This window comes from Procambarus clarkii, chromosome 46 (genome assembly GCF_040958095.1).
Source record: "Procambarus clarkii isolate CNS0578487 chromosome 46, FALCON_Pclarkii_2.0, whole genome shotgun sequence".
In the NCBI taxonomy this organism is placed as follows: domain Eukaryota; kingdom Metazoa; phylum Arthropoda; class Malacostraca; order Decapoda; family Cambaridae; genus Procambarus; species Procambarus clarkii.
The window spans coordinates 32949364-33021452 of record NC_091195.1 but is presented as its reverse complement, the minus strand read 5'-3'; the positions used below and the strand labels follow the sequence as shown (position 1 = coordinate 33021452).

The 72089-nt window shown below is 47.6% G+C and overlaps 1 protein-coding gene and 1 long non-coding RNA gene across 2 annotated transcripts in view; one reads left to right on the top strand and one right to left on the bottom strand.

Annotated features, from left to right (window-relative positions):
* Positions 1 to 962, top strand: part of LOC123770634 (uncharacterized) — a 2343-nt gene extending 1381 nt beyond the window's left edge. Inside the window, exon 2 of the long non-coding RNA XR_011222211.1 lies at positions 34 to 962. This is a non-coding gene — a long non-coding RNA (uncharacterized lncRNA). The remainder of the gene's footprint in view (positions 1 to 33) is intronic.
* A 38939-nt stretch (positions 963 to 39901) lies between these two features.
* On the bottom strand, positions 39902 to 40435 carry LOC138350599 (mitogen-activated protein kinase kinase kinase kinase 4-like). The gene has a single exon (XM_069301623.1). It carries the CDS (start codon positions 40433 to 40435, stop codon positions 39902 to 39904), a length of 534 nt encoding a protein of 177 aa, XP_069157724.1.
* Between the last annotated feature and the right edge of the window lie 31654 nt (positions 40436 to 72089).

Below are 72089 nucleotides of genomic sequence, written 5' to 3'. Positions count from 1 at the left end.
AACTGGTTTGCTGTTTTTTTTTTATTTTTTCAGATGGCGTTCAACGAGAGGCAGATGTCTGCCACGGGCTCTCAAGTTGACGAAGAGATGGTATGGTTGGGAGACAGCCCGATGTCAACCATAGACTCCAGCGATATAACGTGGCCCAGTGATACGCCTATGTTGTCCACGGACTCCAACGGTATAACAAGGGACAGTGATGTAGTTATGTCTGCCGTAGGCACCCAGGTCGACAATGAGACGGAAAGGTTGCTATCTACCATGGGCGTCGATGTCACCGGAATTCCCCAACCGAGTTGCACCTGCCAACTCTCTGGTGATTTCTGGGATGAGGGATCTAATTTGTATGGTTCAACATCTCGAGAGGCTGTTCATGACCCAGACTCGCGCACAAGGCCAAGCGACAGTGAGAAAACATCCAGAAAACGATCACCTGTAAACAACATAACAAAGCGCCAAAAAGAGGGAACCTATGTGGCGCCAGTGGAGGTTAACGTTGTCAATAATGATCCCAGAGTTCTGGATATTTTAATGAAGGATTCAATGATGCAACCCATGCCGGAGGTGACGCCTACTCTTCGGCGAAATGAACAGAGAGACATTCGGCAACACCACAAGTGGTGCTGCAAAATGTTAAATAATCCATTTAATTGAACGATTACTAGATGGATGTACAATGTTGGATTTTTAACTCGCATGGGTCTAGATAACTATTTGCTGCATGGCTAGTACAGTCGGTTTGTAATATAGTGACCTAGCCTAGTATTCACTACGGCTATAGTTTTATTGTTCCACTGTAATTTTAGCTCATTTTAATTCTCCCTTGACGAAATAGGTGAATTTCCATGTAAATAATTGAGCGAAATTTGTCTTGTGATTTTCGTAAAATTTTAGTTTAAACGCTGACTTCTCAAGCTCACTCCTGCGATTTTATTAAGTACGAAAATAAATTTTATTGCATGTCCTACGTTTTAATGTTCCTATACCGTGGTGGGTACTCTGTAGTATGCATGATCTTCTAGACAGTAGTCTCAACCATCACTGGTATAATACTAGTAGATACAGTATTTATCTAGAAATTACATTCAACCTTCAAGGCTATATAACACTTGGAACGGATAGAAGAACGAGAAGTTGGGACACGAGGGAATGAAGTAACGGTACCTAACAACTTGGGCCACTGGGAATCGAATGTACACCCTGTGAAACGCGATGTCGTCGCTCTACCAACCAGTCTGTCAAATAAATACTAGTGAGACGCTTTCTGTTCTTGCCTCCCCATCTTGGTAAACAAAAAGAAACTCTGAAAGAGACCTTGCTGTCTGACGTCTTCAAAATTTATGGTTGATTTTTCTAGATCTATGCTGGCAATCCCACGCTAAAGACTTGGAAACAAATTCGGTAAAACATCGTTACAACCCATTCTTTGTCCGTATAAGCAACCCACTCCAGACGCATTCGTCTTTTTTAACGCCATGTGTAACAATAAACAATTATTAAAATATAAATTATCGAATGTGCATTATAATTGTTATGTTAATTGTTTTCATTTGTTAGGTTAGATGTTAAGGGTCTGTTGGCGATTATTAAACCCGTCCTCCTAATAGAGCACTACATTTTGTAACACTACCCAAAGCCAAAAATCGTTGCACTAGAAAATGGTAACGGTTCATGAAAATACGTAAGTCCATTCCAACCAGCGGTCGACCCCCAAAGACACATTCATAAGTTTTTACATGCTGTTCATTCAAAACAGGATTTTTCTTAAATATAAATTAATATTATTAGATAATAGCATATCATACATATACAGGCATAGGTTGAATTAGGTGTTTAGGTTCTGTTGGCGATTATTTGTAGTACGTGCGTGAAGCATTTACAGCGTTGTGATTCGAACAAAATTCATCAGTGAAGCACTTGTTCCGGATATGTTCGAACGTCAGCAGTTGAGTCGTGTGTAAACCGCTTTTCATTCATAAACAGGGGGTTTGGCGGGTGCATGGAATCACTTTTGGATCTTTGTTTGGAGGACGGGCTGGGTTCCGACAAAACTCGTCAGGGAAGTGTAAAGTGTTCGAACGTCATCAGTTGAGAGTCGTGTGAAACCGTTTTATATTCATAAACAGGGGGTTTAGCTGGTGGATGGAATCCCTTTTGGGTCTTTGTTTGGAGGACGGGCTGCAGCCTCATAAACAAATGTCAAAGTCCATTCCATGCACGCACCTACAGGTGTAGGTTCCACCTATATCAAACTTGTCAACACAATCTAGTATATAGTATGCAATAGTATTGCCTTATAGAATTTTATTGGTTCTTGTGCAATTTTTCGTTTATAAATCGGATTTGGAGGCTGGGTTAACGGTCACTTGCTTAATGGTTGAAGGGGTTGCAGTTTCCAATGAAGTGTAGTTCTATTTGACGTGACTCGTTACATAACATCTGTAATCAATACTTCATTCACAGATTATAAACACTTGGGTCACTATCTATAAAGCTCTCATAATGCAGTACAGGCTCTTAAGAAAAGACCGTTGGATTCACAACATTAGTGGAGCCTGACCACGGGTACTCCCACTTGTTATGCGGCTTCGGTCACTATAACAGTCATTTCTCAAAGCTACTATTGGCCGTGATGATAAAATGTCTCATCCTGCTGGATGGTTACATTCAGGGTATATTATGTTAGCGAGGGGTAGTTGGTATATTATGTATACCTGTTATAATACATGTCAAAAGTATGTTGACAGGATGATGAATATAGCGAGGACTAATTTCTTAAAATATCTGTGAGTATTAAAATAAGAAGAGGTTGTAATATATCCACTTTAATGAAAAAGCTTATAATAACTCATTTAATATTTGTAAAGCAATACTGATTTATGGTCATAAAACAGATCTGAGCAATTATAAAATTGATCAATCCTGAATTAGAAGCATAAATCGAAAAAAAATCGGATCCGAGAATGAATAGAACGTTAGGTGGAGATGACGGTTCACTGCAGGCGAGCGCTTGAGTAGATCTTCATAGTGCTGTAGCGTCCACAAAACTGGTACTTGTGTTCAGAATATAACGTAAAACACTGGATCGGAGACGAGGCAGACACTGCAGTATACGTTGTTGGTCAGATCCAGGACCCCAATAGGTTCTTGTCGGCGGAGGCATACTTGTGACTCGCTGATCAGTTTGAACACGACCTTGCTGGAACACTCCATGGTTAACTTGAGATAACACTTACGTTAGTGTCTGTGGCGCTCAACAACAGCACAGCATGTTGTGCGCTAACGCAGGAGTCTGTTCAAAGACAAAAAATTCAGGAAGAAACTGGTTAAAGCGCCAGCAGGTGTCTGCGCGGGCGAATGGCTACGCAGACCACCCAGGTAACACGGTCCACGCCCTGACCCTCCCGGGTGACACGGTCCACGTCCCGAGCCCCTGGGTAGCACAGTCCACGCCCCTAGCCGCCCGGGTGACGCAGTCCATGCCCCAAGCCCCTGGGTTATCTTGGTTATCTTGAGATGATTTTAAGGCTTAGTGTCCCTGCAGCCCCGTCCTCGACCTGGCCTCCACCCCCAGGAAGCAGTCGGTGACAGCTGACTAACTCCCTGGTACCTATTTACTGCTAGGTAACTGGGACATCAGGGTGAAAGAAAATCTGCCCATTGTTTCTCGTTGGCGCCCGGGATCGAACCCGGGACCACAGGATCACGCGTCAAGTGTTCTGTCCGTTCAGCCACCGGCTCCCTTGGCAGGGGTAGCCACCCTTGGGTGGCACAGTCCACGCCCCGAGCCCCACCCGAGTGACATGGTTCATGCCCTGAGCTCTTCGATTGACGCAGGCCAAGCCCTGAGCCCCTAGGGTGATGCAGTCCACGCCCTGAGCCCCTCGCGTGACGCAGTCATCGCCCCGAGCCCCCAGGGTGATGCGGGCCAAGCCCCCAGGGTGATGCGGGCCAAGCCCCCAGGGTGATGCGGGCCAAGCCCCGAGCCCCCCCCCCATGATGAGGATGTTAACGCCCCAGGACCCCCCCCACCGGGTGAAGCGGTCCACGCACCGAGTCCCCCTGATGAGGCAGTCCATGCCCCGAGCCCCCCGATGAGGCAGTCTACGCCTCGAGCTCCCCGGGTGATGCAGTCCAAGCCCCGAGCCCCCCTGATGAGGCAGTCCACGCCCCGAGCCCTCCGGGTGCCGCGGTCCACGCCTCGATCACCCCTGGTAAGGCAGTCCACACCCCGAGACCCCTGGGTGATATGGGCCAGACCCCGAGCCCCCCCGGGTGACGAGGTCCACGCCCTTAGCCCCTCTGGGTAACGCGGTCCATGCCCTGATCCCCCAGGTGACGCAGTCCAAGCCCTGAGCCCCACGGGTGACATGGTCTACGCCCCGAGCCCCATGGGAGACGCGACCCATGCTCCGAGCCCCCCGTGACGCGGTCAATGTATTGAGCCCCCCGTGACGCGGTCAATGCCCCGAGCCCCCCGTGACGCGGTCAATGCCCCGAGCCCCCCGTGACGCGGTCAATGCCCCGAGCCCCCCGTGACGCGGTCAATGCCCCGAGCCCCCCGTGACGCGGTCAATGCCCCGAGACCCCCCGGGTGACGCGGGCCACGCCCCAAACCCTGGGTGACCCAGTCCAGGCCCCGAGCCTCTCGGGTTTTGCGGTTCACGCCCCGAGTGGACCGCGAAAAAATAAAAAAAAAATAAAAAAAATAAAAAATAATAAAATATATATATATATATATATATATATATATATATATATATATATATATATATATATATATATATATATATATATATATATATATGTCGTACCTAGTAGCCAGAACGCACTTATCAGCCTACAATGCAAGGCCCGATTTGCCTAATAAGCCAAGTTTTCTTGAATTAATATGTTTTCTCTAGTTTTTTTCTTACGAAATGATAAAGCTACCCATTTCATTATGTATGAGGTCAATTTTTTTATTGGAGTTAAAATTAACGTAGATATATGACCGAACCTAACCAACCCTACCTAACCTAACCTATCTTTATATTTTAGGTTCGGTTAGGGAGCCGAAAAAGCTAGGTAGGTTAGGTAGGTTAGGTAGTCGAAAAACAATTAATTCATGAAAACTTGGCTTATTAGGCAAATCGGGCCTTGCATAATAGGCTGAAAAGTGCGTTCTGGCTACTAGGTACGACATATATATATATATATATATATATATATATATATATATATATATATATATATATATATATATATATATATATATATATATTATATATATAATATATAAAGTTTGTGAGGGTACCACCTCTGGTGCCAATGTGGGGACCCATAGCCTCGGAGAAGAAAATAAAAAGTATTCAGAGGAGACCTTGTGGTTTCTCACAGTGTGGTTTCTCGTGCGCCTTCCCACTCGCGCGAGAAACACCCACGGCAGGAAGAGCAACAGTGGCATATCCGAGACATCAAAAATCAGAACATCAGTCACCAAGAAAATAGAAGAAGGAAACACTATTGGCGCAATACGAGTCATCACCAGTGAGGACTCAATTGCCGACAGAGATGCCGCAACAGCTCAAGCCCTAAGGGAGAAACACCCACCCAGGGCTCCGCGTGAGGACGACATTGTACAAGTGGGGGCTACCGGAGCAGAACCTCTATGGGTGGCTGAATCTGTGGTCCATAAAGCAGCCATGTCCTTCCCTACAGGATCAGCAGGTGGGTTCACAGGACTAAAACCCAACCACCTCAAGCAAATGCTCAACCCTGCACTGGGTGACATTGCAAAGAACCTCTTGGTGGAACTAACCAGATTCACCAGCACATGTCTAGCTGGCAACATATCAGCGTCCATAAGACCTATCTTTTTTGGAGCATCTCTCTGTGCTCTAAAGAAAAAGGATGGAGGGATCAGGCCAATAGCTGTGGGCAATTCTCTCCGGCGTCTCGTCGCAAAGGCAGCTGCAAGAACAGTTAGTGATGCAGCGGCCAACATGCTGAAGCCAAAACAGCTCGGGTTTGGCATTCCACAAGGGTGTGAGGCGGCAGCCCATGCAGCTCGAGCCTTCATCGCCAACATCACAGACGAAAAGGCCCTTATCAAGCTAGATTTCAAAAATGCCTTCAATTTGGTGCGGAGGGATGCTGTACTCCGTGCGGTTCATAGTCATTTCCCTTCCCTCTACCCTTTTGTACATTCATGCTACAGTATGGATCTTAAGCTACTTTTTGGCGAACATGAAATTGACTCGCGAGAAGGCGTCCAACAGGGTGACCCCCTTGCTCCTCTCCTTTTCTGCTTAGTCATCAAACAAGTCACAGAGGTCCTGTCCAGCGAGCTTAACATCTGGTTCTTGGATGATGGTACCCTAGCTGGTTCCCAAGACTCCCTCCTGGAGGACATCAGAAAAATCCAGGAGCAAGGTGCAGTTTTAGGCCTCACCCTGAATCCTTCTAAATGTGAAATATTATGTTCCAACCAGGGCATCGTAGAGAGAATAGAGGGTCTTCTGCCAAATATCCATAAAACTAAACCTGAAGACAGCACACTCCTAGGAGCTCCCCTGGGGTTGAAAGCCATCGATGAGGTCCTTGATAAGAAAATCGCCGACCTTAAGAGGAAGGATGGGAGGATTGAGGATATTGATGCTCATGATGCACTCTACCTCATCACCAGATGTCTGTCCCTCCCCAGGTTAACCTACTTTCTGAGGTGTTCACCATCTTACAGTAGCCAAAAACTAAGTGAGTATGACCGGTTACTGAAATCAATGCTAGAAAAAGCCCTCAACCTCTCTCTCGATGACCTACAGTGGAAACAAGCCTCTCTTCCCGTAAGACTTGAGGGCCTCGGAGTTCGAACAGCAACGCAAATCGCTGTTCCAGCCTTCCTGTCCTCCTTATCAGCATCCGACGACCTTGTGAAGGAAATTCTACCTGCCCACTTACATCAGCTGGCAGGTGTACATGATCCCAATTTTACACGCTGTGCCACAGAGTGGGCCTCTCGTGCAGACATTCACCTCAACCACCATCCCCAAAAGCCCACAAGCAATCCAGCTGGGATGGCCCCATTGTAGACCAAGTTGCTGCAGAGTGCCTGGGTGCTGCAACAACACAACACGACATTGCTCGCCTCACAGCAGTAGCAGCACCACATGCAGGGGATTTCCTGTTAGCAACCCCAATGTCGGCAACTGGCACGCGTCTCACACCACACGCCCTCCGAATTGCTGTGGCCCTCCGCCTTGCTGCCCCAATCCACACCAGATATAGGTGTATTTGCAGCGAGGTGGTGGCTGACAGGTACGGCCACCATGGCCTACTCTGCCAAAGCACAGGGGGATGGCACTCGAGGCACAGTGAAGTTAACGACATCATCAAGAGGAGCCTCACCACAGCTGGATGCCCAGCTGAAAGAGAGCCCCGTTACCTAACGCCCCGTAACTCTGATGCTCTTATTGGTCGCCTGGATGGTATCACAGTGGACCCCTGGAAGAATGGCAAGCAGTTGGTATGGGACTACACGTGCGTATCAACCCTGGCTAACACCTACATTAACCTCAGTGTTGCACAACTAGGTGGCGCTGCCACCCACAGGGAAGCAGCCAAATCCCGTAAGTATAGAGAACTGGATCACCACTACAATTTTGTCCCCATTGCTTCTGAGACACTTCGCACCTGGGGTAAAAGTGCTACCAGTTTTTTGAAGGAACTGGGTTCTAGGCTCATTGAAACGACAAGGGACCCAAGAGCTGCAAGCTTTCTTTTCCAGCGCCTCAGTGTGGCGATACAGAGGGGAAATGCGCACTGCATCCAGGGTTCCTGCCCGCCATCTGAGGAGCTGGAGGAACTCCTCAACCTATTCGACAACCTATGATAACCATCTTTATAACCCATATGTAACTCCTTTTTTGTAACAAAGTTCAAATAAAGTAAATATATATGTGTACATAATATATATATATATATATATATATATATATATATATATATATATATATATATATATATATATATATATATATATATATATATATATATATATATATATATATATATATATATATATATATATTATTAAATATGACCGAAAAAGTAAGATTAATAATTCTAACACGAATTTTCTCAATCTTTCGTACATTTCTTTTCACTGTTGGAGGTAAATCAAAAATCAATTCTCCAAAATTCGTTTTTATTTCTAGTCTGACGCGACACGAACGCGTTTCGTAAAACTTATTACATTTTCAAAGACTTTAGTTCACAAATACACAACTGAATAGAACTTACGCATCTCCGATTTTATATCTACATTTGAGTGAGGTGGAAGGGGTGATGTGGCATTAACACAAGACAGAACAAGATGTGGCATTAATAGGGTATTAATTTCATCAACACAAGACAGAACAAGAAGTGGTATTAATAGGGTATTAATTTCATCAACACAAGACAGAACACGAAACAATGGATATTGAATAGAAGTGTTTGTAGAAAGCCTATTGGTCCATATTTCTTGATGCTTCTATATTGGAGCGGAGTCTTGAGGTGGGTAGAATAAAGTTGTGCAATAATTGGCTGTTGATTGCTGGTGTTGACTTCTTGATGTGTAGTGCCTCGCAAACGTCAAGCCGCCTGCTATCGCTGTATCTATCGATGATTTCTGTGTTGTTTACTAGGATTTCTCTGGCGATGGTTTGGTTGTGGGAAGAGATTATATGTTCCTTAATGGAGCCCTGTTGCTTATGCATCGTTAAACGCCTAGAAAGAGATGTTGTTGTCTTGCCTATATACTGGGTTTTTTGGAGCTTACAGTCCCCAAGAGGGCATTTGAAGGCATAGACGACGTTAGTCTCTTTTAAAGCGTTCTGTTTTGTGTCTGGAGAGTTTCTCATGAGTAGGCTGGCCGTTTTTCTGGTTTTATAGTAAATCGTCAGTTGTATCCTCTGATTTTTGTCTGTAGGGATAACGTTTCTATTAACAATATCTTTCAGGACCCTTTCCTCCGTTTTATGAGCTGTGGAAAAGAAGTTCCTGTAAAATAGTCTAATAGGAGGTATAGGTGTTGTGTTAGTTGTCTCTTCAGAGGTTGCATGGCTTTTCACTTTCCTTCTTATGATGTCTTCGACGAAACCATTGGAGAAGCCGTTATTGACTAGGACCTGCCTTACCCTACAGAGTTCTTCGTCGACTTGCTTCCATTCTGAGCTGTGGCTGAGAGCACGGTCGACATATGCGTTAACAACACTCCTCTTGTACCTGTCTGGGCAGTCGCTGTTGGCATTTAGGCACATTCCTATGTTTGTTTCCTTAGTGTAGACTGCAGTGTGGAAACCTCCGCCCTTTTCCATGACTGTTACATCTAGAAAGGGCAGCTTCCCATCCTTTTCCATCTCGTAAGTGAAACGCAGCACGGAACTCTGCTCAAATGCCTCCTTCAGCTCCTGCAGATGTCTGACATCAGGTACCTGTGTAAAAATGTCGTCAACATACCTGCAGTATATGGCCGGTTTCAAGTTCATGTCGACTAAGACTTTTTGCTCGATGGTACCCATGTAGAAGTTTGCAAACAGGACACCTAGGGGAGAACCCATGGCGACCCCATCTACTTGCTTATACATGTGCCCATCCGGGCTCAAGAAGGGTGCCTCTTTAGTACAAGCTTGGAGTAGTTTCCTCAGAATATTTTCTGGTATGTCAAGACATACCAGAATATCTGGTATGTCGTCTTGACATATCATATCAAGAGGATCTTGACATATCTATATCGTCTTCACATATCATATCTGGTATGTCGTCTTGACATACCAGAAAATATTCTGAGGAAACTACTCCAAGCTTGTACTAAAGAGGCACCCTTCTTGAGCCCGGATGGGCACATGTATAAGCAAGTAGATGGGGTCGCCATGGGTTCTCCCCTAGGTGTCCTGTTTGCAAACTTCTACATGGGTACCATCGAGCAAAAAGTCTTAGTCGACATGAACTTGAAACCGGCCATATACTGCAGGTATGTTGACGACATTTTTACACAGGTACCTGATGTCAGACATCTGCAGGAGCTGAAGGAGGCATTTGAGCAGAGTTCCGTGCTGCGTTTCACTTACGAGATGGAAAAGGATGGGAAGCTGCCCTTTCTAGATGTAACAGTCATGGAAAAGGGCGGAGGTTTCCACACTGCAGTCTACACTATGGAAACAAACATAGGAATGTGCCTAAATGCCAACAGCGACTGCCCAGACAGGTACAAGAGAGTGTTAACGCATATGTCGACCGTGCTCTCAGCCACAGCTCAGAATGGAAGCAAGTCGACGAAGAACTCTGTAGGGTAAGGCAGGTCCTAGTCAATAACGGCTTCTCCAATGGTTTCGTCGAAGACATCATAAGAAGGAAAGTGAAAAGCCATGCAACCTCTGAAGAGACAACTAACACAACACCTATACCCCCTATTAGACTATTTTACAGGAACTTCTTTTCCACAGCTCATAAAACGGAGGAAAGGGTCCTGAAAGATATTGTTAATAGAAACGTTATCCCTACAGACAAAAATCAGAGGATACAACTGACGATTTACTATAAAACCAGAAAAACGGCCAGCCTACTCATGAGAAACTCTCCAGACACAAAACAGAACGCTTTAAAAGAGACTAACGTCGTCTATGCCTTCAAATGCCCTCTTGGGGACTGTAAGCTCCAAAAAACCCAGTATATAGGCAAGACAACAACATCTCTTTCTAGGCGTTTAACGATGCATAAGCAACAGGGCTCCATTAAGGAACATATAATCTCTTCCCACAACCAAACCATCGCCAGAGAAATCCTAGTAAACAACACAGAAATCATCGATAGATACAGCTATAGCAGGCGGCTTGACGTTTGCGAGGCACTACACATCAAGAAGTCAACACCAGCAATCAACAGCCAATTATTGCACAACTATATTCTACCCACCACAAGACTCCGCTCCAATATAGAAGCATCAAGAAATATGGACCAATAGGCTTTCTACAAACACTTCTATTCAATATCCATTGTTTCGTGTTCTGTCTTGTGTTGATGAAATTAATACCCTATTAATACCACTTCTTGTTCTGTCTTGTGTTGATGAAATTAATACCCTATTAATGCCACATCTTGTTCAGTCTTGTGTTAATGCCGCATCACCCCTTCCACCTCACTCAAATGTAGATATAAAATCGGAGATGCGTAAGTTCTATTCAGTTGTGTATTTGTGAACTAAAGTCTTTGAAAATGTAATAAGTTTTACGAAACGCGCTCGTGTCGCGTCAGACTAGAAATAAAAATGAATTTTGGAGAATTGATTTTTGATTTACCTCCAACAGTGAAAAGAAATGTACGAAAGATTGAGAAAATTCGTGTTAGAATTATTAATCTTACTTTTTCGGTCATATTTAATAATATATGTCTACAGGAAAGACTGCTACCAAAATATACTAATATATATATATATATATATATATATATATATATATATATATATATATATATATATATATATATATATATATATATATATATATATATATATATATATATCTTACCTGCAACCCTGAGAGATTCAGCAGGAATACACAATCCAAATTTCCCTGAATGTTCAAATTAGTGGGAAATTCTTGCAGCCCCAGCAACCATTATAGAGCCAACAGAACAACACAAACAGTCCGGCTGGGACCACCCTCTAGTGGAAAAAGTAGCTGATGCCATGCTCAGCGCCGCAACATCAGACAAGGAGAAAGCCCGCCTCAGAGAAGTGGGTGCCCCCCATGCAGGAGACTTCCTCCTGGCAGTACCCATGTCAGCAATGGGCACGCGCCTAGATCCAGAATCCCTTCGTGTAGCAGTGGCCCTCCGCCTTGGTGCCCCAGTTCACACTGAATACAAGTGTATTTGCAACAGGGTGGAAGCAGACCAATACGGACTGCATGGGTTGCATTGCGGAAGCACAAAGGGCTGGCATGCAAGACACAACGAGGTCAATGACATCATCAAGAGAAGCCTCGTCTCAGCTAGGTGCCCAGCGGAGAGAGAACCTCGCGTCCTAGGGTCCAAAACCCGGATTTCCCCGCACTTCGCCCTGATGGCATCACCATATACTCACGGAAGGAGGGTAAACAGTTGGTGTGGGACTACACATGTGTATCCACCCTGGCTGACACCTATGTACAATTCGGAGCTTATCAAGCAGGTGGGGCGGCCAACCACAGGGAAACAGCAAAATCACTCAAGTACAGGCAACTGGAATGTCAGTACCTCTTTGTTCCCATAACGTCTGAGACGCATGGCCCCTGGGGCAAGAGTGCCTTGGGATTTTTCAAGGAATTGGGTTCCAAGCTCATTGACGTCAGAAGAGACCCAAGGGCTTCCAGTTTTTTGTTTCAGCGTCTCAGTGTGGCGATCCAGAGGGGAAATGCTTGCTACGTCCTCGGTTCCTGTCCGGAAGCGGAGGAGCTTCAAGAGGTCCATAACCTTTAGGCATTTGTCTTGTATGTTTTGTAACCTTTAAATACACAATAAAGCAAAAAAAAAAAAAAAAAAAAAAAAAAAAAGTGGTAGGAGAATAGCACACAGAAACTGTTTTGGAGGGGACCTACATTCCCTCCAATGCGTTATGTGTGGTTTTCTCCGAGGCTATGGGTCCCCCTTCTTCCAGCCAGAGGTGGAAGAAGGTGGAATATATATATTCCACCTTCTATATATATATTTAAGGTGGAATATATATATATATATATATATATATATATATATATATATATATATATATATATATATATATATATATATATATATATAAGCAATAAGCCTATACTTGCATAAACCACAAGTGAAGATTAACAATCTTTGGACAACACCCACCAGTGGGCCTCGAACCCAGAAAGCACAACTACCTTCCAGTAGCTGCAAACAACGCACGAACTTGATTTGGATGTGGCGTGTTGGACGCGTCATTAATGCATACATCCCAGTGTCGGTCGTTCTCCAATAAATTCAAAGCTTGACATGCACTATGGAAAGTGGTATTTGTAACGCCGTTGACAAATCTCAGTGCCTACAAAGACGTTGGAGCGGGCACATTTACCAAGAGCATGCGAAGAAAGAAGCATTCATCTTGATTGGGATGCACGGTGTACAGCCTACCTATCGTAGTTTATTTGAATATGCCAGGTTGTTCGTCGACTCACTCTCCTCGTTTGCGTAGTTCAAATAATTTTCTACTAGCATTCCATGTGTAATACGTAGGCACTTCCGAATACAGCAGTGTTATCGCAAACACGTCATTTTGGCAACGTGAAAAAAACAGTTAACGTTGTAGCCAGTGGATTCTTACCTGTTTGTTGCACATTTGCAGCTGTAAAATAAACGTGTTGTTCATTTTTTTGTTTTCAAAACAAAAACAAAAAATGCTAACGAAATATTTCAATTCAAACGCAGATCAATCGACACAGCTCTATTTCATCACCAATTGCACTGAAAAAGAACAGTTAAAATAAATGAAATGAAAAACAATTAAAAAAGAAACAAATAAGCTATACCCACGAAATGAACGGTATGGTAAACAATACAGCTCAATTCCAATTCAACGTCACATAAAATAATTAAATCAAAATGAAAATAAATCAAAATCTATGAAAATTAAATTTATCAATGCAATCGGAAACATTCAAAAAGAATCGTAACATATTTTGTACAGCATGTGTTGATCTTACGTCCTACAGATGGCGCTGTTTTTAAAAAAAAAGGATGTTTTTTGCCTGTCTCAGGTGAGGCATGTATATAGTAGGTATATAAAAACACTCGCCTATTCGAATGCAATGTTGTGTCAAAATTTCAAACCAATCAGTAAAGAGGTTTCGAAGATTTCCCTCACATGATAAACACTAAAAAAATACAGCTTTTCAAAGAAAGCCTGTTTTTTTCCCCTCACAGACGTGACATCTATATAGTAAGTATATAAAACCCCGCTCGGATGCGAATGGAACGTTGTGTGAAAATTTCAAGGCAATCGGTGAAGAACTTTCGGAGATTAGCTATTTTGGACAAACGAACATTTCCATTTTTATTTATATAGATTATACAGCCAATACCCATCTCGTGAAGTAGATTGGGTGCATCTTTACTGTTATTGTCAAAACTATTCATAATGGTTCATGTAGAAGTTGTGGCCACTGGCCTCCTGGTCCAACATTTGGTATTGCCTCGGAAACTGGGTAGTAGCTCATGTAAGGCCTCACCCACTCTAACGTAGAGCCTCACCCCTCCTACGTAAGGGCCTCACACCTCCACCTGATGTATACGAGACTGAATATGATGCATCTTCACACATATCAATATAACACAAGTACACTGAAATTATCATCTGCAAAATGTCATTAAGATGACAGTTACACGATAGGTCGGGACAGGACAGGTGAGAGCTGCCCTCTGTGGCAATGACGGCGGGAATAGTGGAATAGTTTGAGTTGGTGTTTCAGACATCAGGACTGGCATCGGGTGACTGCACACATAAATATCGTTGAGAGATGCTCTGGGCTGAATGCAGCTGGAGAGATGGTCGAGGTTGACTGCAACTGGATAGACGGTCGAGGCTGACTGCAGCTGGAGAGACTGTCGAGGCTGACTGCAGCTGGAGAGACGGTCGAGGCTGACTGCAGCTGGAGAGACGGTCGAGGTTGACTGCAACTGGATAGACGGTCGAGGCTGACTGCAGCTGGAGAGACTGTCGAGGCTGACTGCAGCTGGAGAGACGGTCGAGGCTGACTGCAGCTGGAGAGACGGTCGAGGCTGACAGCAGCTGGAGAGACGGTCGAGGCTGACTGCAGCTGGAGAGACGGTCGAGGCTGACTGCAGCTGGAGAGACGGTCGAGGCTGACTGCAGCTGGAGAGACGGTCGAGGCTGACTGCAGCTGGAGAGACGGTCGAGGCTGACTGCAGCTGGAGAGACGGTTGAGTGAATGCTCCAGTTAACCAAGGCCCACGTATCTCGGGTATCATTACCTGGTTCGTGACCAGCAGGCTCCGGTAAAGAGACTACTGATTACGGGAAATAGAATCCAACGGATGGCGCCTTCTGTGAACTGGGCATCATCGCCTACAAAGGTAGTAACGCGGGCAAAATCCTAGACGCGCAAGTCTCTGCAGACAAATTTAAGTGATCTCGCCCACATTAAAGTATATGTGAATTACTCATACCTGAGATTATTCAATGAGTAACGGAATAGAGTGGCTTGTATAAAGCCTAAACCTCTGCAAGCGACTATTACGCAATGAATCTTTGTCATTGGCTCATTAATGAGTGAAAATAATTCCAGCATCAATTACATATAATAACTTATTTATTGTAGAACATTGACATAGACAAACGACTTGCACATCTCTCCACTAGATATCTCAAATAATATATATATGCATGTACATAGGAGTACATGTTGTGGACAGGGAACTTGCTTGGTATTGGGGCTGCCCGCTTGGAACCGCTTGTTATATAGAAGGTAAAGTCTATTTCAGGCACTGTGAGTGAGGTAGTGGCTCATCCAATAGATAGTAGTTCCTGCAGAATGTGGCTCCTACTTCAGGCAGTGGCTCCTGCTTCAGTCAGTGGCTCCTGCTTCAGGCAGTTGCTCCTGCTTCAGGCAGTGGCTCCTGCTTCAGGCAGTGGCTCCTGCTTCAGGCAGTGGCTCCTGCTTCAGGCAGTGGCTCCTGCTTCAGGCAGTGGCTCCTGCTTCAGGCAGTTACTCCTGCTTCAGGCAGTGGCTCCTGCTTCAGGCAGTGGCTCCTGCTTCAGGCAGTGGCTCCTGCTTCAGGCAGTTGCTCCTGCTTCAGGCAGTTGCTCCTGCTTCAGGCAGTGGCTCCTGCTTCAGGCAGTGGCTCCTGCTTCAGGCAGTGGCTCCTGCTTCAGGCAGTGGCTCCTGCTTCAGGCAGTGGCTCCTGCTTCAGGCAGTGGCTCCTGCTTCAGGCAGTGGCTCCTGCTTCAGGCAGTGGCTCCTCCTTCAGGCAGTGGCTTCTGCTTCAGGCAGAGGGTGCTGTTTCAGGCAGTGGCTCCTGCTTCAGGCAGTGGCTTCGGCTTCAGGCTGTGGCATCTGCTCCAAACAGTGACTTTTGTTTCAGGCAGTGGGTGCTGTTTCAGGCAGTGGCTCTTGCTTTAGGCAGTGGCTACTGCTTCATGAAGTGCCTGCTGCTTCAGGCAGTGACTTTTGTTTCAGGCAGTGGCTCGTGCTTCAGGCAGTGGCTGCTGTTTCCGGAAGTGGCTGCTTTTTCAGGCAGTGGCTCGTGCTTCAGGTAGTGGCTGCTGCCTCAGGCAGTGGCTCCTTCTTCAGGCAGGGGCTCCTGCATCAGGCAGTTGCTGCGGCTTCAGGCAGTGGCTCTTTATTGAGGCAGTGGCTGTTGCTTCAGGCAGTGGCTCGTTCTTTAGGCAGTGGGTGCTGCTTCTGGCAGTGGCCGCTGTTTCAGGCAGGGGCTGCTACTTCAGGTAGTGGTTCCTGCTTCAGGCAGTGCCTGCTTTTTCAGGCAGTGGCTCCTTCTTCAGGCAGTACCCAGCAAACAATTTTAGGTTGCCACAACATATCTGGAAAGTATTTGAAAGTATTGGAAACGTTTGTTTTATCGTATCAGATACGATATTGTGTGTGGACTTAAATAGGTTTCCAAAACTTATAACCAAGACATATGTATCTAACACTAATTTGAGATGTTGTGGCAACTTTACACTCCTAACATGAGTCATTCATAATCCATTCATATACCAATATGAATCTCTTATGAAAGGTTTGAGCCAATAAACTGAACCCTTTTTACATCTTTGTGTTTAAAGTTAAATTTCTTGAAATTAAATTATATTTTATATTATATTATTTTTATTATATTTTATATTATATTATTATTTTCAATTTAAATATTAAAACCAATTTAAGGGTAAAAAAATCTAATAATTTATATTTCTTTTATTATTTACTAACAATTATAATTATTTACTAACGGAGAGAGGGGAGGCTGTACGGCAGAGAGTGGCGGCTGTGGCGGACAGTGGCGGCGGTGGCGGATAGTGGCGGCGGGCGGACAGTGGCGGCGGGCGGACAGTGGCGGCGGTGGCGGATAGTGGCGGCGGGCGGACAGTGGCGGCGGGCGGACAGTGGCGGCGGCCGGACAGTAGCGGCGGTGGCGGACAGTGGCGGCGGGCGGACAGTGGCGGCGGTGGCGGACAGTGGCGGCGGTGGCGGACAGTGGCGGCGGGCGGACAGTGGCGGCGGGCGGACAGTGGCGGCGGGCGGACAGTGGCGTCGGGCGGACAGTGGCGGCGGTGGCGGATAGTGGCGGCGGGCGGACAGTGGCGGCGGGCGGACAGTGGCGGCGGTGGCGGATAGTGGCGGCGGGCGGACAGGGAGGCGGCGGGCGGACAGTGGCGGCGGGAGGACAGTGGCGGCGGGCGGACAGTGGCGGCGGGCGGACAGTGGCGGCGGGCGGACAGTGGCGGCGGTGGCGGACAGTGGCGGCGGTGGCGGATAGTGGCGGCGGGCGGACAGTGGCGGCGGTGGCGGATAGTGGCGGCGGGCGGACAGGGCGGCGGCGGGCGGACAGTGGCGGCGGGAGGACAGTGGCGGCGGGCGGACAGTGGCGGCTGTGGCGGATAGTGGCGGCGGGCGGACAGTGGCGGCTGTGGCGGATAGTGGCGGCGGGCGGACCGTGGCGGCGGTGGTGGACAGTGGCGGCGGGCGGACAGTGGCGGCGGCGGGCGGACAGTGGCGGCGGCGGGCGGACAGTGGCGGCGGCGGGCGGACAGTGGCGGCGGCGGGCGGACAGTGGAGGCGGCGGGCGGACAGTGGCGGCGGCGGGCGGACAGTGGCGGCGGCGGGCGGACAGTGGAGGCGGCGGGCGGACAGTGGAGGCGGCGGGCGGACAGTGGAGGCGGCGGGCGGACAGTGGTGGCGGCGGGCGGACAGTGGTGGCGGCGGGCGGACAGTGGCGGCGGTGGCGGACAGTGGCGGCGGTGGCGGACAGTGACGGCGGTGGCGGACAATGGCGGCGGTGGCGGACAGTGGCGGCGGTGGCGGACAGTGGCGGCGGTGGCGGACACTGGCGGCTGTGTCTGGCGGGCGGTGGCGGGGTCTGTGATGAGTGGTGGCGGCTGGCGGTGGTGGGTGGTGGCGGCGGTGGTGGTGGGTGGTGGTGGCGGCGGCGGCGGCTGGTGGTGGCGGCGGTGGTGGTGGGTGGTGGTGGTGGCGGCGGCGGCTGGTGGTGGTGGGTGGTGGCGGCGGTGGTGGTGGGTGGTGGGTGGCGGCGGCGGCTGGTGGTGGTGGGTGGTGGCGGCGGGTGGTGGTGGGTGGTGGCGGCTGTGGTGGGTGGTGGCGGGCGGTGGCGGGCGGCGGCGGCTGTGGTGGGTGATGACGATCGGCGGTGGGGGGGGGGGGCTGGTGGCGGCTGGCGGTGGCGGCTTGCGGTGGCGACTGTGGCAACGGGCGGTGACTGCTGATAGCGGGCGGTGGTGGCGGCTGGTGGCAGGTGGTGGTGGCGGCTGGTGGTGGCGGCTGGTGGTGGTGGCAGCTGGTGGCGGTGATGGCGGCTGGTGGTGGTGGCAGCTGGTGGCGGTGATGGCGGCTGGTGGTGGTGGCGGCTGGTGGTGGTGGCAGCTGGTGGCGGTGATGGCGGCTGGTGGTGGTGGTGGTGGTGATGGCGGCTGGTGGCGGGCGGTGGCGGGCGGTGGCGGCTTGTGGCGGCTGGTGGTGGCGGCGGTGGTGGGTGGTGGTGGTGGTGGTGGGTGGTGGTGCCGGCTGTGGTGGGTGGTGGCGGTGGTGTCGGCGGCGGCTGTGGTGGGTGGTGGCGGCGGCGGCGGTGATGGGTGGTGGCGGCGGCGGTGGTGGTGGCGGCGGCGGTGATGGGTGGTGGCGGCGGTGGTGGTGGGTGGTGGTGGCGGCGGCGGCTGGTGGTGGTGGGTGGTGGTGGTGGGTGGTGGCGGCGGGTGGCGGTGGTGGGTGGCGGGTGGCGGCTGGTGGTGGGTGGTGGCGGCGGGTGGTGAGTGGCGGTGGTGGGTGGCGGTGGCTGGTGGCGGGTGGTGGTGGGTGGCGGTGGCTGGTGGCGGGTGGCGGTGGCTGGTGGCGGGTGGCGGCTGGTGGTGGGTGGTGGCGGCTGGTGGTGGGTGGTGGCGGGTGGCGGGTGGCGGTGGTGGGTGGCGGTGGCGGGTGGCGGCTGGTGGTGGGTGGTGGCGGGTGGCGGTGGTGGTGGCGGGTGGCGGTGGTGGTGGTGGGTGGTGGTGGCGGGTGGCGGTGGTGGTGGTGGGTGGTGGTGGCGGGTGGCGGTGGTGGTGGTGGGTGGTGGTGGCGGGTGGCGGTGGTGGTGGTGGGTGGTGGTGGCGGGTGGCGGTGGTGGTGGTGGGTGGTGGTGCCGGCTGTGGTGGGTGGTGGCGGTGGTGTCGGCGGCGGCTGTGGTGGGTGGTGGCGGCGGCGGCGGCGGCGGTGATGGGTGGTGGCGGCGGCGGTGGTGGTGGGTGGTGGTGGCGGCGGCGGTGATGGGTGGTGGCGGCGGTGGTGGTGGGTGGTGGTGGCGGCGGCGGCTGGTGGTGGTGGGTGGTGGTGGTGGGTGGTGGCGGCGGGTGGCGGTGGTGGGTGGCGGCTGGTGGTGGGTGGTGGCGGCGGGTGGTGAGTGGCGGTAGTGGGTGGCGGTGGCTGGTGGCGGGTGGTGGTGGGTGGCGGTGGCTGGTGGCGGGTGGCGGTGGCTGGTGGCGGGTGGCGGCTGGTGGTGGGTGGTGGCGGCTGGTGGTGGGTGGTGGCGGGTGGCGGGTGGCGGTGGTGGGTGGCGGTGGCGGGTGGCGGCTGGTGGTGGGTGGTGGCGGGTGGCGGCTGGTGGTGGGTGGTGGCGGGTGGCGGTGGTGGTGGTGGGTGGTGGTGCCGGCTGTGGTGGGTGGTGGCGGTGGTGTCGGCGGCGGCTGTGGTGGGTGGTGGCGGCGGCGGCGGCGGTGATGGGTGGTGGCGGCGGCGGTGGTGGTGGGTGGTGGTGGCGGCGGCGGTGATGGGTGGTGGTGGCGGCGGCGGCTGGTGGTGGTGGGTGGTGGTGGTGGGTGGTGGCGGCGGGTGGCGGTGGTGGGTGGCGGGTGGCGGCTGGTGGTGGGTGGTGGCGGCGGGTGGTGAGTGGCGGTGGTGGGTGGCGGTGGCTGGTGGCGGGTGGTGGTGGGTGGCGGTGGCTGGTGGCGGGTGGCGGTGGCTGGTGGCGGGTGGCGGCTGGTGGTGGGTGGTGGCGGCTGGTGGCGGGTGGCGGTGGCGGGTGGCGGCTGGTGGTGGGTGGTGGCGGGTGGTGGGTGGTGGCGGGTGGCGACTGGTGGTGGGTGGTGGCGGGTGGTGGGTGGTGGCGGGTGGCGTCTGGTGGTGGGTGGCGGCGGGTGGCGGCTGGTGGTGGGTGGCGGCGGGTGGTGGGTGGCGGCGGGTGGCGGCTGGTGGTGGGTGGCGGCTGGTGGTGGGTGGTGGTGGGTGGCGGCTGGTGGTGGGTGGTGGCGGCGGGTGGTGAGTGGCGGTGGTGGGTGGCGGTGGCTGGTGGTGGGTGGTGGCGGCTGGTGGTGGGTGGTGGTGGGTGGTGGCGGGTGGTGGCGGGTGGCGGCGGGTGGCGGCGGGTGGTGGGTGGCGGGTGGCGGTGGTGGTGGTGGGTGGTGGTGGCGGGTGGCGGTGGTGGTGGTGGGTGGTGGTGGCGGGTGGCGGTGGTGGTGGTGGGTGGTGGTGCCGGCTGTGGTGGGTGGTGGCGGTGGTGTCGGCGGCGGCTGTGGTGGGTGGTGGCGGCGGCGGCGGCGGCGGTGATGGGTGGTGGCGGCGGCGGTGGTGGTGGGTGGTGGTGGCGGCGGCGGTGATGGGTGGTGGCGGCGGTGGTGGTGGGTGGTGGTGGCGGCGGCGGCTGGTGGTGGTGGGTGGTGGTGGTGGGTGGTGGCGGCGGGTGGCGGTGGTGGGTGGCGGCTGGTGGTGGGTGGTGGCGGCGGGTGGTGAGTGGCGGTGGTGGGTGGCGGTGGCTGGTGGCGGGTGGTGGTGGGTGGCGGTGGCTGGTGGCGGGTGGCGGTGGCTGGTGGCGGGTGGCGGCTGGTGGTGGGTGGTGGCGGCTGGTGGTGGGTGGTGGCGGGTGGCGGGTGGCGGTGGTGGGTGGCGGTGGCGGGTGGCGGCTGGTGGTGGGTGGTGGCGGGTGGCGGCTGGTGGTGGGTGGTGGCGGGTGGCGGTGGTGGTGGTGGGTGGTGGTGCCGGCTGTGGTGGGTGGTGGCGGTGGTGTCGGCGGCGGCTGTGGTGGGTGGTGGCGGCGGCGGCGGCGGCGGCGGTGATGGGTGGTGGCGGCGGCGGTGGTGGTGGGTGGTGGTGGCGGCGGCGGTGATGGGTGGTGGTGGCGGCGGCGGCTGGTGGTGGTGGGTGGTGGTGGTGGGTGGTGGCGGCGGGTGGCGGTGGTGGGTGGCGGGTGGCGGCTGGTGGTGGGTGGTGGCGGCGGGTGGTGAGTGGCGGTGGTGGGTGGCGGTGGCTGGTGGCGGGTGGTGGTGGGTGGCGGTGGCTGGTGGCGGGTGGCGGTGGCTGGTGGCGGGTGGCGGCTGGTGGTGGGTGGTGGCGGCTGGTGGCGGGTGGCGGTGGCGGTGGCGGGTGGCGGCTGGTGGTGGGTGGTGGCGGGTGGTGGGTGGTGGCGGGTGGCGGCTGGTGGTGGGTGGTGGCGGGTGGTGGGTGGTGGCGGGTGGCGGCTGGTGGTGGGTGGCGGCGGGTGGCGGCTGGTGGTGGGTGGCGGCGGGTGGTGGGTGGCGGCGGGTGGCGGCTGGTGGTGGGTGGCGGCTGGTGGTGGGTGGTGGCGGGTGGCGGCTGGTGGTGGGTGGTGGCGGCGGGTGGTGAGTGGCGGTGGTGGGTGGCGGTGGCTGGTGGTGGGTGGTGGCGGCTGGTGGTGGGTGGTGGTGGGTGGTGGCGGGTGGTGGCGGGTGGCGGCGGGTGGCGGCGGGTGGTGGGTGGTGGCAGGTGGCGGCTGGTGGTGGGTGGCGGCGGGTGGCGGCTGGTGGTGGGTGGCGGGTGGCGGGTGGTGGCGGGTGGTGGCGGGTGGCGGCTGGTGGTGGGCGGCGGGTGGCGGCGGGTGGCGGCGGGTGGCGGCTGGTGGCGGCCAGCTGGGACACACCCTTCTCCACTGTAGGTCTGAGTACAACTAACCATATGTCTCTCTCACCACCAGCCCAGTGTTGCCAGCTTGCGCTCTCAAAATGTTTCCTTCAAAGATTGTATATTATCTTTGAACAACAAGTTTGATTATCAAGGAAATAATGCATATATTATTGTCACATTAATACTGTGCAATATCTTATTACATTCCTGCTAAATAATTATAATTTGAAACAGGACAAAAAATCCAACATATATATAAATACCAACATTAGAGATCACGAGGCCTAGGCCTGCCTGTGACCACACATCCTGCCTCCCTGGCCTGCTACCCTCTCACACCTCACACTCTTAACTCTCTCATAATCACTCTCACTCTCTTACTCTGTCACTCTTACTCTCTGTCACTCTTACTCTCTGTCACTCTTACTCTCTGTCACTCTTACTGTCACTCTTACACTGTCACTCCTACTCTCTGTCACTCTTACTCTCTGTCACTCTTACTCTCTGTCACTCTTACTCTCTGTCACTCTTACTCTCTGTCACTCTTACTCTGTCACTCTTACTCTCTGTCACTCTTACTCTCTGTCACTCTTACTCTCTGTCACTCTTACTCTCTGTCACTCTTACTCTCTGTCACTCTTACTCTCTGTCACTCTTACTCTCTGTCACTCTTACTCTCTGTCACTCTTACTCTCTGTCACTCTTACTCTCTGTCACTCTTACTCTCTGTCACTCTTACTCTGTCATTCTTACTCACTCTCAGTCACCCTTACCCATTCATACTCACTCTCTCACTCTTACTCTCATACTCTTACTCTCAATTACTCTTACTCTCAATCACTCTTACTCCCAATCACTCCTACTCCCAATCACTCCTACTCTCAATCACTCCTACTCTCATTCTTACTCTTACTCTTACTCCCAATCACTCTTACTCTCAATCACTCTTATTCTCATTCTTACTCTCACTCTTACTCTTACTCCCAATCACTCTTACTCCCAATCACTCCTACTCCCAATCACTCCTACTCCCAATCACTCCTACTCCCAATCACTCCTACTCCCAATCACTCCTACTCCCAATCACTCCTACTCCCAATCACTCCTACTCTCATTCTTACTCTTACTCTTACTCCCAATCACTCTTACTCTCAATCACTCTTACTCTCATTCTTACTCTTACTCACTCTTACTCTCAATCACTCTTATTCTCATTCTTACTCCTACTCTCACTCTAACTCCTACTCCCAATCACTCTTACTCCCAATCACTCTTACTCTCAATCACTCTTACTCCCAATCACTCTTACTCTCAATCACTCTTACTCTCAATCACTCTTACTCTCAATCACTCTTACTCTCAATCACTCTTACTCTCACTAACTCTCAATCACTCTTACTCTCACTCTAACTCTCAATCACTCTTACTCTCATACTCACCCTTACTCTCAATCACTTTACTCTCACTCTTACTCATTCTGTCACTCTTACTCTCACTCTTACTCACTCTGTCACTCTTACTCACTCTCAGTCACTCTTACTTATACTCACTCTTACTCACACTTACACACTCTCTGGCACTCTCACTCACCTTCATTCACTCTTACTCACTCTTACCCACTCTCGCTCACTCTTACTCACTCTAGTTAATAAGAACACGCTAATATAAGACAACAAAACGTTTTCAGATTCGTTCTCACCACTTTCCAGCAACTTTTAAAATTTATATAAATTATCTTAGGGAATAATACATAAATTATATATTTAAACATGATATTAGTGTTTAGTGGAATGCATAAGGAGTCAAATTGTGTTAAAAAGAGCGATTTTTAGAAAATTTGGAAAACTACTTTTTTCTGTTCATATTATAACTAAATGGATTTTAAAGGTTTCACTCAGCCAATATATATCATTCACAATTTATTAATGAATTTTACAAAAAAACACCATAAATTTTATATTTAAACATGTAAAAACTATTTGTTTTACATTTGGAAGAAAATAATTGTAGAAAAACAATTTATAATTAAACCTTTGTGTTTGGATTTTTTGAGTAAAAGTTTCTCAAAGGCTTTCCTGCACCATTCTCAATGCAAATCATTCCCACACCTATGGCAAGAGATAGGCGAACGTTGTGTAGATGATTTGTGTTTGCTGGGTAGTTTTTTTTTAGATATATACAAGAGTTGTTACATTCTTGTACAGCCACTAGTACGCGTAGCGTTTCGGGCAGGTCCTTAATCCTATGGTCCCTGGAATACGATCCCCTGCCGCGAAGAATCGTTAAATAAAGTTGCTGCTCCAGGCAGTGGCTAATGCTTCAGGCAGTGGCTGCTGCTTCAGGCAGTGGCTGCTGCTTCAGGCAGTGGCTGCTGCTTCAGGCAGTGGCTCCTGCTTTAGGAAGTGGCTGCTGCTTCAGGTAATGGCTCATGCTTCAGGCAGTAGCTGCTGCTTCAGGCAATGGCTCATGCTTCAGGCAGTGGATGCTGCTTCAGGAAGTGGCTGTTGCTTCAGGCAATGACTGCAGTTTCAGGCAGTGGATGCTGCTTCAGGAAGTGGCTGCTGCTTCAAACAGTGACTTCTGCTTCAGGCAGTGGCTGCTGTTTCAGGCAATGACTGCAGTTTCAGGCAGTGGATGCTGCTTCAGGAAGTGGCTGCTGCTTCAAACAGTGACTTCTGCTTCAGGTAGTGGCTGCTGCTTCAGCCAGTGGCTGCTGCTTCAGGCAGTGGCTCCTGCTTCAGGCAATAGTTGCTGCTTCAGGTAGTGGCTGATGCTTCAGGCATCGGCAGCTGCTTCAGGCAGTGGCTGCTGCTTCAGGCAGTGGCTGCTGTTTCAGGCAGTGACTGCAGTTTCAGGCAGTGGCTCGTGCTTTAGGTAGTGGCTACTGCTTCAGGTAGTGGCTCCTACTTCAGGCAGTTGCTGCGGCTTCAGGAAGTGGCTCGTTCTTCTGGCAGTGGGTGCGGCTTCTTGCAGTGGCTCGTTCTTCTGGCAGTGGGTGCGGCTTCTGGCAGTGGCCAATGTTTCAGGCAGTGGCTGCTACTTCAGGTAGTTGCTCCTACTTCAGGTAGTGGCTGCTGTTTCAGGCAGTGGCTCATGCTTCAGGCAATAGTTGCTGCTTCAGGTAGTGGCTGATGCTTCAGGCATCGGCTGCTGCTTCAGGCAGTGGCTGCTGCTTCAGGCAGTGGCTGTTGCTTCAGGCAGTGGCTGCTGCTTCAGCCAGTGGCTGCTGCATCAAGCAGTGGCTCATGCTTCAGGCAGTGGCTGCTGCTTCAGGCAGTGGCTGCTGCTTCAGGAAGTAACTGCTGCTTCAAACAGTGACTTTTGTTTCACGCAGTGGCTGCTGCTTCAGGCAGTGGCTCGTGCTTTTCAGTGGCCCCTGCTTCAGGAAGTGGCTGCTGCTTCAAATAGTGACTTTTGTTTCAGGCAGTGGCTGCTGTTTCAGGCAGTGACTTGTGCTTCAGGTAGTGGCTCTTGTTTCAGGTTGTTGGGGCTGTTTCAGGCAATGGCTCATGCTTCAGGCAGTGGCTGCTGCTTCAGGAAGTAGTTCCTGCTTCAAACAGTGACTTTTGTTTCAGGAAGTGACTTCTGCTTCAGACAGTGGCTCTTGTTTCAGGCAGTGGCTCCTGCTTCAGGCAGTGGCTGCTGCTTCAGGCAGCTGCTGCTGCTTCAGGCAGCGGCTGCTGCTTCAGACAGTGGCTGCTGCTTCAGGCAGTGGCTACTGCTTCATGAAGTGGCTCATGCTTCAGGCAGTGGCTGCTGCTTCAGGCAGTGGCTCGTGCTTTTCAGTGGCCCCTGCTTCAGGAAGTGGCTGCTGCTTCAAATAGTGACTTTTGTTTCAGGCAGTGGCTGCTGTTTCAGGCGGTGACTTGTGCTTCAGGTAGTGGCTCTTGTTTTAGGTTTTTTGGGCTGTTTCAGGCTTCAGGCAGTGGCTGCTGCTTCAGGCAGTGGTTACTGCTTCAGGAAGTAGTTCCTGCTTCAAACAGTGACTTTTGTTTCAGGAAGTGAATGCTGCTTCAGACAGTGGCTCTTGTTTCAGGCAGTGGCTCCTGCTTCAGACAGTGGCTGCTGCTTCAGGCAGCGGCTGCTGCTTCAGGCAGTGGCTGCTGCTTCAGGCAGTGGCTGCTGCTTCAGGTAGTGGCTGCTGTTTCATGCAGTAGTTCCTGCTTCAGACAGTGGCTGCTGCTTCAGGCAGCAGCTGCCGCTTCAGGCAGTGGATGCTGCTTCAATTAGTGGCTGCTGTTTCATGCAGTTGTTCCTGCTTCAGGCAGTTGCTGCTGCTTCAGGCAGTGGGTGCTTTTTCAGGCAGTGGCTCCTGCTTCAGGCAGTGGCTGCTGCTTCATGAAGTGGTTCATGCTTCAGGCAGTGCCTGCTGCTTCAGGCAGTGGCTGCTGCTTCAGGAAGTGGCTGCTGCTTCAAACAGTGACTTTTGTTTCAGGCATTGGCTGCTGCTTCAGGCAGTCGCTAGTGCTTCAGGCAGTGGCTACTGCTTCATGAAGTGGCTCATGCTTCAGGCAGTGGCTGCTGTTTCAGGCAGTGACTCGTGCTTCATGTAGTGGCTCCTCCTTTCAGGTTGTGGGTGCTGCCTCAGGCAGGGGCTCCTGCATAAGGCAGTTGCTGCGGCTTCAGGCAGTGGCTCTTTATTGAGGCAGCGGCTGTTGCTTCAGGCAGTGGCTCGTTCTTTAGGCAGTGGGTGCTGCTTCTGTCAGTGGCCGCTGTTTCAGGCAGCGGCTGCTACTTTAGTTAGTGGTTCCTGCTTCAGGGAGTGGCTGCTTTTTCAGGCAGTGGCTCCTTCTTCAGGCAGCAGTTGCTGCTTCAGGCAGTGGCTAATGCTTCAGGCAGTGGCTCCTGCTTCAGCCAGTGGATGCTGCTTCAGGCAGTGGCTCCTGCTTTAGGAAGTGGCTGCTGCTTCAGGTAATGGCTCATGCTTCAGGCAGTGGCTGCTGCTTCAGGCAATGGCTCATGCTTCAGGCAGTGGCTGCTGCTTCAGGAAGTGGCTGCTGCTTCAAACAGTGACTTCTGCTTCAAACAGTGACTTCTGCTTCAGGCAGGGACTGCAGTTTCAGGCAGTGGCTCGTGCTTTAGGTAGTGGCTCCTGCTTCAGGTAGTGGCTCCTACTTCAGGCAGTTGCTACGGCTTCAGGCAGTGGCTCCTGATTCAGGCAGTGACTGCTGCTTCAGGCAGTGGCTCGTTTTTCAGGCAGTGGGTGCTGCTTCTGGCAGTCGCCACAGTTTCAGGCAGTGGCTACTACTTCAGGTAGTTGCTCCTGCTTCAGGCAGTGGCTGCTGTTTCAGGTTGTGGGTGCTGTTTCAGGTTGTGGATGCTGTTTCAGGCAGTTACTGCTGCTATGGGAACCGACCTGTGAGATTTATATTTATTTAATTTATATGAATATATATAGAATTTATATTACGTTAATTTATATATTTCGATAGCAATTTGTATGATGTTTAGCGGACTGTATTTCTGCAATTATTCTCACAAATCGATCCTTACACATTAGGGAGGGTTTATATTAAATTTATATATATATATATATATATATATATATATATATATATATATATATATATATATATATATATATATATATATATATATATATATATATATATATGCGAACAAGCCTGAATGGTCCCCAGGACATATGCAACTGAAAACTCACACCCCAGAAGTGACTCGAACCCATACTCCCAGAAGCAACGCAACTGGTATGTACAAGACGCCTTAATCCACTTGACCATCACGACCGGACAAAATGAGGTGATAGCCGAGGCTATATGAACCACCCCACCGCCGGCACTCGGATAGTTATCTTGGGCATAGCATTTTACCAAATCACCTCATTCTTTGGGGCACACGTGAGGAACACAAATGCGAACAAGCCTGAATGGTCCCCAGGACATATGCAACTGAAAACTCACACCCCAGAAGTGACTCGAACCCATACTCCCAGAAGCAACGCAACTGGTATGTACAAGACGCCTTAATCCACTTGACCATCACGACCGGACAAAATGAGGTGATAGCCGAGGCTATATGAACCACCCCACCGCCGGCACTCGGATAGTTATCTTGGGCATAGCATTTTACCAAATCACCTCATTCTTTGGGGCACACGTGAGGAACACAAATGCGAACAAGCCTGAATGGTCCCCAGGACATATGCAACTGAAAACTCACACCCCAGAAGTGACTCGAACCCATACTCCCAGAAGCAACGCAACTGGTATGTACAAGACGCCTTAATCCACTTGACCATCACGACCGGACAAAATGAGGTGATAGCCGAGGCTATATGAACCACCCCAACGCCGGCACTCGGATAGTTATCTTGGGCATAGCATTTTACCAAATCACCTCATTCTTTGGGGCACACGTGAGGAACACAAATGCGAACAAGCCTGAATGGTCCCCAGGACATATGCAACTGAAAACTCACACCCCAGAAGTGACTCGAACCCATACTCCCAGAAGCAACGCAACTGGTATGTACAAGACGCCTTAATCCACTTGACCATCACGACCGGACAAAATGAGGTGATAGCCGAGGCTATATGAACCACCCCACCGCCGGCACTCGGATAGTTATCTTGGGCATAGCATTTTACCAAATCACCTCATTCTTTGGGGCACACGTGAGGAACACAAATGCGAACAAGCCTGAATGGTCCCCAGGACATATGCAACTGAAAACTCACACCCCAGAAGTGACTTGAACCCATACTCCCAGAAGCAACGCAACTGGTATGTACAAGACGCCTTAATCCACTTGACCATCACGACCGGACAAAATGAGGTGATAGCCGAGGCTATATGAACCACCCCACCGCCGGCACTCGGATAGTTATCTTGGGCATAGCATTTTACCAAATCACCTCATTCTTTGGGGCACACGTGAGGAACACAAATGCGAACAAGCCTGAATGGTCCCCAGGACATATGCAACTGAAAACTCACACCCCAGAAGTGACTCGAACCCATACTCCCAGAAGCAACGCAACTGGTATGTACAAGGTATGTCGCATTTGTGTTCCTCACGTGTGCCCCAAAGAATGAGGTGATTTGGTAAAATGCTATGCCCAAGATAACTATCCGAGTGCCGGCGGTGGGGTGGTTCATATAGCCTCGGCTATCACCTCATTTTGTCCGGTCGTGATGGTCAAGTGGATTAAGGCGTCTTGTACATACCAGTTGCGTTGCTTCTGGGAGTATGGGTTCGAGTCACTTCTGGGGTGTGAGTTTTCAGTTGCATATGTCCTGGGGACCATTCAGGCTTGTTCGCATTTGTGTTCCTCACGTGTGCCCCAAAGAATGAGGTGATTTGGTAAAATGCTATGCCCAAGATAACTATCCGAGTGCCGGCGGTGGGGTGGTTCATATAGCCTCGGCTATCACCTCATTTTGTCCGGTCGTGATGGTCAAGTGGATTAAGGCGTCTTGTACATACCAGTTGCGTTGCTTCTGGGAGTATGGGTTCGAGTCACTTCTGGGGTGTGAGTTTTCAGTTGCGTATGTCCTGGGGACCATTCAGGCTTGTTCGCATTTGTGTTCCTCACGTGTGCCCCAAAGAATGAGGTGATTTGGTAAAATGCTATGCCCAAGATAACTATCCGAGTGCCGGCGGTGGGGTGGTTCATATAGCCTTGGCTATCACCTCATTTTGTCCGGTCGTGATGGTCAAGTGGATTAAGGCGTCTTGTACATACCAGTTGCGTTGCTTCTGGGAGTATGGGTTCGAGTCACTTCTGGGGTGTGAGTTTTCAGTTGCATATGTCCTGGGGACCATTCAGGCTTGTTCGCATTTGTGTTCCTCACGTGTGCCCCAAAGAATGAGGTGATTTGGTAAAATGCTATGCCCAAGATAACTATCCGAGTGCCGGCGGTGGGGTGGTTCATATAGCCTCGGCTATCACCTCATTTTGTCCGGTCGTGATGGTCAAGTGGATTAAGGCGTCTTGTACATACCAGTTGCGTTGCTTCTGGGAGTATGGGTTCGAGTCACTTCTGGGGTGTGAGTTTTCAGTTTGATATATATATATATATATATATATATATATATATATATATATATATATATATATATATATATATATATATATATATATATATATATATATATATATATATATATATATATATATATATATATGCAGCCAATCAAACTACAGCATTAAACTACATACATTAGTATATAAATTGAGGAGGTGCCTTATCCTATTGTACAGCATGCTTAGTCCACCAGGTATTGCTAGGATGTAGACACCAAATTATCCTCGTGAGAGGCTAGCTTCCATCACCCAAGTAACTGAGGTACCAAGATTAATTCCTGCTTCCTCTTCTTGTTCCTGTCAAAGGGCACTAGCTGTAAAGCCGGAATCCTAATATATGACAGCTATATCAGAGAAAACTTTATATTATTAGATAAGGACCAAGGCTTAATTACCTGTGTTGAGTCGATAGATATCCTATCTAACATAACATTACTGGCCAATATTGACTTAGATAAGATTTCGGATAGACACTTTCCTTGTGGTTGTTGACAGCGTATTGATGATGGTAGAGCACTAATTTGATCTTCATAACACTTCGTCCAAGAGAATTATAGGAGCTGAATTTGCTCCAACAACTCTGGTCTTAACAATAGCTGACCCCTCCTCCACTACACTCCTGGCTCACTTTGTCCAGATGTCAATATGTGATAGAAGGGTTACATTTACTGTATTTTGATACTGATAATTAAGTTAATTTTGATGAGATGTAGTCCAAAGACTAATGTATTTAAGAATAACTCCCAACAGCTGGTGAATTTATAGTACTATGTGGTAATGATATCCCATTTTCTATTGACGGAAAATTCCACTATAAGCTACATTTTCTATGGATTAACATGCGTATACAACAGCAGCAATATTATCTGCCTATTGTATTTTATATTAGTAAATGATGTCAGGTTTTTTGACATAATTCCCTGGGGAGCTGCTCACGGGTCGCAGTCCTATTTAGAACAGATGAACACCGTTACTCCTCCTTGGAATTATTAATTATTAATTTGATGTTAGTAGTTAGTAATCACACATTTCTGCGTCTGTTCATACAGGTCAGATGTCCCGTACTAGAGTTGCAGGGGTTAGAACTCTAATGCGATTTCATTTCTCTGTTAACTCTTAAAAGGCTAAAATTAAAACCTAGTTACATATTAACCCAGAGGAATGAATGTGATCAAGTACTACAGACAAGTATGATTAAGGGACTGCAGTGAGATCAGTGACATTAGATATAACTTGAAGCTTGTTCAGGTAACTGGTCACTGATATATAAACACTGAGGCCCATGGAATTCATCTTGATTAAATAATAAATGTATCAAAATCAGTCATCGGATTTATTGGGGTTTAATTTCGTTAATTGATTCAGAGGATTAAATAGTCCATCATTAAAGTCAAGTACGGTTCTGAGACTGCAGTGGGTTCAGTGACATTGTTCGCAGTGACTTGTAGCTGTTTAGGCTACTGTTCACTGATTTGCCACTGAGGCCTCATGAACTCATCTTCAGCTTTAAATGATGATATTAACATCAACCTCTGTTGCTATAGTCAGCTGTAATCTCTTAGTATAATGCTACTGGAGATATATAATCAGCTGACAAATTTAGATTTCTACTGGTATTGTTTATCTGCAGACATAGGTATCCTCAGGCTTAATACTGGGCCTGAGAGTAATTTGCCTCCTTCAGAATTTAGCATGGTTATGCCCTGATATATAGAAGGGCTATCAATGAATCGATGGTAGTAGTCTGTCCCTACAAGGAGACCGAAGTCATTGAGGTGATCATACTTAATATTATCTGCCAATTTTATTCCTCTATTTCTCAGGAATTTGACTGTTGCTCTCAGACCTTGTATTTGTAGGTCTGCTGGTATTTTGTCCACTACAATGGCTTGTACTTGACAGACGTAGCTGCCTAAACGTACTGATGGTTGTACCACCTGGTAGACTTGAGGTCCTATCTGTTAGAAACCCTGAGATATTGATTGTCGTCTGGGCTACAGGCCTTAATTGTAGTTCATCTCCCAACTTTTTAGTGACATATGTTCTCTGGAACCCTTGGTCAAACAACCCACGGGTATGGACCTTGGCTCTTTTATTCTGGATGGTAATTTGGGCAGTAGGCAAAGTCGCATTACTTTTGAACTCTGCTGATTGAACACTAATTTTCTGTCGTACCTTGCAAAACTGTACTGTGGTGGGAATGCTATCTTCCACCTTGGGTCTTGAATACGTTAATTTCGTATGTTTGCACCGTACTGCATGGTGCTCACCTCTTCGACACCTGTTGCAGGCGTTGAATTGGGTCTCACATTAGTCTATGTTGTGTGTCTTGAGACACCTTGAACATCTCCCTAATTCCTGGAGTCGCTTAATACGAGTGTCTCCGTCTGGATAATTAGCACAACGATATGTTGAATGTTTCTTTTTGCAGAACAAACATGTCCCCCAGCCTACTGCACGATTGGAAGTTACCGGTTTGGGTGAACTAGTAACAGTAGGCTTTGAGGATTCTGCTGCATTGCCAGATTTTCTCCAACTTGGTGTAAGAGTAATTGACTGATGTTTATTTGGGGGTAGTTATTTTACCCTTTAATTGACTATTATTTTCTGTTTCTGAAGGCTCGCATGAGGCTTTAACTTCCCCATTTGCACGTCGTTTGTCTATGATGGAATGCAAACCTTCAGTGATGTCCTGTACTGTCTGGATGGTGTTATGTTGGTGTGTGTATAATTCATCTAGTATATCGCTGGACATTTTTCGTTGAAGGACTACTTTGGTCATCCATTCACTAGTGGTTATATCAACTTTAAGACTGAATGTTCATAGTAGTGACTCAAACTCCATACTGAAGGATTGTAATGAGTCAGCAGTCTGATCAGGTTGAGGTAAGTCCACCAATTGTAGTGCTAGATGTATGGCAGTTTTCTCAGTGACAGCATTATCCCTAGGAAGCTGGACTGAGAAATTAGTGCTGTCGCTACTTTCATTTAAATTTTCTACTTCTGGTTCAGCTTCACCATTAATTTCAGTCTGGAGGCATGTTAACTTAGTAGCTTCGGGTATTGGGCTTTCAGAATCCACAGAGACTGTGGATAAATTGTCTGAGAACTGTTTAATTTCTGGTGGTATAATCATGGTGACTTGTTAATTGGACACCACTGGCTCATAAATTGTGGGCAAGTACTGATAGTAGCCTAGGGTAAAATTATGCAATTACTAGGCTATAATCCTACCTCTTCTAGAGGTTAGCTTTAAAATTAATTCACATTATATATATATAATCATACACACTAATGATTTGAGTGATAAACCAGTGTCACTGGAAGTACCTTTAGGTTAGCTCCTCGATTATCACCCTAGGATGGGATAGACACTAATTAATCACTCAAAGGTGTAATGATCATAAGTAAATTATTATATATACACAACTCAACTCGAGCTGGTAACAATTGCACCGAAAATAGGGCCTGTACCATTCACCAATGGTGCTAGGTTGTTTAATATAGTACACCTAGATTATAATAAAACTGGGACTAGTATGAACAATAAATAGTTCAACTAGTCAATGGTAATAGGGGACTAGGTTACTAATAAACACTTGTCAATGTATATCCTACCCTGTTGTGGGTTGGCAATTGGAAAATATTGTATTGAGAACATTAGTGCAATATTATATATATATATATATATATATATATATATATATATATATATATATATATATATATTATATATTATATATATATATATATATATATATATATATATATATATATATATATATATATATATATATATATATATATATATATATATATATATATATATATATATATATATATATATATATATATATATATATATATATATTTTGGTAGCAGTCTTTCCTGTAGACATATATTATTATATATGACCGAAAAAGTAAGATTAATAATTCTAACACGAATTTTCTCAATCTTTCGTACATTACGCTTCACTGTTGGAGGTAAATCAAAAATTAATTCTCCAAAATTCATTTTTATTTCTAGTCTGACGCGACACGGGCGCGTTTCGTAAAACTTATTACATTTTCAAAGACTTTAGTTCACAAATACACAACTGAATAGAACTTACGTATCTCCGATTTTATATCTACATTTGAGTGAGGTGGGAGGGGTGATGTGGCATTAACACAAGACAGAACAAGAGGGGATATTAATAGGGTATTAAAAGTATCAACACAAGACAGAACACAAACAATGGGTATTGAATAGAAGTGTTTGTAGAAAGCCTATTGGTCCATATTTCTTGATGCTTCTATATTGGAGCGGAGTCTTGAGGTGGGTAGAATATAGTTGTGCAATAATTGGCTGTTGATTGCTGGTGTTGACTTCTTGATGTGTAGTGCCTCGCAAACGTCAAGCCGCCTGCTATCGCTGTATCTATCGATGATTTCTGTGTTGTTTACTAGGATTTCTCTGGCGATGGTTTGGTTGTGGGAAGAGATTATATGTTCCTTAATGGAGCCCTGTTGCTTATGCATCGTTAAACGCCTAGAAAGAGATGTTGTTGTCTTGCCTATATACTGGGTTTTTTGGAGCTTACAGTCCCCAAGTGGGCATTTGAAGGCATAGACAACGTTAGTCTCTTTTAAAGCGTTCTGTTTTGTGTCTGGAGAGTTTCTCATGAGTAGGCTGGCCGTTTTTCTGGTTTTATAGTAAATCGTCAGTTGTATCCTCTGATTTTTGTCTGTAGGGATAACGTTTCTATTAACAATATCTTTCAGGACCCTTTCCTCCGTTTTATGAGCTGTGGAAAAGAAGTTCCTGTAAAATAGTCTAATAGGGGGTATAGGTGTTGTGTTAGTTGTCTCTTCAGAGGTTGCATGGCTTTTCACTTTCCTTCTTATGATGTCTTCGACGAAACCATTGGAGAAGCCGTTATTGACTAGGACCTGCCTTACCCTACAGAGTTCTTCGTCGACTTGCTTCCATTCTGAGCTGTGGCTGAGAGCACGGTCGACATATGCGTTAACAACACTCCTCTTGTACCTGTCAGGGCAGTCGCTGTTGGCATTTAGGCACATTCCTATGTTTGTTTCCTTAGTGTAGACTGCAGTGTGGAAACCTCCGCCCTTTTCCATGACTGTTACATCTAGAAAGGGCAGCTTCCCATCCTTTTCCATCTCGTAAGTGAAACGCAGCACGGAACTCTGCTCAAATGCCTCCTTCAGCTCCTGCAGATGTCTGACATCAGGTACCTGTGTAAAAATGTCGTCAACATACCTGCAGTATATGGCCGGTTTCAAGTTCATGTCGACTAAGACTTTTTGCTCGATGGTACCCATATAGAAGTTTGCAAACAGGACACCTAGGGGAGAACCCATGGCGACCCCATCTACTTGCTTATACATGTGCCCATCCGGGCTCAAGAAGGGTGCCTCTTTAGTACAAGCTTGGAGTAGTTTCCTCAGAATATTTTCTGGTATGTCAAGAGGAGTACAGGCTGGATCACGATACACTCTGTCGGCTATCATTCCGATTGTCTCGTCCACAGGTACGTTGGTAAACAGCGATTCTACGTCCAACGAGGCTCTTATCCCTGTGGCCCGTGTGCCCCGCAGTAAGTCAACAAATTCCTTTGGAGACTTCAGGCTGAAGGCGCAAGGAACATAAGGAGTCAGCAGGCCGTTGAGTCGCTTCGCCAGTCTGTACGTGGGTGTGGGTATCTGGCTAATGATTGATCGGAGATATGTAAGTTCTATTCAGTTGTGTATTTGTGAACTAAAGTCTTTGAAAATGTAATAAGTTTTACGAAACGCGCCCGTGTCGCGTCAGACTAGAAATAAAAATGAATTTTGGAGAATTAATTTTTGATTTACCTCCAACAGTGAAGCGTAATGTACGAAAGATTGAGAAAATTCGTGTTAGAATTATTAATCTTACTTTTTCGGTCATATTTAATAATATATATATATATATATATATATATATATATTGTGACGGGAAAGTGTTGGAGTATTGATGTTCGGCAGTCCTCCAATGGCAGGTGTCAATGCCTGGTCACACATACAAAAAAAAGATAAACTGCTTGCCTGTGGTAAGTTAGAGGCAGGAACATGTAAAACACAAAGTATGAACAATGAAGCTTTAATATATTTACTTTAAACATAAATGAAAATAAAGACAAATCTCGGGGGAATTAAAAGTACAATTAAATAACAAAGATAAATGCAAAGACAGTGTGAGACACAATAGTATAAAGGTGAAATAATAAAATGGTGCTGAGAATATCGGCTATGGCTGAGACCTCCCTTCATATACAAGCCAGTAAGCTTAGTATGCCAGAGAGAGATGTCACCTCTAAGAGCACAAGGAATATGTTGAAGTTGATAGCTGGTCAGGGCTCCGACGTCGATTCAGGTAGATGGCGCGGAGGTGCAGTGTGCAGGTGCGCGGTCGGCGAGTCACCAATCAGGAGCAGGCAGGCTGGTATGGGTAGTTTGCTGGTTTGACGACAAGCCGGCGTAGAGGGTGTGTGGAGTAGGGGGGATCTTGGGTACGTTTTGCCTCCTGGTCAAAACGTTTTGTGCTACTGGTGACGTGTCTTGAATGTAGCATCTTATACTTTTTAACTGGACGTAACTTGAGGTAGGGAAGAGCAGGCTCAATCTCTCTAGAAAGAGATTATCGTCACAACTCTCCCCCGAAGCCTGCGGTTCCGAGTGAAGTTACGTCTTCAGGTGGTAGAGCGATAGGTGGAGCAGCCTCCACCTCATAGACTCTGGAGAGGGCGTCTGCTATGATGTTGTCAGAACCCTTGACGTAGAAATCTCCAGGTTGAAATTCTGCAGATATCAAGCCCATCGTAGAAGCCGTTGATTGTTGAGTTGGGCTTGCTGCAGGAAGCGTAGGGGATTGTGGTCCGAGTAGATGGTGGTAGACCGAGCACTTTGCAGGGACGATTCGAAGTGCTGCAAGTTCAGGACGATGAAGTGTGGCTCCCTTTCGATCGTGCTGTAGTTCCTTGTAGCTGTGGTAGCTAACAGGTCGAATCTCCTCGCCTCGTTGTTGCATCAGGTCACCCCCGATGCCGGTACCACTGGCGTCGACATGGAGGATGAAAGGCTTCGTGATATCTGGCGAGGCGAGAATAGTATTAGAACAAGGCAAAGGAGCACTATTATAGTCCTGTAAATTGGGATGAAGATCAGGTAGGATTTCTGATTTGGAAAGCACCGCCTCAGTGTTAATGGTTTCGGGAGAAGCAGGGAAGGTTTCACTGTGGAGGTATGGACCTTTAAACGCTGAAACTGATACCATCACAGTGGGGGGAATACCTTGATACTGCTTCAGGAGGTTGACGTGGCACAACTGGGTCTTCCGCCGCCTATCTGGAGTCTCAGGAACGTAGTTGTGGTTGTTCCTGCACTCCTTGATACGGTAGGGTCCTGAAAACTTGTTTTGCATTGGAGAACCTGGGATGGGAAAATATGCCAACACGAAGTCTCCTGGTTTAAATTTCCTTAATTTGCTGCTTTGGTCGAAATGAGTCTTCATCCTCTCCTGGGCTTTCAATAGGTTATCATTAGCAAATTTACGTACTCTCTCTACAATGTGTTTTACGTTTTGAAGAAACTGAGGCACATTCTGATGGTCACTGAAGGTGGCATTACGTAGAGAGTCCTTGAAAGCTTTCAGAGGAGTACGGCACTTACGTCCGTAGAGCATCTCATAAGGAGATACTCCTAGAGATTCATTAGGGAGACTTCTGAAAATGCAAATAATGAGATCAAGTTGTTTATCCCAGTCCTTCAAGGTGTCATTGCAGAACTTCTTTAGGAGTGCTTTAATAGTCTGATGACTACGTTCAAGAGAACCCTGTGAAGCAGGATGATAGGGGCTGGACAGTACCTGTGTGATGTTGAACTCCTCCAGTGTCTTCTTGAAGAGATCACTGGTGAAGTTGGTGCCACAGTCGCTTTGAACCTCTCTTGGAAATCCATACTGGGTAAAGATCTTCAATAGGTGTTTCACCACAGTAGCAGCCGTAATGTTCTTTACTGGAACTGCTATGGTGAATCTGGTGGTAGGACACATGATAGTATATATGTGTTGCCAGAACTGGTCCGGGGTAAAGGATCAACACAGTCTATGATGAGTCTGTGGAAAGGTTCCGCAGGCACCTGGATGGGTTTTAGTGGAGCCTGAGGAATAGAGATGTTAGGTTTACCTGCCATCTGACATATGACGATGTTGTACGTACTTTTTAACGTCTTTTACTATACCTGGCCAGTAATAGTCTTGTCTGATTCCGTGGTAGGTTTTGTTAAAACCATAGTGAGAGAGAGCTCCGTGGGCCAGGTGTAGAATATCGGGCCGTATGCTGGTGGGAATCACTAGTTGTTCGACATTGGCCTAGTCGTCGTCCTCCTTCAGCTTGCTGGGTCTGTATCTGCGGTAGAGCAACTCGTTCTCTAGGAAGAACCCAGGGATACTGTCAGGTTGAGTCTCAGCCTGGAAGAATAATGGTGTTAATGATTGATCTTCCCTCTGTAACTTACGGAACTCCAAACTGGTAAGATTAGGAGGTAGATTCTGAGGGTCTTTAGGGACAGCGGTAGCAGTAGAGTCAGCTGGTGGCGGTCGTGCAGCTTGTGCACGGGTGGTCACCAAAACCGGAGGAGAAACTTTATCACTTCCTTGAACTTCTGCTGTAACACATTCAAAGATGGGATTATCCACTACAGAGGTACACACCTGGGGTTTGTCCGTGATGATCAGGTTGGGCGGTTGCAGATCTTCTGCCAAGTCGTTGCTCAGGAGAAGTTGCACTCCAGGCATGGGAAAAGGCTTTTCCCTGATGGCGACTTGGACTTCACCGGTCACGAAGTTACAATCCAGGTGAACTCTGGCGAGTGGATACGAAGTAGTAGCAGTGAGGTCAGTGATAAGGACGGTTTCTCCGGTGTAGGTGATGTTAGGCACTGCCGATTTCAATATAATAAACTGAAGAGCCGCTGTGTCCCTCAAGATCTTCAATTTGAAACGTCCCTCCGAATCAGTACCGTTGGTAGAGACAGTTCCTGGATACAGGTGTTTACTGAAGAGAGAAAGATCATTAACATTAACACCAACATTCATCACAGTCTTACCGGACTTAGGAGGAGTCTGTTTGGGTTTAGTAGATTCATTGCTCTTGTATTGAGCCTTCACACATCTATCTATGGTATGTCCATAGAGTTTGCAATACTTACAATACAATTGTGAGCTCGCTTCATCTGTACTCACTTTATCGTAACAGTACCAAGACTTCTTACTGGGAGGTGGTGATGGTGTCAGCCGGTGGATGAGGCTGTAGGTGTCAGCCGACTTCGCACATTTGATGTAGTCGGTTTCTTCTTTATCTGCTAGATATAAACGGACGGAAGGGGGAACACGTCTCAAGAATTCCTCAACTAGTATGAGGTTGATGAGTTCTGCAAATGTAGAGACATGTGCTGCTTCCAGCCATTTCATGAAATATCTTTTCTTGGTTTATTCTTGATTTTTCTTGGTTTATATCTTTTCTTGCAAATTCTAGAAAGGTGGTGGTACTTGCCTTAAGATGGTCACGGAATTTTCGTCTGTAGCTTTCGGTGGAGAGAAGGTAGGCGTCCAAAACTTCTTGCTTCAGGGTCTGGTAGTCATTCTCAGAAGCTAAGGTACTGAGAGTAACTGCAGCTTTACCTGTAAGATGCACTCTGAGAAGGGTAGACCATTGATCTGCAGGCCAGCTAAGTTGATTAGCTAGGGTTTCAAAGGTGGTAAAAAAACATCGATCTCCGTCTCAACGAATGGTGGCATTAACTTACTTGCATGGGAGATATTGAAACTTACGGGAAGACTAGCGGTAGCATGCTGGCGTTGAGTGTGATATGTATTTTCCAACGTGAGTTCTTGTTGACGACATTCTATAGCCATAGCCGCTTGCTGTTTGTCATGCTCGCGTTGTATCTCCAGGTGGCGTTGTTTTGCTTCAAGCTGTACTCGCTTACGCTCTCTGAATAGGATCATCTCACGTTCTTGCTCTTCTTTCCTCATTGCAGCTTCTCTTTCCCTTAGGGCCGCCTCTCTTTCTTGCTCTTCTTTTCTCAATGCAGCCTCTCTTTCCCTTAGGGTCGCCTCGCGTTCCTTCATTAGAAGAGCTGCTTGCTGGTGCTCCCTCTCGAGCTTTGCAAGTTCTAGTTTGAGTTTCATAGTTGCCAAATCAGTTTTATTTGCAATAGAATAAGTTTCGTGAGTTTCAGAGTCAATTGTCCTTTCATCTAAGAGGTGATCCATAATTAAGTTAAGCAATTCATTTTTGTTGGCTCTATGGGGGACATCTAATTGATACTCGTGTGCAAGAGTTTGTAATTCAGTCCTCTTGGCACAACATAAAGTCCCTATTTCGCCTGCTGGATCGTTCGGAAAGCTTGGAGATGAAACATGGTGAAAGATAGCAAATAAATGTACACGAATATTATTGTGATATGGTAAATGTTAGAAACAGGATAACGTGGCAACTGGTAACTATCCTGTGGAATTTTAATCTTTAACAATTAATGTTAATTTTAGGATGGTAAATGATTAGTCAATCAAAAGCGCAGGAAATCTTGTACCCGGTACTCAATGTAAGAGAATAAGGGCAAGAAAATCCTACTAAATAAGTGAAACTGAGTTTCTAAAACAAATGAAACATTTAATTGCTCCAAAAGTGAATTAGGTAGTCCAAGAATGTAGGCATACCTTGCCGAGTCTCTATAGGACATAAGCAAGGGTTTCCCACTAAGTGAATATGATACTTACAGAATTAGCGAACTTTGTGCTCTGTAAAAAGAAATCTAATTCCCTACCTAAGTAAATATCATCATCACTGACCGACGTGTAGGGGTGCGAGTGTCAACTGGTGACGAGAACTGCTGCTGAGGTCCCAACTCAGCAACAAAGTCCGTGCTTGAGGAACTATGGCCCTCTTATCCTCCTTCGGTCGGATTGCAGAAGATAGGGTGCTTTGACCCGAAGACAAACCAAAGTACCAGGGTACCACAATGATGATCTGCCGATAATGTGAGAAATATCCTAGGGACAAAAGTTGGTAAACACGAGTAATACCACGGAGGGAGAGATGACCAATTAAGAGAATGACTGAGGCCTACAGTCACAACGTAATCCAAAGTTATCTCACACTCACCATATGCTACTCTCGGAATGCACAATACACACAGCACAGGCAGTGGCTCCTGCTTCAGGCAGTGGCTCCTGCTTCAGGCAGTGGCTCCTGCTTCAGGCAGTGGCTCCTGCTTCAGGCAGTGGCTCCTGCTTCAGGCAGTTACTCCTGCTTCAGGCAGTGGCTCCTGCTTCAGGCAGTGGCTCCTGCTTCAGGCAGTGGCTCCTGCTTCAGGCAGTTGCTCCTGCTTCAGGCAGTTGCTCCTGCTTCAGGCAGTGGCTCCTGCTTCAGGCAGTGGCTCCTGCTTCAGGCAGTGGCTCCTGCTTCAGGCAGTGGCTCCTGCTTCAGGCAGTGGCTCCTGCTTCAGGCAGTGGCTCCTGCTTCAGGCAGTGGCTCCTGCTTCAGGCAGTGGCTCCTGCTTCAGGCAGTGGCTCCTCCTTCAGGCAGTGGCTTCTGCTTCAGGCAGAGGGTGCTGTTTCAGGCAGTGGCTCCTGCTTCAGGCAGTGGCTTCGGCTTCAGGCTGTGGCATCTGCTCCAAACAGTGACTTTTGTTTCAGGCAGTGGGTGCTGTTTCAGGCAGTGGCTCTTGCTTTAGGCAGTGGCTACTGCTTCATGAAGTGCCTGCTGCTTCAGGCAGTGACTTTTGTTTCAGGCAGTGGCTCGTGCTTCAGGCAGTGGCTGCTGTTTCCGGAAGTGGCTGCTTTTTCAGGCAGTGGCTCGTGCTTCAGGTAGTGGCTGCTGCCTCAGGCAGTGGCTCCTTCTTCAGGCAGGGGCTCCTGCATCAGGCAGTTGCTGCGGCTTCAGGCAGTGGCTCTTTATTGAGGCAGTGGCTGTTGCTTCAGGCAGTGGCTCGTTCTTTAGGCAGTGGGTGCTGCTTCTGGCAGTGGCCGCTGTTTCAGGCAGGGGCTGCTACTTCAGGTAGTGGTTCCTGCTTCAGGCAGTGCCTGCTTTTTCAGGCAGTGGCTCCTTCTTCAGGCAGTACCCAGCAAACAATTTTAGGTTGCCACAACATATCTGGAAAGTATTTGAAAGTATTGGAAACGTTTGTTTTATCGTATCAGATACGATATTGTGTGTGGACTTAAATAGGTTTCCAAAACTTATAACCAAGACATATGTATCTAACACTAATTTGAGATGTTGTGGCAACTTTACACTCCTAACATGAGTCATTCATAATCCATTCATATACCAATATGAATCTCTTATGAAAGGTTTGAGCCAATAAACTGAACCCTTTTTACATCTTTGTGTTTAAAGTTAAATTTCTTGAAATTAAATTATATTTTATATTATATTATTTTTATTATATTTTATATTATATTATTATTTTCAATTTAAATATTAAAACCAATTTAAGGGTAAAAAAATCTAATAATTTATATTTCTTTTATTATTTACTAACAATTATAATTATTTACTAACGGAGAGAGGGGAGGCTGTACGGCAGAGAGTGGCGGCTGTGGCGGACAGTGGCGGCGGTGGCGGATAGTGGCGGCGGGCGGACAGTGGCGGCGGTGGCGGATAGTGGCGGCGGGCGGACAGTGGCGGCGGGCGGACAGTGGCGGCGGCCGGACAGTAGCGGCGGTGGCGGACAGTGGCGGCGGGCGGACAGTGGCGGCGGTGGCGGACAGTGGCGGCGGTGGCGGACAGTGGCGGCGGGCGGACAGTGGCGGCGGGCGGACAGTGGCGGCGGGCGGACAGTGGCGTCGGGCGGACAGTGGCGGCGGTGGCGGATAGTGGCGGCGGGCGGACAGTGGCGGCGGGCGGACAGTGGCGGCGGTGGCGGATAGTGGCGGCGGGCGGACAGGGAGGCGGCGGGCGGACAGTGGCGGCGGGAGGACAGTGGCGGCGGGCGGACAGTGGCGGCGGGCGGACAGTGGCGGCGGGCGGACAGTGGCGGCGGTGGCGGACAGTGGCGGCGGTGGCGGATAGTGGCGGCGGGCGGACAGTGGCGGCGGTGGCGGATAGTGGCGGCGGGCGGACAGGGCGGCGGCGGGCGGACAGTGGCGGCGGGAGGACAGTGGCGGCGGGCGGACAGTGGCGGCTGTGGCGGATAGTGGCGGCGGGCGGACAGTGGCGGCTGTGGCGGATAGTGGCGGCGGGCGGACCGTGGCGGCGGTGGTGGACAGTGGCGGCGGGCGGACAGTGGCGGCGGCGGGCGGACAGTGGCGGCGGCGGGCGGACAGTGGCGGCGGCGGGCGGACAGTGGCGGCGGCGGGCGGACAGTGGAGGCGGCGGGCGGACAGTGGCGGCGGCGGGCGGACAGTGGCGGCGGCGGGCGGACAGTGGAGGCGGCGGGCGGACAGTGGAGGCGGCGGGCGGACAGTGGAGGCGGCGGGCGGACAGTGGTGGCGGCGGGCGGACAGTGGTGGCGGCGGGCGGACAGTGGCGGCGGTGGCGGACAGTGGCGGCGGTGGCGGACAGTGACGGCGGTGGCGGACAATGGCGGCGGTGGCGGACAGTGGCGGCGGTGGCGGACAGTGGCGGCGGTGGCGGACACTGGCGGCTGTGTCTGGCGGGCGGTGGCGGGGTCTGTGATGAGTGGTGGCGGCTGGCGGTGGTGGGTGGTGGCGGCGGTGGTGGTGGGTGGTGGTGGCGGCGGCGGCGGCTGGTGGTGGCGGCGGTGGTGGTGGGTGGTGGTGGTGGCGGCGGCGGCTGGTGGTGGTGGGTGGTGGCGGCGGTGGTGGTGGGTGGTGGGTGGCGGCGGCGGCTGGTGGTGGTGGGTGGTGGCGGCGGGTGGTGGTGGGTGGTGGCGGCTGTGGTGGGTGGTGGCGGGCGGTGGCGGGCGGCGGCGGCTGTGGTGGGTGATGACGATCGGCGGTGGGGGGGGGGGGCTGGTGGCGGCTGGCGGTGGCGGCTTGCGGTGGCGACTGTGGCAACGGGCGGTGACTGCTGATAGCGGGCGGTGGTGGCGGCTGGTGGCAGGTGGTGGTGGCGGCTGGTGGTGGCGGCTGGTGGTGGTGGCAGCTGGTGGCGGTGATGGCGGCTGGTGGTGGTGGCAGCTGGTGGCGGTGATGGCGGCTGGTGGTGGTGGCGGCTGGTGGTGGTGGCAGCTGGTGGCGGTGATGGCGGCTGGTGGTGGTGGTGGTGGTGATGGCGGCTGGTGGCGGGCGGTGGCGGGCGGTGGCGGCTTGTGGCGGCTGGTGGTGGCGGCGGTGGTGGGTGGTGGTGGTGGTGGTGGGTGGTGGTGCCGGCTGTGGTGGGTGGTGGCGGTGGTGTCGGCGGCGGCTGTGGTGGGTGGTGGCGGCGGCGGCGGTGATGGGTGGTGGCGGCGGCGGTGGTGGTGGCGGCGGCGGTGATGGGTGGTGGCGGCGGTGGTGGTGGGTGGTGGTGGCGGCGGCGGCTGGTGGTGGTGGGTGGTGGTGGTGGGTGGTGGCGGCGGGTGGCGGTGGTGGGTGGCGGGTGGCGGCTGGTGGTGGGTGGTGGCGGCGGGTGGTGAGTGGCGGTGGTGGGTGGCGGTGGCTGGTGGCGGGTGGTGGTGGGTGGCGGTGGCTGGTGGCGGGTGGCGGTGGCTGGTGGCGGGTGGCGGCTGGTGGTGGGTGGTGGCGGCTGGTGGTGGGTGGTGGCGGGTGGCGGGTGGCGGTGGTGGGTGGCGGTGGCGGGTGGCGGCTGGTGGTGGGTGGTGGCGGGTGGCGGTGGTGGTGGCGGGTGGCGGTGGTGGTGGTGGGTGGTGGTGGCGGGTGGCGGTGGTGGTGGTGGGTGGTGGTGGCGGGTGGCGGTGGTGGTGGTGGGTGGTGGTGGCGGGTGGCGGTGGTGGTGGTGGGTGGTGGTGGCGGGTGGCGGTGGTGGTGGTGGGTGGTGGTGCCGGCTGTGGTGGGTGGTGGCGGTGGTGTCGGCGGCGGCTGTGGTGGGTGGTGGCGGCGGCGGCGGCGGTGATGGGTGGTGGCGGCGGCGGTGGTGGTGGGTGGTGGTGGCGGCGGCGGTGATGGGTGGTGGCGGCGGTGGTGGTGGGTGGTGGTGGCGGCGGCGGCTGGTGGTGGTGGGTGGTGGTGGTGGGTGGTGGCGGCGGGTGGCGGTGGTGGGTGGCGGCTGGTGGTGGGTGGTGGCGGCGGGTGGTGAGTGGCGGTGGTGGGTGGCGGTGGCTGGTGGCGGGTGGTGGTGGGTGGCGGTGGCTGGTGGCGGGTGGCGGTGGCTGGTGGCTGGTGGCGGGTGGCGGCTGGTGGTGGGTGGTGGCGGCTGGTGGTGGGTGGTGGCGGGTGGCGGGTGGCGGTGGTGGGTGGCGGTGGCGGGTGGCGGCTGGTGGTGGGTGGTGGCGGGTGGCGGCTGGTGGTGGGTGGTGGCGGGTGGCGGTGGTGGTGGTGGGTGGTGGTGCCGGCTGTGGTGGGTGGTGGCGGTGGTGTCGGCGGCGGCTGTGGTGGGTGGTGGCGGCGGCGGCGGCGGCGGCGGTGATGGGTGGTGGCGGCGGCGGTGGTGGTGGGTGGCGGCTGGTGGTGGGTGGTGGCGGGTGGTGGGTGGTGGTGGGTGGTGGCGGGTGGTGGGTGGTGGCGGGTGGCGGCTGGTGGTGGGTGGTGGCGGGTGGTGGGTGGTGGCGGGTGGCGTCTGGTGGTGGGTGGCGGCGGGTGGCGGCTGGTGGTGGGTGGCGGCGGGTGGTGGGTGGCGGCGGGTGGCGGCTGGTGGTGGGTGGCGGCTGGTGGTGGGTGGTGGTGGGTGGCGGCGGGTGGTGGGTGGTGGCGGCGGGTGGTGAGTGGCGGTGGTGGGTGGCGGTGGCTGGTGGTGGGTGGTGGCGGCTGGTGGTGGGTGGTGGTGGGTGGTGGCGGGTGGTGGCGGGTGGCGGCGGGTGGCGGCGGGTGGTGGGTGGTGGCAGGTGGCGGCTGGTGGTGGGTGGCGGCGGGTGGCGGCTGGTGGTGGGTGGCGGGTGGCGGGTGGTGGCGGGTGGTGGCGGGTGGCGGCTGGTGGTGGGCGGCGGGTGGCGGCGGGTGGCGGCGGGTGGCGGCGGGTGGCGGCGGGTGGCGGCTGGTGGCGGCCAGCTGGGACACACCCTTCTCCACTGTAGGTCTGAGTACAACTAACCATATGTCTCTCTCACCACCAGCCCAGTGTTGCCAGCTTGCGCTCTCAAAATGTTTCCTTCAAAGATTGTATATTATCTTTGAACAACAAGTTTGATTATCAAGGAAATAATGCATATATTATTGTCACATTAATACTGTGCAATATCTTATTACATTCCTGCTAAATAATTATAATTTGAAACAGGACAAAAAATCCAACATATATATAAATACCAACATTAGAGATCACGAGGCCTAGGCCTGCCTGTGACCACACATCCTGCCTCCCTGGCCTGCTACCCTCTCACACCTCACACTCTTAACTCTCTCATAATCACTCTCACTCTCTTACTCTGTCACTCTTACTCTCTGTCACTCTTACTCTCTGTCACTCTTACTCTCTGTCACTCTTACTCTCTGTCACTCTTACTGTCACTCTTACACTGTCACTCCTACTCTCTGTCACTCTTACTCTCTGTCACTCTTACTCTCTGTCACTCTTACTCTCTGTCACTCTTACTCTCTGTCACTCTTACTCTCTGTCACTCTTACTCTGTCACTCTTACTCTCTGTCACTCTTACTCTCTGTCACTCTTACTCTCTGTCACTCTTACTCTCTGTCACTCTTACTCTCTGTCACTCTTACTCTCTGTCACTCTTACTCTCTGTCACTCTTACTCTCTGTCACTCTTACTCTCTGTCACTCTTACTCTCTGTCACTCTTACTCTCTGTCACTCTTACTCTCTGTCACTCTTACTCTGTCATTCTTACTCACTCTCAGTCACCCTTACCCATTCATACTCACTCTCTCACTCTTACTCTCATACTCTTACTCTCAATTACTCTTACTCTCAATCACTCTTACTCCCAATCACTCCTACTCCCAATCACTCCTACTCTCAATCACTCCTACTCTCATTCTTACTCTTACTCTTACTCCCAATCACTCTTACTCTCAATCACTCTTATTCTCATTCTTACTCTCACTCTTACTCTTACTCCCAATCACTCTTACTCCCAATCACTCCTACTCCCAATCACTCCTACTCCCAATCACTCCTACTCCCAATCACTCCTACTCCCAATCACTCCTACTCCCAATCACTCCTACTCCCAATCACTCCTACTCTCATTCTTACTCTTACTCTTACTCCCAATCACTCTTACTCTCAATCACTCTTACTCTCATTCTTACTCTTACTCACTCTTACTCTCAATCACTCTTATTCTCATTCTTACTCCTACTCTCACTCTAACTCCTACTCCCAATCACTCTTACTCCCAATCACTCTTACTCTCAATCACTCTTACTCCCAATCACTCTTACTCTCAATCACTCTTACTCTCAATCACTCTTACTCTCAATCACTCTTACTCTCAATCACTCTTACTCTCACTAACTCTCAATCACTCTTACTCTCACTCTAACTCTCAATCACTCTTACTCTCATACTCACCCTTACTCTCAATCACTTTACTCTCACTCTTACTCATTCTGTCACTCTTACTCTCACTCTTACTCACTCTGTCACTCTTACTCACTCTCAGTCACTCTTACTTATACTCACTCTTACTCACACTTACACACTCTCTGGCACTCTCACTCACCTTCATTCACTCTTACTCACTCTTACCCACTCTCGCTCACTCTTACTCACTCTAGTTAATAAGAACACGCTAATATACGACAACAAAACGTTTTCAGATTCGTTCTCACCACTTTCCAGCAACTTTTAAAATTTATATAAATTATCTTAGGGAATAATACATAAATTATATATTTAAACATGATATTAGTGTTTAGTGGAATGCATAAGGAGTCAAATTGTGTTAAAAAGAGCGATTTTTAGAAAATTTGGAAAACTACTTTTTTCTGTTCATATTATAACTAAATGGATTTTAAAGGTTTCACTCAGCCAATATATATCATTCACAATTTATTAATGAATTTTACAAAAAAACACCATAAATTTTATATTTAAACATGTAAAAACTATTTGTTTTACATTTGGAAGAAAATAATTGTAGAAAAACAATTTATAATTAAACCTTTGTGTTTGGATTTTTTGAGTAAAAGTTTCTCAAAGGCTTTCCTGCACCATTCTCAATGCAAATCATTCCCACACCTATGGCAAGAGATAGGCGAACGTTGTGTAGATGATTTGTGTTTGCTGGGTAGTTTTTTTTTAGATATATACAAGAGTTGTTACATTCTTGTACAGCCACTAGTACGCGTAGCGTTTCGGGCAGGTCCTTAATCCTATGGTCCCTGGAATACGATCCCCTGCCGCGAAGAATCGTTAAATAAAGTTGCTGCTCCAGGCAGTGGCTAATGCTTCAGGCAGTGGCTGCTGCTTCAGGCAGTGGCTGCTGCTTCAGGCAGTGGCTGCTGCTTCAGGCAGTGGCTCCTGCTTTAGGAAGTGGCTGCTGCTTCAGGTAATGGCTCATGCTTCAGGCAGTAGCTGCTGCTTCAGGCAATGGCTCATGCTTCAGGCAGTGGATGCTGCTTCAGGAAGTGGCTGTTGCTTCAGGCAATGACTGCAGTTTCAGGCAGTGGATGCTGCTTCAGGAAGTGGCTGCTGCTTCAAACAGTGACTTCTGCTTCAGGCAGTGGCTGCTGTTTCAGGCAATGACTGCAGTTTCAGGCAGTGGATGCTGCTTCAGGAAGTGGCTGCTGCTTCAAACAGTGACTTCTGCTTCAGGTAGTGGCTGCTGCTTCAGCCAGTGGCTGCTGCTTCAGGCAGTGGCTCCTGCTTCAGGCAATAGTTGCTGCTTCAGGTAGTGGCTGATGCTTCAGGCATCGGCAGCTGCTTCAGGCAGTGGCTGCTGCTTCAGGCAGTGGCTGCTGTTTCAGGCAGTGACTGCAGTTTCAGGCAGTGGCTCGTGCTTTAGGTAGTGGCTACTGCTTCAGGTAGTGGCTCCTACTTCAGGCAGTTGCTGCGGCTTCAGGAAGTGGCTCGTTCTTCTGGCAGTGGGTGCGGCTTCTTGCAGTGGCTCGTTCTTCTGGCAGTGGGTGCGGCTTCTGGCAGTGGCCAATGTTTCAGGCAGTGGCTGCTACTTCAGGTAGTTGCTCCTACTTCAGGTAGTGGCTGCTGTTTCAGGCAGTGGCTCATGCTTCAGGCAATAGTTGCTGCTTCAGGTAGTGGCTGATGCTTCAGGCATCGGCTGCTGCTTCAGGCAGTGGCTGCTGCTTCAGGCAGTGGCTGTTGCTTCAGGCAGTGGCTGCTGCTTCAGCCAGTGGCTGCTGCATCAAGCAGTGGCTCATGCTTCAGGCAGTGGCTGCTGCTTCAGGCAGTGGCTGCTGCTTCAGGAAGTAACTGCTGCTTCAAACAGTGACTTTTGTTTCACGCAGTGGCTGCTGCTTCAGGCAGTGGCTCGTGCTTTTCAGTGGCCCCTGCTTCAGGAAGTGGCTGCTGCTTCAAATAGTGACTTTTGTTTCAGGCAGTGGCTGCTGTTTCAGGCAGTGACTTGTGCTTCAGGTAGTGGCTCTTGTTTCAGGTTGTTGGGGCTGTTTCAGGCAATGGCTCATGCTTCAGGCAGTGGCTGCTGCTTCAGGAAGTAGTTCCTGCTTCAAACAGTGACTTTTGTTTCAGGAAGTGACTTCTGCTTCAGACAGTGGCTCTTGTTTCAGGCAGTGGCTCCTGCTTCAGGCAGTGGCTGCTGCTTCAGGCAGCTGCTGCTGCTTCAGGCAGCGGCTGCTGCTTCAGACAGTGGCTGCTGCTTCAGGCAGTGGCTACTGCTTCATGAAGTGGCTCATGCTTCAGGCAGTGGCTGCTGCTTCAGGCAGTGGCTCGTGCTTTTCAGTGGCCCCTGCTTCAGGAAGTGGCTGCTGCTTCAAATAGTGACTTTTGTTTCAGGCAGTGGCTGCTGTTTCAGGCGGTGACTTGTGCTTCAGGTAGTGGCTCTTGTTTTAGGTTTTTTGGGCTGTTTCAGGCTTCAGGCAGTGGCTGCTGCTTCAGGCAGTGGTTACTGCTTCAGGAAGTAGTTCCTGCTTCAAACAGTGACTTTTGTTTCAGGAAGTGACTGCTGCTTCAGACAGTGGCTCTTGTTTCAGGCAGTGGCTCCTGCTTCAGACAGTGGCTGCTGCTTCAGGCAGCGGCTGCTGCTTCAGGCAGTGGCTGCTGCTTCAGGCAGTGGCTGCTGCTTCAGGTAGTGGCTGCTGTTTCATGCAGTAGTTCCTGCTTCAGACAGTGGCTGCTGCTTCAGGCAGCAGCTGCCGCTTCAGGCAGTGGATGCTGCTTCAATTAGTGGCTGCTGTTTCATGCAGTTGTTCCTGCTTCAGGCAGTTGCTGCTGCTTCAGGCAGTGGGTGCTTTTTCAGGCAGTGGCTCCTGCTTCAGGCAGTGGCTGCTGCTTCATGAAGTGGTTCATGCTTCAGGCAGTGCCTGCTGCTTCAGGCAGTGGCTGCTGCTTCAGGAAGTGGCTGCTGCTTCAAACAGTGACTTTTGTTTCAGGCATTGGCTGCTGCTTCAGGCAGTCGCTAGTGCTTCAGGCAGTGGCTACTGCTTCATGAAGTGGCTCATGCTTCAGGCAGTGGCTGCTGTTTCAGGCAGTGACTCGTGCTTCATGTAGTGGCTCCTCCTTTCAGGTTGTGGGTGCTGCCTCAGGCAGGGGCTCCTGCATAAGGCAGTTGCTGCGGCTTCAGGCAGTGGCTCTTTATTGAGGCAGCGGCTGTTGCTTCAGGCAGTGGCTCGTTCTTTAGGCAGTGGGTGCTGCTTCTGTCAGTGGCCGCTGTTTCAGGCAGCGGCTGCTACTTTAGTTAGTGGTTCCTGCTTCAGGGAGTGGCTGCTTTTTCAGGCAGTGGCTCCTTCTTCAGGCAGCAGTTGCTGCTTCAGGCAGTGGCTAATGCTTCAGGCAGTGGCTCCTGCTTCAGCCAGTGGATGCTGCTTCAGGCAGTGGCTCCTGCTTTAGGAAGTGGCTGCTGCTTCAGGTAATGGCTCATGCTTCAGGCAGTGGCTGCTGCTTCAGGCAATGGCTCATGCTTCAGGCAGTGGCTGCTGCTTCAGGAAGTGGCTGCTGCTTCAAACAGTGACTTCTGCTTCAAACAGTGACTTCTGCTTCAGGCAGGGACTGCAGTTTCAGGCAGTGGCTCGTGCTTTAGGTAGTGGCTCCTGCTTCAGGTAGTGGCTCCTACTTCAGGCAGTTGCTACGGCTTCAGGCAGTGGCTCCTGATTCAGGCAGTGACTGCTGCTTCAGGCAGTGGCTCGTTTTTCAGGCAGTGGGTGCTGCTTCTGGCAGTCGCCACAGTTTCAGGCAGTGGCTACTACTTCAGGTAGTTGCTCCTGCTTCAGGCAGTGGCTGCTGTTTCAGGTTGTGGGTGCTGTTTCAGGTTGTGGATGCTGTTTCAGGCAGTTACTGCTGCTATGGGAACCGACCTGTGAGATTTATATTTATTTAATTTATATGAATATATATAGAATTTATATTACGTTAATTTATATATTTCGATAGCAATTTGTATGATGTTTAGCGGACTGTATTTCTGCAATTATTCTCACAAATCGATCCTTACACATTAGGGAGGGTTTATATTAAATTTATATATATATATATATATATATATATATATATATATATATATATATATATATATATATATATATATATATATATATATATATATATGCGAACAAGCCTGAATGGTCCCCAGGACATATGCAACTGAAAACTCACACCCCAGAAGTGACTCGAACCCATACTCCCAGAAGCAACGCAACTGGTATGTACAAGACGCCTTAATCCACTTGACCATCACGACCGGACAAAATGAGGTGATAGCCGAGGCTATATGAACCACCCCACCGCCGGCACTCGGATAGTTATCTTGGGCATAGCATTTTACCAAATCACCTCATTCTTTGGGGCACACGTGAGGAACACAAATGCGAACAAGCCTGAATGGTCCCCAGGACATATGCAACTGAAAACTCACACCCCAGAAGTGACTCGAACCCATACTCCCAGAAGCAACGCAACTGGTATGTACAAGACGCCTTAATCCACTTGACCATCACGACCGGACAAAATGAGGTGATAGCCGAGGCTATATGAACCACCCCACCGCCGGCACTCGGATAGTTATCTTGGGCATAGCATTTTACCAAATCACCTCATTCTTTGGGGCACACGTGAGGAACACAAATGCGAACAAGCCTGAATGGTCCCCAGGACATATGCAACTGAAAACTCACACCCCAGAAGTGACTCGAACCCATACTCCCAGAAGCAACGCAACTGGTATGTACAAGACGCCTTAATCCACTTGACCATCACGACCGGACAAAATGAGGTGATAGCCGAGGCTATATGAACCACCCCAACGCCGGCACTCGGATAGTTATCTTGGGCATAGCATTTTACCAAATCACCTCATTCTTTGGGGCACACGTGAGGAACACAAATGCGAACAAGCCTGAATGGTCCCCAGGACATATGCAACTGAAAACTCACACCCCAGAAGTGACTCGAACCCATACTCCCAGAAGCAACGCAACTGGTATGTACAAGACGCCTTAATCCACTTGACCATCACGACCGGACAAAATGAGGTGATAGCCGAGGCTATATGAACCACCCCACCGCCGGCACTCGGATAGTTATCTTGGGCATAGCATTTTACCAAATCACCTCATTCTTTGGGGCACACGTGAGGAACACAAATGCGAACAAGCCTGAATGGTCCCCAGGACATATGCAACTGAAAACTCACACCCCAGAAGTGACTTGAACCCATACTCCCAGAAGCAACGCAACTGGTATGTACAAGACGCCTTAATCCACTTGACCATCACGACCGGACAAAATGAGGTGATAGCCGAGGCTATATGAACCACCCCACCGCCGGCACTCGGATAGTTATCTTGGGCATAGCATTTTACCAAATCACCTCATTCTTTGGGGCACACGTGAGGAACACAAATGCGAACAAGCCTGAATGGTCCCCAGGACATATGCAACTGAAAACTCACACCCCAGAAGTGACTCGAACCCATACTCCCAGAAGCAACGCAACTGGTATGTACAAGGTATGTCGCATTTGTGTTCCTCACGTGTGCCCCAAAGAATGAGGTGATTTGGTAAAATGCTATGCCCAAGATAACTATCCGAGTGCCGGCGGTGGGGTGGTTCATATAGCCTCGGCTATCACCTCATTTTGTCCGGTCGTGATGGTCAAGTGGATTAAGGCGTCTTGTACATACCAGTTGCGTTGCTTCTGGGAGTATGGGTTCGAGTCACTTCTGGGGTGTGAGTTTTCAGTTGCATATGTCCTGGGGACCATTCAGGCTTGTTCGCATTTGTGTTCCTCACGTGTGCCCCAAAGAATGAGGTGATTTGGTAAAATGCTATGCCCAAGATAACTATCCGAGTGCCGGCGGTGGGGTGGTTCATATAGCCTCGGCTATCACCTCATTTTGTCCGGTCGTGATGGTCAAGTGGATTAAGGCGTCTTGTACATACCAGTTGCGTTGCTTCTGGGAGTATGGGTTCGAGTCACTTCTGGGGTGTGAGTTTTCAGTTGCGTATGTCCTGGGGACCATTCAGGCTTGTTCGCATTTGTGTTCCTCACGTGTGCCCCAAAGAATGAGGTGATTTGGTAAAATGCTATGCCCAAGATAACTATCCGAGTGCCGGCGGTGGGGTGGTTCATATAGCCTCGGCTATCACCTCATTTTGTCCGGTCGTGATGGTCAAGTGGATTAAGGCGTCTTGTACATACCAGTTGCGTTGCTTCTGGGAGTATGGGTTCGAGTCACTTCTGGGGTGTGAGTTTTCAGTTGCATATGTCCTGGGGACCATTCAGGCTTGTTCGCATTTGTGTTCCTCACGTGTGCCCCAAAGAATGAGGTGATTTGGTAAAATGCTATGCCCAAGATAACTATCCGAGTGCCGGCGGTGGGGTGGTTCATATAGCCTCGGCTATCACCTCATTTTGTCCGGTCGTGATGGTCAAGTGGATTAAGGCGTCTTGTACATACCAGTTGCGTTGCTTCTGGGAGTATGGGTTCGAGTCACTTCTGGGGTGTGAGTTTTCAGTTTGATATATATATATATATATATATATATATATATATATATATATATATATATATATATATATATATATATATATATATATATATATATATGCAGCCAATCAAACTACAGCATTAAACTACATACATTAGTATATAAATTGAGGAGGTGCCTTATCCTATTGTACAGCATGCTTAGTCCACCAGGTATTGCTAGGATGTAGACACCAAATTATCCTCGTGAGAGGCTAGCTTCCATCACCCAAGTAACTGAGGTACCAAGATTAATTCCTGCTTCCTCTTCTTGTTCCTGTCAAAGGGCACTAGCTGTAAAGCCGGAATCCTAATATATGACAGCTATATCAGAGAAAACTTTATATTATTAGATAAGGACCAAGGCTTAATTACCTGTGTTGAGTCGATAGATATCCTATCTAACATAACATTACTGGCCAATATTGACTTAGATAAGATTTCGGATAGACACTTTCCTTGTGGTTGTTGACAGCGTATTGATGATGGTAGAGCACTAATTTGATCTTCATAACACTTCGTCCAAGAGAATTATAGGAGCTGAATTTGCTCCAACAACTCTGGTCTTAACAATAGCTGACCCCTCCTCCACTACACTCCTGGCTCACTTTGTCCAGATGTCAATATGTGATAGAAGGGTTACATTTACTGTATTTTGATACTGATAATTAAGTTAATTTTGATGAGATGTAGTCCAAAGACTAATGTATTTAAGAATAACTCCCAACAGCTGGTGAATTTATAGTACTATGTGGTAATGATATCCCATTTTCTATTGACGGAAAATTCCACTATAAGCTACATTTTCTATGGATTAACTTGCGTATACAACAGCAGCAATATTATCTGCCTATTGTATTTTATATTAGTAAATGATGTCAGGTTTTTTGACATAATTCCCCGGGGAGCTGCTCACGGGTCGCAGTCCTATTTAGAACAGATGAACACCGTTACTCCTCCTTGGAATTATTAATTATTAATTTGATGTTAGTAGTTAGTAATCAGACATTTCTGCGTCTGTTCATACAGGTCAGATGTCCCGTACTAGAGTTGCAGGGGTTAGAACTCTAATGCGATTTCATTTCTCTGTTAACTCTTAAAAGGCTAAAATTAAAACCTAGTTACATATTAACCCAGAGAAATGAATGTGATCAAGTACTACAGACAAGTATGATTAAGGGACTGCAGTGAGATCAGTGACATTATATATAACTTGAAGCTTGTTCAGGTAACTGGTCACTGATATATAAACACTGAGGCCCATGGAATTCATCTTGATTAAATAATAAATGTATCAAAATCAGTCATCGGATTTATTGGGGTTTAATTTCGTTAATTGATTCAGAGGATTAAATAGTCCATCATTAAAGTCAAGTACGGTTCTGAGACTGCAGTGGGTTCAGTGACATTGTTCGCAGTGACTTGTAGCTGTTTAGGCTACTGTTCACTGATTTGCCACTGAGGCCTCATGAACTCATCTTCAGCTTTAAATGATGATATTAACATCAACCTCTGTTGCTATAGTCAGCTGTAATCTCTTAGTATAATGCTACTGGAGATATATAATCAGCTGACAAATTTAGATTTCTACTGGTATTGTTTATCTGCAGACATAGGTATCCTCAGGCTTAATACTGGGCCTGAGAGTAATTTGCCTCCTTCAGAATTTAGCATGGTTATGCCCTGATATATAGAAGGGCTATCAATGAATCGATGGTAGTAGTCTGTCCCTACAAGGAGACCGAAGTCATTGAGGTGATCATACTTAATATTATCTGCCAATTTTATAACTCTATTTCTCAGGAATTTGACTGTTGCTCTCAGACCTTGTATTTGTAGGTCTGCTGGTATTTTGTCCACTACAATGGCTTGTACTTGACAGACGTAGCTGCCTAAACGTACTGATGGTTGTACCACCTGGTAGACTTGAGGTCCTATCTGTTAGAAACCCTGAGATATTGATTGTCGTCTGGGCTACAGGCCTTAATTGTAGTTCATCTCCCAACTTTTTAGTGACATATGTTCTCTGGAACCCTTGGTCAAACAACCCACGGGTATGGACCTTGGCTCTTTTATTCTGGATGGTAATTTGGGCAGTAGGCAAAGTCGCATTACTTTTGAACTCTGCTGATTGAACACTAATTTTCTGTCGTACCTTGCAAAACTGTACTGTGGTGGGAATGCTATCTTCCACCTTGGGTCTTGAATACGTTAATTTCGTATGTTTGCACCGTACTGCATGGTGCTCACCTCTTCGACACCTGTTGCAGGCGTTGAATTGGGTCTCACATTAGTCTATGTTGTGTGTCTTGAGACACCTTGAACATCTCCCTAATTCCTGGAGTCGCTTAATACGAGTGTCTCCGTCTGGATAATTAGCACAACGATATGTTGAATGTTTCTTTTTGCAGAACAAACATGTCCCCCAGCCTACTGCACGCTTGGAAGTTACCGGTTTGGGTGAACTAGTAACAGTAGGCTTTGAGGATTCTGCTGCATAGCCAGATTTTCTGCAACTTGGTGTAAGAGTAATTGACTGATGTTTATTTGGGGGTAGTTATTTTACCCTTTAATTGACTGTTATTTTCTGTTTCTGAAGGCTCACATGAGGCTTTAACTTCCCCATTTGCACGTCGTTTGTCTATGATGGAACGCAAACCTTCAGTGATGTCCTGTACTGTCTGGATGGTGTTATGTGTTACCTATCGTACGTTAAGGCTCGTGACTCTACAGCAGCCAAACTTTAATTACGTCTAGGGATACGACACAACTGCTGTTCTCAATAGCGAATCACCAGTATAACCCCTTGATAAGTAATGAGCACAAAAATAAAATCTTCCTTAGGACTGAAGAATAGATACAACAATATTATATATATATGTATTAAATAAATCTCAATAGCAAACAGATGATTATATGGTCACAATATATCACATTAAAAATATCACTGTATCTTCCAGACACTAAATTAAAATATTATATGTATGGCTATGACAGAACAAAAATGTATAACTTAACTCCAAGATGTTATCTCTCTGGTTCCCGATCAGCTACTGAATAAAATATGCGGGAATCAAAACACATTGCCTTGCCCCGCGAACAATTTGCCAAAGTTACAATATTTATTATTTCAACAATGGAGCAATACATTGTGACAAGAGTAATCTTAAACTAACTTAATGAATAATTAATACATATTGATATACAAAAATAAAGTACTAACTTCTTTACATAGTAATTAAAATATGCATACAGAAGGGAATAATGGCATGCACACCCAGCAACGGACGATCCCACGACAATTTGCCAGATACAGTTCACTCAATTATTATTCACCTCTGTTACCCACATATGATCACATATAAATCATTAGTTCCCGTGGGAAAACTGATCACACAAAGAAATAAAACAATCATTCCCACGATACGTTGGGCCTAACGCCAACACTGTAACATGAATGTACGTTTGCATAGAACATATAAGTATATCAATATACATGCTTGTAATTTATACACAATTATAAATGTACATATTAATATATTTACTTACGTATCTATTAGGAGTACGTAACACTTCCACCTCCAAGAAAAAAAATGCAATGGATTGAAGATCAATGGCATTTTTTCAGAAGTAAAAATGTTAAGTAAAAAGAAACATTTCATTTATGGTACATCAAAACTTCTTGACAAAGCATCAGCAATAACATTTTGTCTGCCTGGAATATGTTTGATTTCTACATTAAATTCCTGCAAAAACAATGACCAGCGCAGAATTCGTTGGTTCTTGACTTTCATCATATTTATAAAGATAAGGGGGTTGTGGTCTGTAAATACTAACACTTTGTTTCCTGATAAGTAAATCTCAAACTTCTTAATTGACAATATAAGACCCAACGCCTCCTTTTCTACCACGGAATAATTTCTCTGAGCTGCATTAAATTTTCTAGAATAATAATACACAGGATGCTCAATCTTGTCTAAACCAACTTGAATAAGCACAGCACCTATTCCAACATCTGACGCATCAATGTGTAATATAAATGGTTTATCAAATTGGGGACTAGCAAGAATAGGTGAGGTGGACAATATGCCCTTTAGGTTCTGAAAAGCATTCTGACAATCTTGTGTCCACTGAAACTTTACTTGCTTGCGTAACAAATTAGTCAAAGGAGCAGCTACTGTTGAAAAATTTCTACAATAACGCCTATAGTATGCACACATACCAATAAACCGTTGGACTCCTTTCTTATTGGTTAACACTGGGTAGTCCACAATGGCTTGAATCTTATCTTGTAAGGGGATAATCTTACCTTGTCCTACCTCGTGTCCAAGATAAGTTATCGTACCTCTTGCCCAACTACACTTATTCATATTTATGGTTAACTTTGCGTTTTTCAACACTGTAAACAAGTTCTTAAGGCCTAAGAGATGATCTGCCCAATTCTTACTGTACAAAACAATGTCATCAAGGTAGGCCCTACAATCTGGCACATCCTTGAGTAAGAAATTCATGAAACTTTGAAAAGTAGCAGGTGCATTTCTCAAACCGAATGGCATGACATTAAATTCATACGCACCATCAGGTGTAACAAAAGCAGTAACCTCTCTAGCATACTCTGTTAATGGAATTTGATAATACCCTTTTGACAAATCAAGCTTACTTACATATTCGGCATGACCTATGGACTCTATACATTCTTCCAACAAGGGTAAAGGAAAAACGTCCACTGTAGTGTTCTTGTTCAGTTTCCTGTAATCCACGCACAATCTCCAGGTTCCATCTGGTTTTGGCACTAACAAACACGGAGAGCTCCAAGTACTTTGACTTGGCCGAATGAAATCATGCTGGAGCAGATATTCCACTTCGGCTTGTATAATTTTCCTCTTTTCGGGATTCACTCGGTACGGATGTTGTCGAATGGGGGTGCTGTCCAGGAGCTGAATGTCGTGTGTGATGAGGTGGGTCTGGGTAGGAACCTCCCCAAACAGAGATGTATGGTTGTCCAGCAGAACCTGGAACTCATCACGTTGTTCCTCCTGTAAATGACATAGCATCTCCCTGCCATTGGAACTGGAACTGAGAAGTTGGATATTAACATCATGTCCCTCACTACAATTATCCTCAGGTGGTAACTCTTCCCGACTAAAACAAGCTACTACACCAGGTCCAACATAAGCTTTTAATCTGTTAATGTGCACAGTCATTTGGGGTTCTGAAAGATTAGGGTTAATTAGTTTATAAGTTAGGTCTCCCACCTTGTCCACCACTTGGTAGGGTCCTGCGAACTTATGGGACATGGAAGTCCCCATACGAGGTTTCAACACCAACACCAAATCTCCGACATCAAACGACCTTAGCTTAGCTTTGAACTTCTTGTCATATCTTACTTTCATGGCTTGTTGAGTCCTTCCCAGATGTTCTTTCGCCAACTCACGAGCCCGACACAACTTTGCCTTGACCTCACTCAAGTACAATCCACTCTGATGAACAGAGACATCTCCCAACAACTTTTCTTGTAGCATTTTAAGAGGACCTCTTACTTGGTGACCAAACACTAGTTCAAAGGGTGAACAGCCCAATGACTCTTGTAGCCCTTCTCTAGCAGCAAACAACACAAAGGGGAGATTCTCATCCCAATTACGTGGATGAGTTTCTCCTGTTGTCTTCAGCATTTGTTTCAAAGTCTGGTGGAAACGTTCAAGTCCACCTTGGCTTTGTGGATGATATGGACTGGATAATTTGTGCCGAATCCCTCGGGATTCGCAAAAAGTTCTGAAAACTTTAGAAACAAAATTTCCCCCATTGTCACTCTGAATAACTCTAGGCATTCCAAACAACGAAAAGAATCTTTCAAGACACTTGATGAGATTATGAGCCTTGGTATTCCGTAGAGCATAAGCTTCAGGAAATCTAGTAGTCATACACATGAGAGTGAACAAAAACAGGTTACCCGATTTAGTCTTAGGTAAAGGACCTACACAATCAATTACAACATGAGTAAATGGTTCATCAGGAACTACAATAGGTTGCAATGGTGCTCTAGGTACAGGTTGATTTGGTTTACCAACAATTTGACAGGGTATACAGTTATGACAATATCTGACCACGTCTTTCTTTAACTTTGGCCAGAAAAAATATTTACTTATCTTATGGTACATATTCGTGATACCTTGATGACCTCCCATGGGGTCATCATGTGCAGCCTGCAGGACCTGCCTACGATAATCATTGGGGACAACGAGTTGGGTTCTAATCTCACAATCCTCTGAAGAGGGAGTTCCCTTGGGTCTCCACCTTCTCATCAGAAGTCGATCCTTGAAGAAGAAACCCGTTCCTTCCTCCAATGCATCAATATTATCAGGAGCCTCAGAAATACACTTACTTAAACTAGGATCAGTAGTCTGTACAACACTTAAGGGCAATGACTCAGACTCAGCAGCGAGCGGGCAAGAACCTAGTAGCTTGATCTCTTTTCCCGATTGATCAGAATAAAATGGAGTCATAGCCACTTCGGCCTCACTCTCGACAACTGGCGCACTGGAGACAAGCGGGCAAGGTACAGATAGTTCAGCCTCCTCACCTTCACTTTCCTTGTGATTTAGGTTCGGCGGGGCTTCTACTACGGCCTCACTCTCATCATCCAGTCGAGTCATAAAAGAATCCTCAAGATCCACCTCCCACTCCTTTACTGAAGGGGTCCTGGTCTTGGGAACAGCAACCTCAGTGAAGACAGGATTACTCTCACCTGTTTGTCCCATTGATCTAGTTACAACACAAGCAGGGTAAATAATATCATCTGCTTCTGGTTGAGCTAATACAGTATGGGGTTTAGTTAACATGATGGGACACTTGGGCCCTACAACCATTTGGTTGCCAAAATCATTACCTAGAATAATGTCTACCCCAGGAATGGGCAGTTGTTTACTTACACCAACATTACACCATCCTGAAGTATATTTAGAATCAAGCTTAACTTGCAATAAGGACACTGGTTGCACACTTCCGGCAATACCTTGGAGAAGCACAACTTCACCCAGATCTCGGGTGTCAACATCATCAAGTACCTTCTGGGTAATAAGAGACTGTGAAGCTCCAGTATCACGGAGTAATTGAACAGTCTTATGTCTACCATTATTACATAATAAGGTACCTGTGGAAATATAGGGTTTGAATTCAGCCATCCAATTGGGACTGACTGTAATACATGAAGAATTAATAGGTTGCACTCCTTTACTCATAATAAGACCAGTTGGTCGTAGTTCAGGATGCAAACTAAAACATGAAGAAATCACATGCCCCCTTCTCTTACAATAGGTACAATGTTTGACAGTGGACACACTGGTAGAACCAACTGCCGGTTTAGAATTAGCATTACTAGGCTTAGATGATCCTGGCAATGGAGTAACCATCTTAGGGTTAGTAAGAGAAGAGTTCACGGGAGTAACTGTCGCACCAGGAGGAGACTTATACTGATAAGGAGTTCGGTGAGCATTGAAATTTACTCTACGACTAGACTTAGGTGAAGTGGCCGTAAACGGGGCCTTAGTCAGCAACTCATGCTCATCCGCGAGCTTTGACAGCTCATAAATATCTGTTACATTCTTTTGTTCTGCCATAAAAGTAGACAACTGGTCTGGGAGACATGACAATACTTCTTCCATTATAAGAAGATTCTTTAGAGCATCAAAATCAGTGACTGCAAGTGACTTTAACCATCTGTTGCAAAAATTCGTCTTCTGACGAGTAAAATCTGCTATTGTCTGATCCCTTATCCTCCGTAGGTTTCTGAACTTTTGCCTGTGTGCCTCTGGATTTAACTGGTACGCATTTAGGATGCTTTTCTTTACAAAGTCATAATCAAAGCTATGAGTGTCAGGTAGGGATGTGAAAACCTCCTGACTACGCCCCTTAAATTGAGACTGCATAATGGCTACCCACTGATCCCTTGGCCAGTTCATACTGATGGCAATTTTATAAAAATGTGCAAAGAAAACCTCAGGATCCTCCTCATTGAACTTGGGCAACTCTATATACTTATTCATCCTGATGGGATTATTATCACTATTTGTTGAAACATTACTAGTATTTCCATGCCCAGCTGCCATACGCTGTGATTCAAGCCTGAAGTTAGTGTCAGCCATTTGTTGTTGAATCTCTAATTGCCTAGTTTGTTCCTCGGCTTCTTGCTTCTTTGTGGCTTCTATTTGCAACTGTACCGCAATTTCTAAACGCCTAGTCTCCAGCTCCCTTTGCTGAGCTTCAGCCTCTAATATTTTCTGTTGCTGTTGAGCTTCAATCTCTCTTTGACGAGCTTCAGCCTCTAATATGTGCTGTTGCTGTTGAGCTTCAATCTCTCTTTGACGAGCTTCAGCCTCTAATATTTTCTGTTCCCTTTGAGCTTCAAGCTTAGCATTGGCTATTTGCGCTTCTAACTCAAGACGCTTTAACGTCATCTGATCACTCGACTCCTCTCTTAACTCTTCTAGAATTTCTTCCTCTAACTCCCCATTCTCAACAAAATGCGTCACAATGACTTTCAATATTTGGGCTTTAACCATTCTATTGCTGGCGGTCAAATCCAACTGATTTGCCATTTGTATCAACTCAGTCTTTTTAAGGTTCTGAATCCCTTCAAAGTCTGGGTGAGCCACCAACGCTGCAACTTTCTCCTCCATTGTTACTAACACTTGGCACTTGATTCACAAAAATAATTAAAACAATGGCACTGCACTACACTTCACTGTAAAATTGTCACCACACTGAAAATTCGCTTGGCCTCACTGCACAAACAAAATATATAGGATGACTTACCTCAAAATCGTGAAACGTTGTTACTTGACACACAGGAAGGCTTGCTTGGCACATGGAATAGTTCTTAAGAAACACACAGAGACACTTGACACACTGGTACCTAGGAAGGCAAGGTTAGATTAGCATAGTTAAGTTAAAGTGGGAACAATATTTCCCGGCACAGGCCACAATAACTCTTTGTTACCTATCGTACGTTAAGGCTCGTGACTCTACAGCAGCCAAACTTTAATTACGTCTAGGGATACGACACAACTGCTGTTCTCAATAGCGAATCACCAGTATAACCCCTTGATAAGTAATGAGCACAAAAATAAAATCTTCCTTAGGACTGAAGAATAGATACAACAATATTATATATATATGTATTAAATAAATCTCAATAGCAAACAGATGATTATATGGTCACAATATATCACATTAAAAATATCACTGTATCTTCCAGACACTAAATTAAAATATTATATGTATGGCTATGACAGAACAAAAATGTATAACTTAACTCCAAGATGTTATCTCTCTGGTTCCCGATCAGCTACTGAATAAAATACGCGGGAATCAAAACACATTGCCTTGCCCCGCGAACAATTTGCCAAAGTTACAATATTTATTATTTCAACAATGGAGCAATACATTGTGACAAGAGTAATCTTAAACTAACTTAATGAATAATTAATACATATTGATATACAAAAATAAAGTACTAACTTCTTTACATAGTAATTAAAATATGCATACAGAAGGGAATAATGGCATGCACACCCAGCAACGGACGATCCCACGACAATTTGCCAGATACAGTTCACTCAATTATTATTCACCTCTGTTACCCACATATGATCACATAAATCATTAGTTCCCGTGGGAAAACTGATCACACAAAGAAATAAAACAATCATTCCCACGATACGTTGGGCCTAACGCCAACACTGTAACATGAATGTACGTTTGCATAGAACATATAAGTATATCAATATACATGCTTGTAATTTATACACAATTATAAATGTACATATTAATATATTTACTTACGTATCTATTAGGAGTACGTAACATTATGTTGGTGTGTGTATAATTCATCTAGTATATCGCTGGACATTTTTCGTTGAAGGACTACTTTGGTCATCCATTCACTAGTGGTTATATCAACTTTAAGACTGAATGTTCATAGTAGTGACTCAAACTCCATACTGAAGGATTGTAATGAGTCAGCAGTCTGATCAGGTTGAGGTAAGTCCACCAATTGTAGTGCTAGATGTATGGCAGTTTTCTCAGTGACAGCATTATCCCTAGGAAGCTGGACTGAGAAATTAGTGCTGTCGCTACTTTCATTTAAATTTTCTACTTCTGGTTCAGCTTCACCATTAATTTCAGTCTGGAGGCATGTTACCTTAGTAGCTTCGGGTATTGGGCTTTCAGAATCCACAGAGACTGTGGATAAATTGTCTGAGAACTGTTTAATTTCTAGTGGTATAATCATGGTGACTTGTTAATTGGACACCACTGGCTCATAAATTGTGGGCAAGTACTAATAGTAGCCTAGGGTAAAATTATGCAATTACTAGGCTATAATCCTACCTCTTCTAGAGGTTAGCTTTAAAATTAATTCACATTATATATATATAATCATACACACTAATGATTTGAGTGATAAACCAGTGTCACTGGAAGTACCTTTAGGTTAGCTCCTCGATTATCACCCTAGGATGGGATAGACACTAATTAATCACTCAAAGGTGTAATGATCATAAGTAAATTATTATATATACACAACTCAACTCGAGCTGGTAACAATTACACCGAAAATAGGGCCTGTGCCATTCATCAATGGTGCTAGGTTGTTTAATATAGTACACCTAGATTATAATAAAACTGGGACTAGTATGAACAATAAATAGTTCAACTAGTCAATGGTAATAGGGGACTAGGTTACTAATAAACACTTGTCAATGTATATCCTACCCTGTTGTGGGTTGGCAATTTGAAAATATTGTATTGAGAACATTAGTGCAATATTATATATATATATATATATATATATATATATATATATATATATATATATATATATATATATATATATATATATATATATATATATATAGTGACGGGAAAGTGTTGGAGTATTGATGTTCGGCAGTCCTCCAATGGCAGGTGTCAATGCCTGGTCACACATACAAAAAAAAGATAAACTGCTTGCCTGTTGTCTGTGGTAAGTTAGAGGCAGGAACACGTAAAACACAAAGTATGAACAATGAAGCTTTAATATATTTACTTTAAACATAAATGAAAATAAAGACAAATCTCGGGGGAATTAAAAGTACAATTAAATAACAAAGATAAATGCAAAGACAATGTGAGACAATAGTATAAAGGTGAAATAATAAAATGGTGCTGAGAATATCGGCTATGGCTGAGACCTCCCTTCGTATACAAGCCAGTAAGCTTAGTATGCCAGAGAGAGATGTCAACTCTAAGAGCACAAGGAATATTCTGAAGTTGATAGCTGGTCAGGGCTCCGACGTCGATTCAGGTAGATGGCGCAGAGGTGCAGTGTGCAGGTGCGCGGTCGGCGAGTCACCAATCAGGAGCAGGCAGGCTGGTATGGGTAGTTTGCTGGTTTGACGACAAGCCGGCGTAGAGGGTGTGTGGAGTAGGGGGGATCTTGGGTACGTTTTGCCTCCTGGTCAAAACGTTTTGTGCTACTGGTGACGTGTCTTGAATGTAGCATCTTATACTTTTTAACTGGACGTAACTTGAGGTAGGGAAGAGCAGGCTCAATCTCTCTAGAAAGAGATTATCGTCACAACTCTCCCCCGAAGCCTGCGGTTCCGAGTGAAGTTACGCCTTCAGGTGGTAGAGCGATAGGTGGAGCAGCCTCCACCTCATAGACTCTGGAGAGGGCGTCTGCTATGATGTTGTCAGAACCCTTGATGTAGAAATCTCCAGGTTGAAATTCTGCAGATATCAAGCCCATCGTAGAAGCCGTTGATTGTTGAGTTGGGCTTGCTGCAGGAAGCTTAGGGGATTGTGGTCCGAGTAGATGGTGGTAGACCGAGCACTTTGCAGGGACGATTCGAAGTGCTGCAAGTTCAGGACGATGAAGTGTGGCTCCCTTTCGATCGTGCTGTAGTTCCTTGTAGCTGTGGTAGCTAACAGGTCGAATCTCCTCGCCTCGTTGTTGCATCAGGTCACCCCCGATGCCGGTACCACTGGCGTCGACATGGAGGATGAAAGGCTTCGTGATATCTGGCGAGGCGAGAATAGTATTAGAACAAGGCAAAGGAGCAGTATTATAGTCCTGTAAATTGGGATGAAGATCAGGTAGGATTTCTGATTTGGACAGCACCGTCTCAGTGTTAATGGTTTCGGGAGAAGCAGGGAAGGTTTCACTGTGGAGGTATGGACCTTTAAACGCTGAAACTGATACCATCACAGTGGGGGGAATACCTTGATACTGCTTCAGGAAGTTGACGTGGCACAACTGGGTCTTCCGCCGCCTATCTGGAGTCTCAAGAACGTAGTTGTGGTTGTTCCTGCACTCCTTGATACGGTAGGGTCCCGAAAACTTGTTTTGCATTGGAGAACCTGGGATGGGAAAATATGCCAACACGAAGTCTCCTGGTTTAAATTTCCTTAATTTGCTGCTTTGGTCAAAATGAGTCTTCATCCTCTCCTGGGCTTTCAATAGGTTATCATTAGCAAATTTATGTACTCTCTCTACAATGTGTTTTACGTTTTGAAGAAACTGAGGCACATTCTGATGGTCACTGAAGGTGGCATTACGTAGAGAGTCCTTGAAAGCTTTCAGAGGAGTACGGCACTTACGTCCGTAGAGCATCTCATAAGGAGATACTCCTAGAAATTCATTAGGGAGACTTCTGAAAATGCAAATAATGAGATCAAGTTGTTTATCCCAGTCCTTCAAGGTGTCATTGCAGAACTTCTTTAGGAGTGCTTTAATAGTCTGATGACTACGTTCAAGAGAACCCTGTGAAGCAGGATGATAGGGGCTGGACAGTACCTGTGTGATGTTGAACTCCTCCAGTGTCTTCTTGAAGAGATCACTGGTGAAGTTGGTGCCACAGTCGCTTTGAACCTCTCTTGGAAATCCATACTGGGTAAAGATCTTCAATAGGTGTTTCACCACAGTAGCAGCCGTAATGTTCTTTACTGGAACTGCTATGGTGAATCTGGTGGTAGGACACATGATAGTTAGTATATATGCGTTGCCAGAACTGGTCCGGGGTAAAGGACCAACACAGTCTATGATGAGTCTGTGGAAAGGTTCCGCAGGCACCTGGATGGGTTTTAGTGGAGCCTGAGGAATAGAGATGTTAGGTTTACCTGCCATCTGACATATATGACACTGTTGTACGTACTTTTTAACGTCTTTTACTATACCTGGCCAGTAGTAGTCTTGTCTGATTCCGTGGTAGGTTTTGTTAAAACCATAGTGAGAGAGAGCTCCGTGGGCCAGGTGTAGAATATCGGGCCGTATGCTGGTGGGAATCACTAGTTGTTCGACATTGGCCCAATCGTCGTCCTCCTTCAGCTTGCTGGGTCTGTATCTGCGGTAGAGCAACTCGTTCTCTAGGAAGAACCCAGGGATACTGTCAGGTTGAGTCTCAGCCTGGAAGAATAATGGTGTTAATGATTGATCTTCCCTCTGTAACTTACGGAACTCCAAACTGGTAAGATTAGGAGGTAGATTCTGAGGGTCTTGAGGGACAGCGGTAGCAGTAGAGTCAGCTGGTGGCGGTCGTGCAGCTTGTGCACGGGTGGTCACCAAAACCGGAGGAGAAACTTTATCACTTCCTTGAACTTCTGCTGTAACACATTCAAAGATGGGATTATCCACTACAGAGTTACACACCTGGGGTTTGTCCGTGATGATCAGGTTGGACGGTTGCAGATCTTCTGCCAAGTCGTTGCTCAGGAGAAGTTGCACTCCAGGCATGGGAAAAGGCTTTTCCCTGATGGCGACTTGGACTTCACCGGTCATGAAGTTACAATCCAGGTGAACTCTGGCGAGTGGATACGAAGTAGTAGCAGTGAGGTCAGTGATAAGGACGGTTTCTCCGGTGTAGGTGATGTTAGGCACAGCCGATTTCAATATAATAAACTGAAGAGCCGCTGTGTCCCTCAAGATCTTCAATTTGAAACGTCCCTCCGAATCTGTACCGTTGGTAGAGACAGTTCCAGGATACAGGTGTTTACTGAAGAGAGAAAGATCATTAACATTAACACCAACATTCATCACAGTCTTACCGGACTTAGGAGGAGTCTATTTGGGTTTAGTAGATTCATTGCTCTTGTATTGAGCCTTCACACATCTATCTATGGTATGTCCATAGAGTTTGCAATACTTACAATACAATTGTGAGCTCGCTTCATCTGTACTCACTTTATCGTAACAGTACCAAGACTTCTTACTGGAAGGTGGTTCTGGTGTCAGCCGGTGGATGAGGCTGTAGGTGTCAGCCGACTTCGCACATTTGATGTAGTCGGTTTCTTCTTTATCTGCTAGATATAAACGGACGGAAGGGGGAACACGTCTCAAGAATTCCTCAACTAGTATGAGGTTGATGAGTTCTGCAAATGTAGAGACATGTGCTGCTTCCAGCCATTTCATGAAATATCTTTTCTTGGTTTATTCTTGATTTTTCTTGGTTTATATCTTTTCTTGCAAATTCTAGAAAGGTGGTGGTACTTGCCTTAAGATGGTCACGGAATTTTCGTCTGTAGCTTTCGGTGGAGAGAAGGTAGGCGTCCAAAACTTCTTGCTTCAGGGTCTGGTAGTCATTCTCAGAAGCTAAGGTACTGAGAGTAACTGCAGCTCTACCTGTAAGATGCACTCTGAGAAGGGTAGACCATTGATCTGCAGGCCAGCTAAGTTGATTAGCTAGGGTTTCAAAGGTGGTAAAAAAACATCGATCTCCGTCTCAACGAATGGTGGCATTAACTTACTTGCATGGGAGATATTGAAACTTACGGGAAGACTAGCGGTAGCATGCTGGCGTTGAGTGTGATATGTATTTTCCAACGTGAGTTCTTGTTGACGACATTCTATAGCCATAGCCGCTTGCTGTTTGTCATGCTCGCGTTGTATCTCCAGGTGGCGTTGTTTTGCTTCAAGCTGTATTCGCTTACGCTCTCTGAATAGGATCATCTCACGTTCCTGCTCTTTCCTCATTGCAGCTTCTCTTTCCCTTAGGGCCGCCTCTCTTTCTTGCTCTTCTTTTCTCAATGCAGCCTCTCTTTCCCTTAGGGTCGCCTCGCGTTCCTTCATTAGAAGAGCTGCTTGCTGTTGCTCCCTCTCGAGCTTTGCAAGTTCTAGTTTGAGTTTCATAGTTGCCAAATCAGTTTTATTTGCAATAGAATAAGTTTCGTGAGTTTCAGAGTCAATTGTCCCTTCATCTAAGAGGTGATCCATAATTAAGTTAAGCAATTCATTTTTGTTGGCTCTATGGGTGACATCTAATTGATACTCGTGTGCAAGAGTTTGTAATTCAGTCCTCTTGGCACAACATAAGGTCCCTATTTCGCCAGCTGGATCGTTCGGAAAGCTTGAAGATGAAACATGGTGAAAGATAGCAAATAAATGTACACGAATATTATTGTGATATGGTAAATGTTAGAAACAGGATAACTTGGCAACTGGTAACTATCCTGTGGAATTTTAATCTTTAACAATTAATGTTAATTTTAGGATGGTAAATGATTAGTCAATCAAAAGCGCAGGAAATCTTGTACCCGGTACTCAATGTAAGAGAATAAGGGCAAGAAAATCCTACTAAATAAGTGAAACTGAGTTTCTAAAACAAATGAAACATTTAATTGCTCCAAAAGTGAATTAGGTAGTCCAAGAATGTAGGCATACCTTGCCGAGTCTCTATAGGACATAAGCAAGGGTTTCCCACTAAGTGAATATGATACTTACAGAATTAGCGAACTTTGTGCTCTGTAAAAAGAAATCTAATTCCCTACCTAAGTAAATATCATCATCACTGACCGACGTGTAGGGGTGCGAGTGTGAACTGGTGACGAGAACTGCTGCTGAGGTCCCAACTCAGCAACAAAGTCCGTGCTTGAGGAACTATGGCCCTCTTATCCTCCTTCGGTCGGATTGCAGAAGATAGGGTGCTTTGACCCGAAGACAAACCAAAGTACCAGGGTACCACAATGATGATCTGCCGATAATGTGAGAAATATCCTAGGGACAAAAGTTGGTAAACACGAGTAATACCACGGAGGGAGAGATGACCAATTAAGAGAATGACTGAGGCCTACAGTCACAACGTAATCCAAAGTTATCTCACACTCACCATATGCTACTCTCGGAATGCACAATACACACAGCACTATATAAATATGAAAATTAATGATAATATTCAAAAGCTACTTTAGCAAAGCGAAGTACGCTTACCACAAATTGTCGTTCTGGTACTAGTACCTGAGTGAAGCTCCCTGGACAGGCCCCCATTTAATGTGACGGGAAAGTGTTGGAGTATTGATGTTCGGCAGTCCTCCAATGGCAGGTGTCAATGCCTCATCACACTTACAAAAAAAAGATAGACTGCTTGCCTGTTGTCTGTGGTAAGTTAGAGGGAGGAACACGTAAAACACAAAGTATGAACAATGAAGCTTTAATATATTTACTTTAAACATAAATGAAAATAAAGACAAATCTCGGGGGAATTAAAAGTACAATTAAATAACAAAGATAAATGCAAAGACAATGTGAGACACAATAGTATAAAGGTGAAATAATAAAATGGTGCTGAGAATATCGGCTATGGCTGAGACCTCCCTTCGTATACAAGCCAGTAAGCTTAGTATGCCAGAGAGAGATGTCAACTCTAAGAGCACAAGGAATATTCTGAAGTTGATAGCTGGTCAGGGCTCCGACGTCGATTCAGGTAGATGGCGCGGAGGTGCAGTGTGCAGGTGCGCGGTCGGCGAGTCACCAATCAGGAGCAGGCAGGCTGGTATGGGTAGTTTGCTCGTTTGACGACAAGCCGGCGTGGAGGGTGTGTGGAGTAGGGGGGATCTTGGGTACGTTTTGCCTCCTGGTCAAAACGTTTTGTGCAACCGGTGACGTATCTTGAATTTAGCATGTTATACTTGTTAACTGGACGTAACTTGAGGTAGGAAAGAGCAGGCTCAATCTCTCTAGAAAGAGATTATGCTCACAATATATATATATATATATATATATATATATATATATATATATATATATATATATATATATATATATATATTAAATAATTATCTATTTAAGAGAAATAATATACACAATTATTGATGATAGCCTCTTAATTTGCCTCTAGAAACTTCTAATTTTATCTAGAAATATTAAATATTATTAGAAATCTCGCGAAATTAACACCACAAAATTCTTGGATAATCTGTCGCGAAATTAACACCGCACAATTCGTGAATAATCTTGCGAGGGCACAGCCACCAATTTATCTGGCTTTAAAATAAGCGCTGTCACTTCATGGATTTAAACTCCACCAATTGGTGGTTGACCATGAAACCGCTGATAAGGCTGGACTGAGCGGTTCTTGAGCTCGCTCGAGGCTTTGCTGCTGGTCTTTGACTGGCAATGTATTGTTATTGTATAAATCGCACTAGTACCAGTGTATTTAATGAATCCACTGGTTAACTTTGGTTCATCCCATACAAAGATGACCAAATAGTCTGTCATCCGGTTCGAAGATGACCATATAATGTGGGAACCGGCCTGTGAGATTTATATTGATTTAATTTATGTAAATTTATATAGAATTTATATTTACGTTAATTTATATATTTTGATGGCAATTTGTATGATGTTTGGTGGACTGCATTTCTGCAATAATCTCAGAAATCGATCCTTACATATTAGGAGGTGGAAGGTTATATTAAATTTATATATATGCATCCAATCA

What these genes read in the sequence shown, in the direction of transcription:
- LOC138350599 (XM_069301623.1), bottom strand. Translation starts at nt 40,435, where the DNA reads ATGGATCACCTCTTAGATGAAAGGACAATTGACTCTGAAACTCACGAA.